The following is a 72,089-nucleotide window of genomic DNA, read 5'->3' as shown; positions in this document are numbered from 1 at the left end:
ACCTACTGAGTTGTCTAAAAAATTGGTTAATGCAAGGTACCAAGATTCACTTCTAGGAGGACTGTAAAAGATGGATTCACGCTCCCTTAGATCAAGGGTAATTAGATCTTCAGAATCAGAAACGCCTATTTCTTCCTCTGGAACAAGTTCTTCTATAGCAATTAATCCAACAGGAAGATTTTCGGTGATAATTCTTTCTATTCTTGGTGAATCAGGAACACTAGGAGTTGGAGTAACAGGTTCTGAAATTTCAGGTTCTTCGCCTGTTTCACTGGCAGATGAAAAACTACCAGCAAGCTCGGAAACTGTAACAGCTTCGGGATTGTAACCTGTTTCTAATCTTTGGTAATCTGGATGGACTACCAAAGAAGATTCTCCTTCTTCAGGTGAACCTACTCTACTGCCACTAGGAGGAGTTACAAGGACCTTTAAACCCTCTAAATAACTGGGGTCGTCTCGAGGAGGTGAACCCCTAAGTTCACGGGATCTTCTCAACAATTCGGCCACAGAAACAACTTCAGGAGACTGGCCCGCAATGCGACGGGACCTTCTCGGTAATTCCGCCACAATTAAAGATTTTAACTACAACACACGAAATCAAAGTAAAAAATTTCAAATCAAACCACCTAAAGTCTTCTAAAGAACCAATCAAATTTGAAGCACACGCCTAAATAATCTAGAGCGTCAAACCACACACAAACAGTAGTCTTCCGGACCAAAAGCGCTAGTTGGTGATTAGGCCCAACCTCGCAGGATTCAGTACAGAAATAGTGGGTGGAACAGTTACCCCGGCAACCTGCTTAATGAATAGACTGGACCAAGTTCCTCCACTTTAACCGTCTCGAAGTGAAGCGAACCCCCCAGAAAATCCAAGTGAGTATAACCGACGTCTGCTCCAGGTACAGTGGGACCTTCCCTCCACCGTCACCTTGGGTAGAATCCTAGATATTATGGCCACTAAGGTTACCAATCACAACAATTACACCTGGGGGAACAGTCTAAACTCCGACAGCACGCAAGGGCAGAGTAGCAAGCTCCAATCCCCTTACCGGCTCCTTGACAACAATCCAAGGTTTACCGATAAGTGACCCCTGGCTCCTCGACAATGGTTAATCCGAGGTTTACCGTTTGTAATACGTACTGCCTGGCGTCGTTCCCAACGAGGGAGGAATGATCCCCTCACTGGTTCGGACACGAGCTCGTGTTTCTCCTTTAAGAGGAGCTTTCCCAGAATGTAACTGAAACAATTGGATTTGTTCTACTCAAGATAGACTATCTGTTTGGTTTTGTAGTCTTGGAGAGTTAAGTACTCACCTACTCCAAGACCCTAGCCTAAGCTATGTTGGTGCTTCAGAGCCCTAGAAAAATAAAGATTACTAGATTGATTTTAATTTAAGCGTTACTTTTAAGGTTGTTTCTTAAGTCAAAAGGTGATGGAAGTGAAACTAGTGGTGTGTTGACTCGACTCGAAACCACTACAAAATGCACCTAAAATGATTTATCCACTACTTTACTTTTTCGATGAATTGCTTAACTAAAAAGTTGAGAGAATGCAATCTTTATAAAAGCAACTTCTTAATTGAAGACAATCAAAGAAACAATTCGTTTTTCTTTTCCAAGCATAAAAACATAACTTCTCTTTACATGCACGAAAAAACTCTTTTCTTCTTTTGAAAACAAAAAGCTACTTGAAACAAGACTTTTTAAGAAGATGTTTTTGTATTTTTCTTTTAATAAAGCAAATAAATCTAATATAACCAAAAATCAATCTTAACAACTCTTAAAATCTATGAAAATGCACTCATAAGCAAACTAAAGGCAAATTTACTCTAAGCAATCTTAACGAGGCCAAAACTAACAATGATTATTTCTAAGGTGTTTTACTTGATCACAATCAAATCAAGGACTAGCTTATTGCAGAATCAAAAACTAGCCAAAACAAAACTCTAATCTTTTTGTTCTTTTTGTAAAATGGAAATCAATACTTTAAAAACAAGCAATGCGAAATTTGACCCAAAACAACTCAAATGACAAGTTGCTCAAACAAGGAGACTTTACGACAGGCTCAACTTCTAAGAAGGTTGACTAACCAGAGATATCTAAGGCTGGACAACTTTCTACTATCAAAGTCACTACAAAGCCTTTCCAAAAATCAAACCCTAGGTCTAAACTTCGTTGAAAACCACTAAAACACTCAAAGCTCACAAAACTAGTTCAGGTGAGAATTCTTGACAGGGTACTAAAGGATCTGGGCAGAAAACACTAAGGAAAAACAAAATCTAAAAGTAATTTAAAGCAAAAATGGAATTTTCTTAACTTTTACAGGAAGACGCAGGCCACCCGTTGTCACAGGTGCGGCCCCGCACTGTGCAGTCGACAACAGCGCGTCCAAGGACGCACTGTGCAGCACACAGAGACTGCGTCCTTCTGGAAAAAGGAAGAAAAACTAAAGCCAACTAAATCTAAAGCTAAGCCACCCAAATACTAATTCTCACAGTCAAAAACCAGAAAATAAAAATGATTTTCTCAAAGCAAAGTTCATATAAAGGAAAAGACTCTCTCATTAATGGATTCCCCAGTGGAGTCGCCAATTTGTCACACGGAATCTGTCAAGGGTGCGGACACGACTGACCTTCCTAGAAGTCTAAGACATTCTAATGACAAACAAGACAAAATGGAGTGATCTTTCTCTAAATACACCTTTTACAACATGAAAACTACAAGTGTTTAGGCTTACCTTATTCCAAAACGCTGTTGTTGAAGTCCGTTCTTGACGATCCGGATGAGCTCCTCCTTCAAGTCAATTCCTGCAACCACAAACAATCAAACAATTACCAAGCACTTGCATTTCATATAATAAAACATATATTCAACATGCAGACCAAGGAACACATGAAATAACTCATTAACACAAGCTATTGAGAAAAATAAACCAGTTTGTATTAATAACGAAACAAAGAAACTCTTACAACCTGGCCTTGGTGTTGTGCAAGTTCCTCCCAGGGTCCATCAAGGGTTTTCCTCTACTTTGACAAAGCTCACCCTCTCCCAAGTAGAATCAAGTGAAGACAATCTCTCCTCACAAAGGCTCTAATGGAAGACCTAAATCCTGCAGCATTTACCCAAAGAAAATGTATAGCTCCAACCTCTTCTCCTTCTGGCTCAATGCCTTTATTTATAGTGCTGTAAAGAGGTTATTCAGGTCCACTATCAATGGGATCATCCCCCTCTTTGGGTGGGATAGCTCCCTTATTGATGGGATAAGTTCCCCCTTAATAGAGATACATGAACCAACTGGAGGCGCATCCATTTCATCAAACCGACCTCTAGAATGTTCTAGAAGTAACCACAAGTAACTTTTTCAAGATAAAACTCGCGCATTTTGCCTTTTACAGAGGGACGCACCTGTCCCTTAACATACAGAGCGTCCATGGACGCAGATTTTGTGAACAAGGTCCGCGTCCCCGCAGGTAAGACTAGAGAGAACCTGCGACCCCAGAGATAAACATGATTTTTACAAGACTTTCTCTCTTCTTTGAGTTTGAGATGGATAACAGAGGCATGAGACTTGCCTAAGAGGGTAGCATGACTGTTGATTTGAGCCATACTAACTGTAAGTAGTCAAGGTGACATTTTTTAGTGTAACAAGTGTACATCTTGAAATGTCCCCCGAGTAAATAGTGTCGGTATTTTTGGAGTGCGTACACCATTGCCAATCCCTTGCACTCGGTGGTGGAATATTTATTTTCGGCTTTAGACAATATTCGACTTGCAAATGCAATCGGATGATCCATACCCTTCACACCCTCCTCTGTGAGTACAGCTCCTAGTGCGATACACGACGCATCAACATGTACATGAAATTCCACATCCCATTTTGGAAAGACTAGGATTGGAGTGGAGGCTAGTTTCCCCTTCAGGACATCCAAACTCTTCATGCAATCATCATTCCAGCAATATGTAACATCAAGGAATTTAGACTTCTGTGATCCATAACAATATGTAACATCCTTTTTCAATAGCTTTTCCATCGGCGCTGTTATTTGGGCATAACTTTTGATGAATTTCCTATAATATCCAGTGTGTCCCAAAGTAGCGCGCAGTTTTTTAATACTTCGCGGTGCTTCCAAATTTAGAATAAAGGAAATCTTTGTAGGGTTGAACATCAGGCCTTATTTGTAGACCACATCCTAGTAGGTTTCCAAAGGGAACGAGGAATGTGCACTACTTCAGGTTTAGCACAATCTGGTGTCGGTGGCAAGTATCCAGCATCAAGCGTAAGCTTGCTACATGGTGCTTAACTAATCCAAAGACAGTCCAATCATCCAGATAGACCTCCAAGAACTTGTGGATGTATTCTTTGAACGTGGCCACAACGATGCGCGAAAATATAGTTGGTGCATTCTTCAGTCCAAACGGCATAACAATGTATTGAAAGCAGCCCCATTCTGTTGCAAAGGTCGTCTTGCTCCTATCTTCTAGTGCAATATTGATCTGATGGTACCCTGAGAACCCATCCATGAATGAGTATGCTTCCTGACCGCCAACATTCTCCAGTACTTCATCTGCAAATGGTGTCGGGAATGGATAGTGTACATAGGCGTCGTTCAGCTTCCTGAGATCCACGCATATTCTTATTTCGCCCTTCTGTTTTTTCTCCTGTACTACCATAGGACTCACCCAGTCATATTCTTCCACTGGTTCAATAGTTCCTACTGCGAGCATTTTGTCTAATTCATCGTGGACCATTTCTTTACACTTTGGATTCAAGCGGTAAGGTCGCTGCTTAACTGGCTTTGTGTCGGGTTTCAAGGTGATCTTCATCATCCTTAAGTCACCAACGATCCCTTTTAAGTCCGTAATTTTGGTCGAGAATAAGTCTTGGTATTCGCAGAGTAACTTAGCGACCTTATCCACCGTGGCATCGTCCCAATAGTCCCCAAGCGTTGCATACTTCGGCTCCGCCTCCATTCCAATGTTGACCTGCTTCGTCTTTAGCAACGCGGTGATGTCGAGGTCTTCAAGTGATGGTCCGCAAATCTCACGAGAGCCTTCCATTTCTGAGATGTTAATGTTTCATAGGTCCTCATCATCCTCCTCAACATTTACATTATAACACTCTAGTACGCAACTCAACTGTGTCGCCCATTCTGGTTTAAGTACTTCCATTGGCTCCTGGGGTATTTTGAAGATAGCTACTTTTACTGCCTGTAGTGCATCGTCAACAGTATCTGACCAACGATATTCAAACGTGAAGGTTAACAGAAATCCCTCGCGCAAGACATCCCATTCGCTTGTACCATGGCAGAGCTCGGTCTTAGTATACCAATTCATGGGTATGACATCCAGGGTATGATAGAATAAATGTACCCATTCAGGTTGTGGCTCTTCCCCATATACCTTGGTCCATTTCGCGAGGTGTGTGCATGGATCATCTTGTCCATCATATTTGTCTACTAGCCATATCTATGGTTTCCAAAATCGTAGGTGCATCATTCTTCTGCATCCATTCCAATCCTCAAAATTTCCTTGATGCATACTCCACCATCGTGCGGGCGTTGCACGCAGTGCCCATTTCAACGCATCAAACCACTGCTATTATGGTACTGCACTTTCAAATTTTCTCAGGAATTCATCCACTGTTTTCAACCCATCATATGTTGGCAGATCCCTTGCTTTTGTTGTCACGCAGCGTAGTGATCTAACCATCATGTTGCAATTAAGTGTTGTTACTTCGTGCAGCCGATTCTGCCATCGCTCTATTTCTTCGTCTGAATCTGAAGTGCAGGAGCTTTCATGCTCCCACGAAATCCTTCCATCTGCAATCAGATTCACCCAATCCTCTTCTTGTGCAATTATCTTGTAAATACAATCGAGATCGTCATCACTATCATCATCGCGTACCGGTTCAATGTAGCGCGCTCCTTCGGCTGGATCTAACGGTACTACTATGCGTAATGACTTTTTCTCAAAGATCATTTTTTGCTTCTTAAGATTTATGATTCCGTTCATATCGGTGGCCCAGTCTATTCCTAGTAGCATGGGATAGGGATTACTATCATCGACAATCTCTATCACTTCAAAATCTGCCTGCGCGCTCGCACCTTCAATATCTACTGTTACCCCTTGCAATCTTCCCATGGGCAAGATCTTCTATTGGTTCACCATTCGTAACTGAATAGGAGACCACTGTAGCACAAGTCTGCCCATGTGTTCCCATGTTTGCTTTGGTAGTACATTCACGTCCGATCCCAGATCCAAGATTACCTGATCCATTTCATACTCACTGATTTGCGCAGTCAACCTCATTTCCCTTCCTATGCGCAATGCATGCTTTCCAAGTTTCCAGACCACGCGCGGTTCTCTTGACCCTGCGCACCTAGTGATAAGTTCCTATAGCCCTTTTACTGCCTTGCTGTCGCGTAGCAGTTTCATGCATGTCTCCAAAAAGGTAGTGAGCATTGAAGGATCCATTCCTGGTTCTAATTGATCCTTACTACCTGAAGTGGAGGCCTCCGTGAAGCTCTTCTTAGCTTCCATGAATGTCTCCTTCGTGCGTTCTAAATCAAATTCAGGTTCCTTAGTAGGAGCCTTTTGAACCCACACACTTTCTTCTGACTGCTTACCTTTATCATCACCAGTGGCAATACCACTCTTGAGCATCATGTTTACATTCGGGTCTTCTTCGCGCGGCTCAGAGCTCATCATCTGCAAATTCTGAGTCGGAGGGCACTGAAGTACCCCTTTTTCACGCAGTCTCGCTATTAGTGTAGGGCAGTCTTCTACCTCATGATCAAACTGAGTACAGTACAAACATGATGTCCTCGTCGGGTTTCTACAATTGTGGGCATAGTGCCCTGGCCCTCCGCAATTATAACAAATTAACTGTTTGCGACCCCTTCCTGGTCCCATTCCACCTCGACCTCGACCGTGCCCCTGAAATTCAGCATGCCATTCCTGCATTCGAGTCAAGGGCTCGTGTTTCAGTCTACACCCTATAGGCAGGGGTCCGATCCATCATTAGTTCGTAGCTTCTGCAGGTGCGCTCATCATGGCCTACCGACCTGCAAAAGTTGCAAAATAATTGTTGGGACGTCTGCGTATATTTCTGCAATAGATGACAATTATTCGTAGTGTGTTTTCCTCCTATCTGATAGATCGTGCACTAGAATGCAGGCACTGCGCTCATCCCTACCTATGCCTCAGGTCTTAATGGCATCGGCCCTTCTCCTACCAGGTAGTTCGCGAACACTGGACAGTGGTCCTTGTCATGCCCCTGGCCTTTGCATTTTATGCACCATACCTCTTTGCACACCTCCAGCCAAGGTGTCCTGTCCTATTTCAAACTTTGCATTTCTAGACACAGATTTTGCAATTGCACATGGATTTGTTGGACTCCCATACTAGGGTCTTGTATAGGGGTCTCATGCAATCTCATCGCCATTTCTAAAGCTTCGGCTTGTTGGAAAGTTTTTGCTGTGACAGCATTGTCCTTAAGTGCAGTGTCAGTGATGCTACAAACCATGCGCGGTGTTGTCCATCTGTCAATGTCATGTTGGCTTCGCGAATCATACCCTCCATTATTTGGTCCAGATCCTAGGGGGTCTCACCCGAGAGAATCGTGGTCTCCTTAAACCCGATGATTGATTGTGTTTCCGACTTTGGCCTGCTAAATTCCCTGTTCAGCGTGGCTTGGATTTCTATGATTCCTGTGTTTGGATGGTCATTAGAATGCTTGATGTACCATGTTAATGCGCGATCCTGCAATGCGCTCACTAGCGTAGCCTTCTTGATATTGTCATCCGCAATGCCTTGTGCTTCCCATACTTCTCTTACCACAAACCAGAATTGGTCCGGATCTTCATTCCCTACTCCTTTGAATACTGGTAGTTTGATCACACTTGCCATGCTGAATTGTGGTGGTGGCAGAGGTGGGGTGGGTGGAGATGTAGGTGAGGAGGGTGAGATGGGTGGCGGTGTAGGTGGAGGTGGTAAATGTGGAATGTGTTGCCTTATCAGACTGACCGCGCTTCTCAGAGAAACTTTCGCGAGCTCTTCCTCGCTTTCTCGTGAGGGGGAAATTAAGGGACTGGTTTCCAATTCTTCACTACTTCCGCTTCTGTAGATCTTCCCACTTCGCGTAGTCCCAAACATTAATTTATTCGCATAACCTACTTTTCACACAATAGCATCTTAATCCAAGTGTTCAAAGATTTGATATACTTACCTCGTGGTCCCTTGAGGAAATGTCGCTCCGCCTCACTGTAGTTGACAGTCATGTCTACCGCGAACTCAGTGATAAATCCTCCTATAATTCAGTCAAGCCAATGGTCCATAGCTCGCGCGATCTTATCTCCTGATGCTTCTAGTCTGTGCACTAATTCTAGAGTCCACACGATTGGTTTGTCGAGCCTACACCTTCCCTGATTGTTTGCTAGCTTCGCGATCCACTCATACAGCTCAGAAGGAAAGGATGCAAAGAAATTTCGTGGATTTCCATATACAAGTAGTGTTCCAACCACTGTTCCTTAGATACTCGCGGATTTCTGTTTTCCTGCGCCACGAACTCATTAATATTCTTGTCCAACCACTCTTCAATTTCTTTCTTTGTTGGATTCCAGTGGCACGACATTAGACATCCCTTATGCAGATCTTGGTCCTGGCAACGAAACCATTTGTTGGCTTGTATGGGCCTGACCCAGGTTCAGAGGTGATACAGCCAAGCAAATCCCGGTACCACTAGCCCTTTCAGCAACAGTCCATGGAGCAAGGACTGAGGTCTCACCCGAAGTAGTATGGGAGGGTGCTAGAACCAGGTTTCTGCACCCTGGGGATGCCTAATGAGCTTCTGGAGGTCCGCAGTTTGACCCTGCGCGCATGTCGCTACGCGCACCTGTTAGTCCTTCGTAACCTGTGATGCTGCTTCCACACAGCCCTACTCGGGGTGTGACCCGTATTATACCCAAGTTCCCTACTATTTAATCTGTTATTACCCAATTACTCAACCTATTTGTGTAAGACTAGTGATAATTAACCATATATCCAACAATCATATAAGTGTGTGCGATAAATAAAAAAGTATAAATGTAAAGAAGGCAATACACAAGCAGATGCACAGAAATTGGAATCAACTTCTCTTTATTATTCTTCGTTCAAGATTACAGACTTGACACTGCCCTACGCACTCAGCTACAGGGGTCTGCTCACTCGGCTGCGGACTCTACTGGGCCTTTGCGCACTCAGCTGCAGAGCCTCTTCCTACTACTACGACCAAATACACTTAGACTCTTACTCTATGCTCAGACCAATTAGCTATCTTTACAACTTAGAGCCTCACTCTATTTATACAATCCCATGGTCCGCGGACCATGGGTAGGCTGACATGTCATTACATTACTTTACAATACTTAGGGTGGAAAACCCTATGACTCAACCTATACTTCGCGCTCCGTGCCCGTAATTCACGAAGTCTTACAATAAATTTGACCAAAACTTGGGATTTGAGCCCCAAAACATGCTATGGGGGGATTCCATGCCCAACAATAAGACACCTTTGTAGCTGCAAATACAAGTTGATCATTTAGGAGGAAGTAAAGGGACATCAGCTTGGGACAACAACTCAAGATCTAATAACACTAAAGACTCCTCATCTTTAACCATATGGAGGTGTAAAAGCAGATCATGGTATATCTTCAAGGAGACATAAAGAAAGAAACAACAAATAATGGCTTGACATTTCCATGTCATCATGCAATCCATGTCATTAGTGTCATTTCATGTTATGTCATGAGTCATCATGTGCCACATCATTTTTTGGATTATGTAAATTCTTATTGGAAATGTATTGTAAAGTGGAAGTCCAAAGGACATGTACAGAATATAAAGAGTCATGTAAGAGTTGAAAAGTCATAAGGAACTCAACCATTCATGAGGGTAGTCCAAGAGTCACAAGGGAGGTGAAGGATCACCCCATTTGTTATATATACACTCTCATTGTATAAGAAAGGGACTTTTCACCTTGGCTTCTCCCATAAGGCATCAGAGAGATAGAGTTAGTACTTTTGGGGAGAAATTAGTGGCTCCAACGCTCCACTATTGGAGCAAGTGATGTTCGTTGTATACATGCATCTTGGGACTTGTACTTAATATTTGAAGCTTGGTGGCCAGCATGTTTTCATACATGAATTTTGAATATTTGTAAGAATGTTCTGTGAATGTTTATGATTCATGTTTTTTTTTCACCTATACTAAAGTAGTTGAACTATTTCAGTTATTTTAGTGCTTATCATATTGAGAATGTGTTGCGATGGTTGTAATGATCATTGCATCTTTGTGGACTATTCTGTTGGATGTTAGACAAATATTTTTTGTTTGTGTGTGTTTCTACGAGAGTGGTACTATTGCCTCTCTCTCATATGCTCACTTTCACCTCCCTCCGTAGTATAAGAACCATGATGTACTTGCAACTGAACATTCACTAGGCACACTTACTTTCTTTTCAAAGGCACATATGTGATGCTCTCTCTTGCTGACAGGTATATCCAAGGAAAATTTTTAAGTAGATGAAAACCGGGTCGTATTTCGAATGGGGATCCTACACCAAACAGTGTGAGGTCTAATTGGAACCTTATATCAAGGAGGCCCTGTTGTGGGGAAAAGTATCCGACTCGGATGACCCTATCCCTACTCTAAAGGTGACAGTCTTTAGCAACAACTGAAAGTAAAGCTTTAATGTTTTCCTTTATGAAAGTACAGAGAGAAGGAAGAAAAGATTAACCAACCGGTGTCTTTCGCTTTCGTCGATCCTTATCCTCTCTCTTTGTCTCTTGTTCCCAGCTCCTTGCTCCCTTTGCCGGTCCAGCTACACACAGATCCTACACAACAGAGAGAAGAAGACTACAAGATACATGTACTCATAACTGATGCATGGATTAGAGTGAATCAAATATACAAGTAAATACAATACATCAATGCAATACAAGTATATAGGAGAACATTCAAAGCTTTATTGATAAAAGTAACAGGGTTCTGAGAAGGTTACAACCATCAATGGCTCCAATCCAGCAGCACCTCCCCAGCAGCAAGAAATCTCCTCTTCACCTCTATAAAAGCAATCACCCAATAGCTCTAACTGTAAACCAACAGCACTTCCTTGCTTTGCACAAAATTCCAGCCTCCTTAGACCTCATAGAAGAGCTCTATATATAGGATAGAAGAAGAAAGGATGAGTCAGCTTGAGACTGACATAAAGCTGCCTTGTGTCCTCTCCCTCTTCAGTTAATCTTCAGTTCTTAAGTCCACTTGGAGATCCTTGCTTACACATGGAGATCAAGTACCTCTTACTCATCACAGGGCGAATTTCTTGAACCAAGTGTCAGTTTGGAAGCTTCCTGGGCAGTTGACACCTTGCAGAATGACTGTGCCACTTGGCCAATCTCGCCCAGCGCAGGTAGCCTTCATTGGTTTTGACTTTCAGCGCAGGTACAAGGAGGAGCAGTTGACATTCAGCGTAGTTGCTCAGTGGAGCAGCTGACATGATCCAAAAATAGCCTGTTTCGAGTGTTTTTCAGGTGGAGAACTGATGGGAAGTGCTGTGGTTTGCTGACCTTGTTCTTCTAGGGGTAAGAACAACATGTTTAGGGACTGAGGATCCCTGTAATTATTGACATTTCATGCTCCATGCTGCGAGGCACAAAAATGTCTATAACAGTTGCCCCCTAAAGTATGAGGCCGTTTATCGGGTGAAATGCTTTATCTAGAGGGTCCGAAGTTCATTCCAGTGCTGAGGAGGCGCCCTGTAACACAATACAATACAATACATTATTTTTCATTTTGTTTTCATGATCTAGCTGAGGCGGGCATTCCCATGCTCAGCTTTATAAATACATTTTGGTACATAGAACAGACGATCGTCTGATGGTAGACTGATAATTTTCTGCTGAAATTATCATCCTTTTAGTAGGATGATCATCTGCTGCAATGATGTACATGACAAATGCTTTTATATTTCCTGAATATGTATCGCAGCCCGGATGGATGAAACTAGATCCGGGGTCTTCAAACTCGTTCGATCTTCACTCTAAGTACAAGTCGATCCATGTGAGAATTTCGCTGAAGTCGAACATGGAAAGACATCGCTTGATTACCGGTCAATGATGAAAACCGTTAACAAGCGCGAGAGGAATCACCGATAATGATAATGACCCTCAAGGTACTGCAGTACAATTCACGTGGCGTGAACAAAGGACTTGGCGTCGAACGCCACGCAAAATCTTCTGGTCGAAGGTCATTGATGTATACCTGTCGCCGGAAGTGAGAAACTTGCCATTGAGGCATGCAAGCTTCAAAGTACTGATGGGGTTGTTCCTAGATCAACTCCTTGGATAATGAGCTGAAGTCGACAAGAAGCGATCCGTCAAAGGAGGGCCTTAATGAATCCCACATCAATGACACGGAACGGAGCTAATGATTTTAGTGGAGGTGAAAACAAACTGTGACATATGATTCAGGGTGGCGATCATGAATGGATGAAGGATAATGTATGGCAGTGGATGGGACACGGTTGACACTTTCAGAATGACCCCTCTTGAACATATAACGACACTGATGCGATGGATCGGTAGCATTACCCCAAATGTGGATGGTTTGGCGAAGACCATGGTGATGAGACCGGTGAATGAAACAACCCAACCCGATGTGGAACGGAAGAAAAGTGTCATGTTCAAGAGTGACTTGCTACCATTAAGCTTTGATGTTCTCCCAATTTTTCCCCAGTCATTTCTGACCAGTACCTCTTTATTTTTGTCAAGCTTGAGGAGGATAACATATGCTTGTTCTATAACCTGCCCTTCGGGCAAGCCCATCGCTATGATTTAACGAGCTTAGCGATAGGGAAACTCGTTCTCGTCTAAAGACAAGTTTGTCGCTATTTAATGAATTTAACGAGTCTAACGACAAGGATAACTCGGTCCTTTTCATTTTTAGAGAGTCTGAAAAGGTACATAAAGTCAACTCCAAAATTCCTTTTTCGTCATCTAATCCCTTAAGTCCGAAAAAGTATAAAACAATACAGAAGGGATGGGTGTTCGGTACTTTTAACGAGCCGAACTAAACAAGCGCTCGATCTTTTTGTGCAATAATCCCTCAGGTCCAAAAAGATTAAAATCTAGAGGAGGGATAGCTCTTCCGGTCGCTTTAACGAGCTGGAAGGCCAAAACTCGGCAAACTTTTCATATTTTACGAGTCAGTGAAAAGAGCTCAAAGAAGACTCGTCTTTTGAGGAACGAGTGATAAACAGGGATAGCAGCAGATTCCAGGTACAAATTGGAATTTTCCAATCACGGCAGTGTCACAAGGATGGCTAAGTGAAATCACTCTTCGCAGATGTTTCTCAAAAGAGGTAAACACACAAATGGAGGTGAATGATCGGCCAAATGAACAGTGGAGGTGACGGTGCACAAACACGACCAAGGCTTTTATGGCTGATGAATTTACGATCTCAGAAGGGTATTTACCGGTTCATTTTTTCTGAATGAGCTTGAACTCTAAAGGAAAGCCTGCTCATAAACTTATGTTTATTTTTTAACGAGCATGAACTATGCGCTAAAACTGCTCGGATCTTGCGTTTATTTTTTAACGAGCATGAACTATGTGCTAAAACTGCTCGATATACCAGTCATAATAAGAACGCCTCCTGTGAGATAGCTATTTTTTAAGGAGCTTTATCTCACGAAGCTATGCTCCAATTTTGGCAAGTTTTTACCTTTGCCCCACAGGCTTTCTTCATGCAAGGTCGGAAACGGCTAATCCTACGAGTTTAGAGGGTTAGACCTACAGGTTTAAAGGGAGGACCTAAAAATTTAAAAAAATAAATAGTCGTCCCTTGCTTACATTCCAAAAGTTTGCATGCCCCCAGACATAGGATAGAATTTCGAGGCTGCCCCTCCTCTCCCCTACCTCTGCTTTTCTTTGGGTGTTCACAGCTACTTGTCATCTTGCTAATCTAATGTTAACGATACTAGTCTTCTCGTTATTTTAAGGGGTCTTATGCGGTACTCAGGCTTCCCGTCGGCCCAACTTTTAACGAACAGCTATTTGTGACAAGAGAAGAACACTACTCAAAGACAAAACATTGGTATTATTGAGGGAGGCTTGCTTCTTTCTTATTATCCGAAGAGGGTTCTATTCGCTGCCGCAAATCAATCTCTTTCTTCGGCGATGTCTAACATTAGGTTACTAAAGATGGTGGCCACTTGATGTAGCAATAGAATCTCTTTCTTTGGAGACTGCCCCTACTTATCCTTTAAAACATATGTTTTAATGGGTGAGGCTTGACTTCAAAGATGGTTACTACTTGATACAGCAAATGGTCCTCATCCTCGGTATCCTGATTATCTAGACAAGGGGAGCGAAAAGCTGATTATCTCACTCGCATAACTTTGACAAAAGAATATTATTCTAGAACAACCCCTCTTCCACCGCCGGACGGGGTACGGACTAGTCCATTCTTCTGCGGAAATTCTTCCTTATACCCAGGGTTTTTTTCTGCCCGAAGCAGACCAGGGTGCATGCCCCCTGGGTTCCAGTCTTTCTTTCCGAATCACTCGCACTCATCGGGAAGGAGGACTGGGGGTGGAGGCGAATCTTGAGTGAACAGACCATTTAGGATTGGTATTTGACTATTTGCGATGCGAGATCCCGGAAATGAAAGTTGGTCTACGAGCTTGACCATCCTTCCTTCATGTGGAAAACACATTACTCTAAAGAGTGAGGAGACTATCGCTCCCATGCAATAAATATAGTCACGCCCAAGGAGTAGGTTATAATCCAAGGGTCCCTGGACGACCATCACATTTAAATTGACGGTCTTCCCTTTCAATGTAACAAGTACATTGGGGAGGATTCCTAATGGTCGACTGGTTCCTTTATCAAAACCTGAGAGATTTCTTAACTCAGGTAAAAGCGCTGGGGAACCCAGTGCTTTCCAAGCAATAGAGGAAAGGATACTCACAGACGCCCCTCCATCAATGATAGTACCAGCCATAATCATTCTATAGATCTGGACAATGATTCTGAATGGTATACTGGCTGGTAACCGGGGTCTGCCTAGTTGATTCCAATCAAAGGATACAACCAGGTTGCTTGGTGGTGGGACCGAATATACGGCCGGGTATGACCCTGATGATGTTCCTTCCTGCGATAAAGGAATGGGCGCATTGCCCTGACGCTCATCAGAGTCGGTGCTGATGAAAAGAACCTGGATGGTGTCATCCTTATTCTCTTCAGTGAGGGTGTCGCATGAAGCTGGCTCTTCGGCGACGGTGTCATTTGAAGACGGGTCTTCAATGACGGAGTCATTGGACGATGAAACCTCTGAAGGAAGAACTGGGTCAACTGCCGTTTCGACTTTTAGACTTTCGTCTGGTCTGGATTCAGTAGGTTCATTCTCAATGACCGACACTTCAGCTGACCACTTGAGCGGGTCAACTGGATTTTCAACTATCGAGGGATTAGGCGCGAGTTTTTGGTATCCAGGAGGAAGTCGCAACGGTGAAACCGGGCGATCTTCCAAAACTCTCTTGGCCTCATCTAAGAATGGACATTTGTGGATGGCATGATTGCCTTCACACAATAGACAGGGTGATCTTGGTCCCCTTCTTCGTCCTTCACTCTCGCTAGTTGACGGAATGCAATCAACATGACAATCAGAGGTTGATGCTACCGGATTGTGCAACCTTGGGGACCAGTCCCTTAGTATCCGGGGAATACAAGGACAATCACGATGGAAGTGGATCCCTTTGCAAATGACACTTGGCGATTTAGGCCCGGTCGGTGCAGTGTGTGGGTTTTTGTCAGCTTTCTTCTGCTTGCCCCCAGTCGCCTTCGCCAGAGGCTCCTTTTGCTTCTTTTCTCTCTTCTTCTTTTCCTTCTTCTCCTTGGGAGGCTGACTTTTGCCAGCTCTACCTCGCGAAGATGAAGGATCAGAGGAAGTATCGTAAGAAGTGGAAGGCTGGTGGGTAGTTCTAGATTGTTCTGACTGTTGATTCGACTGCTCAGGATTAGTGGCGATCTGGACTACATTAGTTGAAAAGAGCCATACAGGGAGGCCGATTGTCAATCCTGGAAGTGACAATGTAGCCATATGAGGCGCACCAACATCTCCCCAAGAGGAGAAGGGATTTGGACTTCCGCCAAGGTTACTTCCTTGGTTGGTGGGCTCCATACTTTTCAACTGAAAGATCAACGTGGGAATAACAGGTGATTATGTTCCGCTTAAAATAAATTTTATTAACGACGCTTTTAGACACAAACTTGCTTTTTCATGTTTTAAGAGTCGAGAAAAAGCTAAAGATGACTCTAGTCGACTTCGATGTATTAACGAGCCCGAAGTGACAAATGCTCGGTTGGACTTTTTCAGTTATAGAGTTTGAAAAAGGCCAAAAGAAACTGCTCTGGAGATCTAGGCAGAGGGTGTGCCAAACCTTTCGCGAAACCACAGAATACGTTTTACGGTACGGGTGGTCGATCTTCGTGAATGCTGTGTTCACTGCATCGCGATCAGTAGGGCGGCCGACACGGTTTCCTAAGGATAAAGGATAAAAGCCTATAGGGGTCTCCCAATATACGCGACGGTACGCGGGAGCACAAGTCCGTGTTAGTGCCACCGACTCTCAGGAGGAATCACCCACCTTCGTAGAGATCGACAGTCACTATGTTTAACGACGCCGGAACACGTCTCTACCTAGACCTCTAGATGTTTGCGTTATGTTACAAAGCGTTGTTATGTAAATTGAGTTTATTTTAATGTTGATCTTGCTTAACAGTTTGCCTTTCAGGGTCGCCACGAGATGTATATATACAACTTCCTATATGCAATCTAAGATGAGAAGCAAATCTTTTCAATCTTTCAACTTTGAAAACCTTAATCTACTGAGGGAAAAGAAAGACACAACTTTTTCCACAGATCATAGAACACACACTAAAATGCAAATTTTCCTAAATCGTCAAGCACACAGTCAAATGCAAAATGCACAATGCATGTATTTCTTTTCGTTATCCTTAATGTTGATGTAAGACAGAAAGGAAACTGTTGTATAATTTTGAATCTAATTTCAAGTAGAAATAAACAAGCTTGTCCAAAATCAAAAAGACACCTTATGATCGACTTGTTTAAACACAGGAAATGTATAGATTCAAACCATAAAATGAAAAACAAACAAACTCAAACAGCCATGAACAGTAATAAAACTAGCTCATAAGATCACAAAGACATTTTTACAGTTCAGGATCTAAGAGGTCACCGCTATACTGGTTCATTTTTCACAATGGGAAACTGTAACTGAAGCAAGAAATACTGAAAGAACACTCACAGTTTCATCACACAACTGAGGCGAAATAATGTCAAGGAAAGTTGGTTTACAGCAAGTACAATGACCAGCAATCAGCAATCAGCCAAAATCAGTGAAAACAGAGCTCAGACACTAAGGGAAACCTCAGCAAGACACTGGCTAACTGGACCAGCGCAAGCTCTGGTCTGTCAGTTTGATTCTCAGCGCAGTTCCCGAAGGGAGTACCTGCGCTGAAATGCAGACTGCCTGTGGACAGCCTGCACTGAGACACGAGAGTTGCGTTTACAAGGAATTCCGGGTCATAAAAAGCTCAAAAATGCACTGTTTTTGCTGAAATAAAAAGCTATAGGTCAAGTACAGGCTAAGGGATGATCAAGAGGATGAAAAGCTATCACAAAGAGTACAAGAGTCTTTTGTAGATCAGCTCTTAAAATCATGAATCTGCTCAGAAAATGAGCAAGAGTAGCAGCCCCTCTACTTCGCTTTTGATATAGTCAAAAGCTTTTCGATTTGGTACTCTTTTCTTCAGGAAATGAATAGCAAAGATACTACAAACACCAACAAGATACTAGGCTCCCCAGTGGAGTCGCCAGTTTGTTGTGGGGAAAAGTATCCGACTCGGATGACCCTATCCCTACTCTAAAGGTGACAGTCTTTAGCAACAACTGAAAGTAAAGCTTTAATGTTTTCCTTTATGAAAGTACAGAGAGAAGGAAGAAAAGATTAACCAACCGGTGTCTTTCGCTTTCGTCGATCCTTATCCTCTCTCTTTGTCTCTTGTTCCCAACTCCTTGCTCCCTTTGCCGGTCCAGCTACACACAGATCCTGCACAACAGAGAGAAGAAGACTACAAGATACATGTACTCATAACTGATGCATGGATTAGAGTGAATCAAATATACAAGTAAATACAATACATCAATGCAATACAAGTATATAGGAGAACATTCAAAGCTTTATTGATAAAAGTAACAGGGTTCTGAGAAGGTTACAACCATCAATGGCTCCAATCCAGCAGCACCTCCCCAGCAGCAAGAAATCTCCTCTTCACCTCTATAAAAGCAATCACCCAATAGCTCTAACTGTAAACCAACAGCACTTCCTTGCTTTGCACAAAATTCCAGCCTCCTTAGACCTCATAGAAGAGCTCTATATATAGGATAGAAGAAGAAAGGATGAGTCAGCTTGAGACTGACATAAAGCTGCCTTGTGTCCTCTCCCTCTTCAGTTAATCTTCAGTTCTTAAGTCCACTTGGAGATCCTTGCTTACACATGGAGATCAAGTACCTCTTACTCATCACAGGGCGAATTTCTTGAACCAAGTGTCAGTTTGGAAGCTTCCTGGGCAGTTGACACCTTGCAGAATGACTGTGCCACTTGGCCAATCTCGCCCAGCGCAGGTAGCCTTCATTGGTTTTGACTTTCAGCGCAGGTACAAGGAGGAGCAGTTGACATTCAGCGCAGTTGCTCAGTGGAGCAGCTGACATGATCCAAAAATAGCCTGTTTCGAGTGTTTTTCAGGTGGAGAACTGATGGGAAGTGCTGTGGTTTGCTGACCTTGTTCTTCTAGGGGTAAGAACAACATGTTTAGGGACTGAGGATCCCTGTAAGTATTGACATTTCATGCTCCATGCTGCGAGGCACAAAAATGTCTATAACAGGCCCCTTTGAATGTTGGCAAGTCTAGCACTGTCAACAGGTTCTTGGTCTTATGAGGAATCAAGTGGAAAGAGTAACCCTAACATATATATGAGTTCGGTATCATGTGGATATGATTTAATGTTACTTTCTTATACTATGCGTATGTTTATGTTCTGGATAGGTAACGTTGATGGATACTTCAATGGAATGAAAGTAGTGCGATCTGCGACATGCTGGGACAAGAATGGATAGTGGAAAGACACTAGAAGTAAGGTTTCTTGGTAGAGTTACTGTGGTCTCTTGATGTGCAGTACTACAGTTGTGTATCTGTTATACATGTTGTACATATAAAGTTGTGTGCATGCTGCATATGTGGTATTGTGTAAATATGGTGTTGTGTGCACGTTGCATATGTGGTACTGTGTACATATGGTGTTGTGTGCATGTTGTATATGCGATGTTGTGTACATATGGTACAGTGTGCATGTTGTACATGTGGTTTTGTGTTCATGTCGTGCCATGTATATGTGGTACATATGGTGTTGCATGCATGTGGTGTTGCGTACAGGTTGTGCAAGTGGTGTTGTGTACACGTCGTACAAGTGGCATTGTGTACATGTGGTGTTGTGTACATGCTGTGTAGGTGGTGTTGTGTACACGTTGTGTAGGTGGTCCTGTATACATGTTGTGTGAGAAGTTTTGTGTACATGTGGTATTGTGTACATGTGGTGTTATGTACATGTTGTACAGGTGGCATTGTGTACATGTGGTGTTGTGTACATGTTGTGTAGGTGGTGTTGTGTACACATTGTGTAGGTGGTCCTATATACATGTTGTGAGAGAAGTTTTGTGTACATGTGATATTGTGTACATATCATACGTATTGTGTTGTATACATGTCATACTATGTTATTTGTATAGTGTAGTCATTGTATCGTGACATGTGTATCCATTGTCTTGTACTTTGTGAATGTATATGTATTGTGTTGTAAATTGGATGTAGGTGTATGTATTGTGTTGTGGTGTAAACAGGGAATATGTGTATGTATTTTGTTGTACATCAGGCGTAGGTGTATGCATTGTGTTGTACATCGGATGTAGGTGTATGTGTTGTGTTGTATGTCGGGTGTAGGTGTATGTGTTATATGTCAGGTGTAGGTGCATGTCTTGCATGGTGTTGTATGATGTGTTTCGTTGTATGCGTGTGGTGTACACTATGTATATGTGTACAAGATTGAAGAGAATAGAAGCATTAGGTGCTTGCCGGATGTGGAAACTGATCTGATGTGTGTACAATAAGGACAAAGGAAAAAGGAAGAAGCAAAGAACCAATTTAATGATAAGTATCAGTATTTTATTTTAGTTTTATTATGCATGTGATATATGAATTTAATTTATGATGATTACATGTGATCTATGATTTCAATTTATGATGGTTTTGTTTTGAGCTAACTAGTTGTGGTATGCTTATACATGATGATTTGATCGAAGAGCTAGTTTGACATGATGTGACAGGAAGTAAACATAATTGCAGGTGTACCTTATTGACGAGATACCAATGAGGTATGATTTAAATTTATTTAAATTTATTTTGACTCTAATGGGAATTATGTGCTTGGTACAGGAAATCATCAAAATGCTCGGTTTGGGTGATTGAAACTGACTACAAGAATTAGCAGCAAGAACAAAAGGAATTGGAACAGGAAGTAGTGTGTTAGTAAAGCATTCAGGAGCATGGCCATCGTGGGACACTGGTACCCAATAGTGTCCATTGATTTCCATAAGCATGCTATGACTGGTACGATGGTTTTGAGGTAGGTATATGCCTTGGTTTTTTGACCTTCCAATGAGAGGAAACATTTCCAAAGGATGGATCACCCGGGAAAGGGGATGTCAGGGAACTTGAAAGGTGAGTGACTGCACAGAAGGGTGTTACCAAATTTGTCGATGGATTGTGTAGAAGAGAAGGGAAGGTTGGGGGATGGATTTGTTTTGGTCTTTAGCATTACCAGATGGAAAAAAATGTACATTGGGAGTGTGCCATGGAATAATGAGCCAGTAACTATTCACTGAGAGAACAAGTAGCAAAGATCATAGCACTGGAAAGTGGATGCAGATTTGACTTTGGCAGTGGATTCTGGACTTCCTGGGAAGGAGGTGAATCCTAGTATTACTTTGAGGGTGGAGGTGTGAGCCTCTGGATTCCCTTGTTGTTGATGCAAGCATTGTATCCTTTTATTTGTTGGTTAGAGAAAGTATGCATGTGTATACATGTATATTATTGTAAATACTGTATCGAGTTGTGCTATAAAGATCCATAGAAATTATGGTTATTTTATAGTTGAAGCAAATGTGCATGAGTGTATATGTGGTTGTTATTATAAATACTATAATGAGTTTTGTTATAAAGCTCCAGTACATGGTATGATTGTTATGTTTTCAGCAGGATGTCATTGTAAATGTTGCAACGAGCTAGGTTACAAAGCTCCATAGGTAGTATGTTTTGTTTCCACCAGTTTGTTGGTCATAGGTGTCATAGAACACCGAGGACGATGTTTCCCTAAGGGGGAGGGGCCTGTAAAAATCCCTAGTATACATGTGATACTATGTTATTTGTATAGTGTAGTCATTGTATCATGACATATGTATCCATTGTCTTGTACTTCATGTATGTATATGTATTGTGTTGTACATCAGGGGTAGGTGTATGTATTGTGTTGTGGTGTAAATAGGGAATAGGTGTATGTATTTTGTTGTACACCAAGTGTAGGTGTATGCATTGTGTTGTACACCGGGTGTAGGTGTATGTGTTGTGTTGTATGTCAGGTGTAGGTGTATGTGTTATATGTCAGGTGTAGGTGCATGTCTTGCATGGTGTTGTATGATGTGTTTGGTTGTATGCGTGTGGTGTACACTATGTGTATGTGTACAAGATTGAAGAGAATAGAAGCATTGGGTGTGTTATCTCAAAACCAGACCCTGACAGGCTTCTAATCAGGTAGACTTCAAGTAACTCTTTCAAACCTACTTTAGGCTGAGGCTTAGCCTCCTCAACCTGAGAGGGCTCTCTCACAAGATTAAAGATTTGGATAATGAATAAGATGGCTAACTCTATGAAACAAAATGAACAAGTATAAGAGGTTGAAACATAATTAGAAAGTATCCATTGGGCTTATGGAGTCATATATGCTTCAATAGTGACAGTAAGGTTAGCTTTGCATAGAAGTCAGGGCATTCAGAATCCAACATATGTAGAACACACCAAACACATAGAAGGCCAGCACAGTTTACGAATATATGAAGGAAATTAGAGCACTGTTAGTGATTTCTAAGTAATCACATATTCATAACACTATAGATAATAGGAAAAGACAACACAAGACATTCATCACATCGAATTCTTTATGATTCCTGAGAAGCAAAGCCAATACTGTATTACTAAAAATAGAGTCTTTTACATAAAGCCAAATATCAGAGCTTTTCTCAATAAATTTCCAACCCTAAGTACATTGCTCTTTCTCCTATATATAGAATTCTTTACATAGCTGAGATTCCTCCTCCAACATGAGGGGAACTCGAATTCTGCTTGCTATGACACCTATTCAAACTTTGACTAACTATTAAATACAACAATTACTAACTGGAAGTTTTAGAAACCTAAGACAATTAGGAGTCTAACTCCACATCATGCTGATAATAGCATTTATTACAATAAAAACTCGTTCTCTAACAGGTGGTTCCCTTCAGTTTAACTTTGATGGATGTTTAAAACTCCTTGCTGGCCCTTAATATCTCATCTCCTTTACTACTCCTGCAAACTAGGACACTGCCCCTGTTTTTCTGCTTTTGGTTTCCTTAAGGATATTTGAAACCAAATAACCATGTTGTTCTTCTTTGATTACACAAAAGTGTATTTGAGTGCCACGTTCTTGATATGCTGTAGACCCTTACCATATACTCGTATGAAGACAAAACTTCTTCAAAGCCATTTGAAATGTCGTGGACAATACTAGCGGTGATCATTTGTATGACAAAAACTTATAGTTCATATATCTTTTTCTCCGCTTGTTTTACCTTTGTTGGCTGCTTGCACATTGTAAATGATCCTTTTTTGAACTCCCCTTTCAAAAAATTTCCCCTTGATTACTCAAAATTGGTCGACTGAGTTTAATTATGTAGCTACAGCAGTTTCGTAGCGCGCTACGAAACTGCTGTGTAATCACAAAACATAGTTTTAATACCAAAATCTGACTGTCTTGAGCCTCTTTTAATTTGAAATGTCCCTTTCAACTGCCCTGAAGCTATTTAAAACTGAATGGGGATGCATCATTCTTCAAGAAAAACTGTAACAAGGTAAATCATCAAAAATTTGGGATATAACCTTACTTGCTGTGTGATTTCCTTAAGGAGATCTTTCCCGCTGGCTTAGCTGCATCTTCAAATCCTCAATTTGTCTCTTCATAACCCTGATCCCAGCTCTCAGTTTCATATTAACTCTTCTGATGAATTTTGCTTCTTTTATTGCGGGAACTGACCATGTGTAGTATTGAGCATGACAGTCAACCACCTCAGGTATTTGAATTGTTTTTTCTTCCCACAGAGCCTCCATTTTGTTGAAATGAGCTTCCTTGATTGCATGTTTCCTTGAGGCTTTCTTCAATTTAGCAATTTCCAGGTTTGCTAATTTCAACTTCTTTTTTAACTCTTCAACACTATATTCTTCTTGAGGAATAACTGCCTTACCTTTATCTTTTCCTTCATGAGACTGTGCTATCTCCTTTGTTTCACTTGCTTCGAGCAGTGTCTCTTGTACCTGTCTTGAATGCCTCGTCACTGGTCTTCTTGGCTTAAAGACAAATTTAGCAACCGGATCATTGAACTTGAGCTTTTTCAAGGCTTTGATCTTTTTGGTCTTGTCCTTTCCTGATTTTATCAAATCTGCTTGAACCAAGGGAGATTCTTCAATATCAATAGCTTGCAGTAAGTCATTAAGACTTACCTTCGAAACCGGGCTTTCCTCAGTAACCACTGTCTTGCCTTTTTCCTTAGCTAACTAGCTCCTTGTCTTTCATCTTTGGACTACTTCACCTGTAGATGATTCATGTACACCCTCTCTGATCTGATTTTTCTCTTTCTGGGACTGTTAGGGTGTGTCTTGGATTATCAGTGGTTTGGTAGGTTCCTTTACTTGCTTCCTAGCCTTCAATTTTACAAATCTCCTGGATCTTGTTTCTGCATGATGGCCAGTTGCTGTTGGAGAATCTTTTGCAGCTTGAGGACTGAGACCAGTCTCATTCTTGAAACCAGACATAAACATGAACGTGGGCTAGTCCCTACCTACTTTCTGGAGCTCATGCAACATGATTAATTTAACTAAGCCATGATGAAACAGTGAGGTCTCACAGGCTTCCTTCTTTAGCTGAACCTTGTCACACATTTTGCCTAGGCTACGAAACAAGTAGAAAGGTAAATCAAGAGATATCTTTCCTGTGAAATGCAGCAGAAGCTTGAAGTGATATGAATACACCTTATGATACCTCCCCTCGCAGGTAAAGTACCTCTGTATGCAGGTAAGTAAATTGGCATATGTGTCCTTGACAAAATTCCTGGGCACAAACTTATTTAGATCTGAATCAATAAACTCCGGCTTCAGAAATTCTTTGCATGGGGTCATATCAAATTTGAAATTTTTAAACCATCTTTATTCTCCCCTCAAGATTTCAGTAACTGTAGATATGGCCTCTGGAGTGACTGGCAATTCAAGCACCCCAACTTTTGAATTCATTCCTGTGAAATTCAAAGCAAACTCCTTGGTGATTTGCATATGGCCTCCTTGAAGCTTCTCACAGAAATTCCAATAGCCAACCTACTTGAATGCACGTTCAAATTCTCTGTTCTTTAAGATAATGTCTAAACCTTCAGGTTCACTCCTCAAGCACCTGCCTGACCTGAACTCCTTTCTTTCTGTATCCCTCTCCATGGGATTCCAACAGGGTGACAATTTGAAAGACTGGCACTGTTTCAATTTTCGATCACTGCCTCTCTTGAGAGCTACCTCACTTGAGAGCTAGCTCGCCTGAAAGCTGGCTCGTCTGATTTCCAAGAAATTCAAATTGAATGCTTGACAATTTATTCCTTATGCATGAATCCAACCACAAATTATGACTGTGAGTGCTTGGCTTTTCTTGAAACTTGAAATCTGAGCGTACCAAGGTACCTAGCAACTCTAATGATGAAGATAAGCGGTTGGACATGATAGGCGAAGTGTATAAACTGAAAATTGATGATGTAAACATAACGGACCTTGATAGATATGACAGCTGAGCAAGATTTGCTACGGATCCGCATGAATCCCCGATTTCGTAGCGCAGCCAGTGCAAAATCTGGGTTTTGCACTACGAAAACACCTAGACTTGTTTCCGCGCTACGAAAACACCTAAACTGCTTTGTAACACATAATAACCTTAAAACAAACTTGATACAAGGAATCTATGCAGGTTGTGGGACCAGTGATGAATGAGAACGGATTATTGACCTTTATTTAACCATACCACCAAGATTCTAAAGACATAGACACTACATTGAACATGGAAAAACTGAATTAGGACTAACACCTAACCTCCACAATCAAACTGATGTGAAAAATTTAGTAATCGCTTCTTAAGTGATAACAGGGTGATTGCCGGATGTGGAAACTGATCCGGTGTGTGTACGATAAGGACAAAGGAAAAAGGAAGAAGAAAAGAATTGATTTAAGGATAAGTATCAGTATTTTATTTTATTTTAGTTTTATTATGCATGTGATATATGACTCTAATTTATGATGATTACATGTGATCTATGATTTCGATTTATGATGGTTTTGTTTTGAGCTAACTGGATGTGATATGCTTATACATGATGATTTGATCGAAGAGCTAATTTGACATGCTGTGACAGGAAGTAAACATAATTGCAGGTGTACCTTATTAACGAGCTACCAATGAGGTATGATTTAAATTTATTTTGACTCTAATGGGAATTATGTGCTTGGTAGAGGAGATCATCGAAATGCTCGGTTTGGGTGATTGAAACTGACTACAAGAATTAGTAGCAAGAACAAAAGGAATTGGAACAGGAAGTAGTGTGCTGGTAAAGCATTTAGGAGTAGGGCCATCATGGGACACTGGTACCCCATAGTGTCCATTGATTTCCATGAGCATGCTATAACTAGTACGATGGTTTTGAGGCAAATATATGCCTTGGTTTTTTTACCTTCCAATGCAAGGAAACATTTCCAAAGGATGGATCACCCAGGAAAGGGGATGTCGGGGAAATTGAAAGGTGAGTGACTGCATGGAAGGGGGTTACTAAATTGCCCGATGGATTGTAGATCAGGGGATGGATTCATTTTGGTATTTAGCATTACCAGATGGAAACAAATGCACATTGGGAGTGTGCCATGGAACAATGTGCCAGTAACTATTCACTGAGAGAACAAGTAGCAAATATCATAGCACTGGATAGTGGATGTAGATTTGACTTTGGCAATGGATTCTAGACTTCCTAGGAAGGAGGTGAATCCTAGTATTACTTTGAGGGTGGAGGTGTGAGCCTCTGGATTCCCTTGTTGTTGATGCAAGCATCGTATCCTTTTATTTGTTGGTTAGAGAAAGTATGCATGTGTATATGTGTATATTATTGTAAATACTGTATCGAGTTGTGTTATAAAGATCCATAGACATTATGGTTATTTTCTGGTTGAAGTAAATGTGCATGAGTGTATATGTGGTTGTTATTATAAATACTGTAATAAGTTGTGTTATAAAGCTCCAGTAAACGGTATGATTGTTATGTTTTCAGCAGGATGTGATTGTAAATGTTGCAACGAGCTAGGTTATAAAGCTCCATAGGTAGTATGTTTTGTTTCCACTAGTTTGTTGGTCATAGGTGTCATAGAACACCGAGGATGATGTTCCCCTAAGGGGGGGGGGTCTGTAACAACCCCTAGTTAAAATTTCATGTAATAAAGTTAATAAATGAAAAATAAGACCAAGGTCATGGGACACTTATTCCAAGTTGAACGTTGGGAAAAACATCGTAGTGGGTATTCATTTGGTTTATTATGGGTAAGTGAAATTCGCAAATGCAACGACAAATGAATTGAAAAGGCAAAGATGCAATAATTGGCATTTTAATTATGAAAATAATAGAAATAGAAGAAAAGGAATATGAAAGGTCACAAGTTGCATGTGAGGGGGAAATTGAAGAGAATATAGTGGAAATTGAATAAAATAGAGGTGTGAATGATAAAAAGGCTTCTGAGGATTAGTTCACGGACCTTTGTGAGTTCACTTTTGGATCTCTCTCTCTCTATTATCTCACTCTCTCATACTTTTGCACACTTAGAGTATTCTTGGAGCACTTTGGCATACATTGGATTTGGAGAAATGAAGGAAAAGGAAGCAAAGGGAAGCAAGGATCAGTAAGAAAGAGTTGGATCAAGTGGCTACAATGGGATTAATTTGTAGATATCGAGTTGCAAGTATGATTTCCTTGCTAGTATTGGCATGCACGATACATGCATGTGTGTATTTGGTTCTCTTGTTGTCATTGACATGGGTTTTTCGAGGTGTGACCAGGGTTTCAAAATTTCCTTTCCATTTCATGATAGCCATAGTGTGATGGATGTATCTCTTTGGTTGATCTTGGATTGCTAGATGGTTTTGGAACCATGTGAGGTGGTCTCAAGAAAATTCCCAAGGGCCTAGAAATCCCTTGATTGGTAATGGCGGGATATGTGGTAAATCCTAACCGTGGAGATGGAAAAATTCCTCAAGGTATTGGTGAAGATATCTAGAGGCATCCATGCTTGTTTAGGGCCTAATGATCCCTTGACTGGTTTTGGAGGGATTAAGGTAAAGCCTGGTAGTGTATGTTTCTTGTTTGGGCCTAGGAATCCCTTGACCGGAATTGGTGGGATTGCAGTAAATATTGTTTGGGTAGGTCCTTGCTTCGGGCATAGAAATCCCTTGACTGATAATGGCGAGATATGTGGTAAAGCCTGAGGAATCATGGTTTTTATGTTGTGAGTCCCACATTTGTGCTTGGAATATGGCACAGGGGTGATTGGCCAAAAGAAAGATTTGGTTCAGCCTAATCTATGGCTGGGTGGTATGTGGAAGTCCCTGACTTGGTTAGATCTTTCATATATTAATAAGAGCTATTTTCCTCTTGCATTTTATCAATATTTATACTTTCTATTATGATGTTGATTTGATGGTTGTTATATCATTGTTATTACTCTGGTTATATGTTGGTTATAAGCATGGTTTTATGACAAATTCTATTTATGGATCTTAACATGTTTTGATTGGTAAATGAATGGTTATTGAATGCATGAGGTGATAGATGTTATTGCAGCTATTATGTGAGGGAATTAGACCTTCTTGATGATTCTTAGATAAGTTTCAAACCCCTATGTTCAGATATGCATTCATGACCTATAGATTTTGTTGTCCTTTGTAGACAGTTCTAGGCCGAGGAACTGTGCCAAAGCATCTAAAGTAAGGTTTTTCATTTTGAGTGGATGACCAATGCTTAAAAATTTTAAACAGATGAAAATTCTAAGTATTTATGAGAGAACGGAAGGGTTAATTCTTCATTCTTAACAAAATTAAGCTTTAAAATGATTTGGAAAGCAAAATTTAAGAAGATATATAATTCCTTAAACATTCATATTGAATATCTAATTTTTAATATACAACAGATGCATATAGAATTTTTCTATAGCCAAACAGTACATGCGCAATAGATGAAAGAAGGCAACAATTTAAAAATTTAGAGGAATTAACTAAGACAGACAGTTTTAGTTAATTAATCTCTTTTAATAATGATAACTTTGCAGGGGCTTTCAAAGAGATTGACATTCAATCTAGTCTTACCCAGACTTCTATGTTACCTTGAACATGTGCAGAGAAAATAAAAATGAAAACACAATTGAATAAAGAGAAGATATTACAGAGATACAAAATCTGCTCAGAATGAATCTAGAATCCTTCTATTAACTAAAGAAATAGCTTAGAAAGTTACAAGTATGTCCACTGGTTCATCACAAGGGTTCAACCATTTCTTCTTTGAATTACCAAATACTTAGAGAGTTCGAATCAAACATATCTAGACTTGAATTAAAATTTTTTCCAAAATATAATATCATCCAAAATAATTGGGATATTACAAAAATAGTACTGAAAAATAGTAAATCTTAAACTCATTTGAACACTCTGCACAAATTTTGAGGATTGTTGTTGATGGTTGTAGCTAGAAATTTGATTTTTTGTTCACTTCCCCTGTTAATCAGTTGTATGCTCCTAAAATCTAGCATTTTGTTCTATTCGATAAACTCACATAATGTATCCCATATTTTTTCACGAGGGATAGAAAAATTTAACAATTTTTTGTATGACTCGTCAAATTCAATATATTTTTCAAAAGTAGGCCTAGTTAGCAACAAATGATTATTTTCATGTTGAATTAGCAAATCATAACTTAAACCTTTGATGAAATCTTTGCCAGTTATAATTCCTCTGATTTTGGAAAATTTAGTCTTGTCCACTGCTATCTCATGTAACCTGTGTTGATAATCTTCAAGTGGAATCAATTTTCCACCAATATCTTGCAAACCTGGGAGTCCTTTTTGATGTAGAGCATTGAATTTTTTGTGAATTTTTTTTATCTGAACCTCTAAATTCTGGCACTTATTCTCAAGTTGTAACATCAAATTCCTCTTGGTTAAAACCTTTCTTACCTCCAAGACAACTTCAGTTCTGTCTTCAATCCTAAATTCTTCAAGTTCATCCTTTGTTTTGGAGTTTAAGACTTTAATTATCCTTGTGGCATCTCCTGGTTTGTGGTCCAAGTCTTCTTTTATTTCTGCTACTGCTACTTTTGAACTCTACAAGAAATCTTCTTGTCAAAAATAATTTCAATGGAAGGCCATAACTCATTCATTGATGCAATCTTTTGGAGTTGCATCTTGAGTTTTTCAATTTCTTGATCCTTCAAAGATAAGTCTCCCATGGCCTTTAACAATTGATATGTTTAATCAGTAGACTGTGTTTCTACTTTGATGGTTGTTCTTGTAAATGTCCCTTCTATTGAAGTAGTTGTTGTAGAAGGTGTCCCTATGGGGATGGCATCTATAATACTGAGTTGTTGTTCTTTTTCTTTCAAGAGTATTTCCATGTTAGCTTCTACATTCTGAATTTAAACATTTTGTTCGACTATCAACTTGAACATATTTTCTATTTCCTTTTATAGTTGACCAACTTCCTTAGCTTGTGGATGCTCTGTAGTAGGAAGTTTAAGTTACTTCCTCAATGCTTGAATGTCAGCATTTTTATTCTTTATCATCTCTTCTCCTACTTTGATATCATTAGGATCATATCCCAGTTTGACCACCAAATATTCAAGTGCTTTGATTCTAGTATCTTTAGATAAGGATGACATTATCTATGTTTTTAACTGTATGTGAATATTATTCAAGGAATCTTGTAGTTTAGAGACTATTATGGCTGAACTTGTCAATGTAGAATATATCATTTCACCTGCTTGCTTATGAAGGTCAATTTGATCAATTGCATGAATTTTCTTAGTATCAAAAGAAAAAATGGATGTTTTATAATCTTCTGCACTTTTAGGGACTGAAACCTTGGGTTCTAAGAAGGCTAATTTAAATTATCCATTTTCTATATCAAGTGCAGACAAAATTATATGTTGGGTAGTCGAAGATTGTTTCCAAAATTTAGAATAAGTAGAGGCCTTTAATGCTTCATTCTTCCTTTTTATTTCTCTATATCTAGCAAAAATATTTTGTTGCATTGTATCTTGAGAGACAGATGACACAAGAGAATCTGTTGTGATCTCTTCAATTTGTGGAAAGGAAGTAGTAGGAAAACCTAATAGCACTACTGTAGCCTGCTCCTGTGAATTCTTTCCTTCTGAGGACTCTTCATGAGTGTTTGTTTTCTTTCTCCTTTTGAAAACTATGAAACTTGTAGCTTGAGTTTCTAAGTTTGTAGGAGATAGACTTTCTCTTGATATTTTGGTTTCTTTTTCTTGAGGAACTGGATTTTGTGAAGCTATTTGACTAACAATTTGTTCCTCGGCTTCCTATAATGTATTTTCTTACCATTCTTCTTGATTTTCATATTGTTCTATCTTTAGCCTAGTTGTATGTGCATAAGGTGTTGTTTTCTGCTCAACTCTCAACCTTGAAATAATTCCCAAGGGATCATAGGACCAAGTAAAACTCAACTTGAATTTCATCTACTTTAACAAATTATCTGCCTCCTTTGTTGTTGCTCTGGTATTAACAATGAAAGGGACAATTTGTGCCTTCATCTTTAATTGTGCTTTTTGCTTCCTGAATAAAAAATGAAAATCATCCATATTCATCATTTTCCTGATGTATTCTAAGGCAAAGATCCTTATTGGCACAAACACTAGTAACTTATAGGGAGGGAGTTCACAACCATATACTTTGATCTCTATATAATTCTGGTAAAGGTATCAGTCTCCAACTTTAGCTTGCTCAGTAAGGTGCAAAATTATTCTGATTTCAAGTGAAATCCTTGGTATTACATCATTGTTGAGAAGACATAAGGACATATGCAAAAACTAGTTTACAAAGTCACTGAAGGAGTACTCTTCTGTATTCTTTCTTATCAAGGAAGTCTAGTGAATAACATATTGAATCTTTCCTTATGCATCTAACTTCTACAATGGGAATTTAAACATTTCTTCTTGATGAAATAAAAACAAATACACAAGAACTGATTGATGTTTGAATGAACCTTCAGCAGAAAAATTTAGAAATTGATCATGAATAATATCTGACAGAAACTGACTGTAATTAAAAATCAATGAAGGATTATTACCCACAGAGAAAACTGACAAAATCCCAATATCACTTCATCTTCCCACTAATCGGTAGGATAACCTAACAAATAGGCAACCATGGAAATAACATGCCTTGACATTTCTGGAAAAATTGAAGTGGAATAGGGTAGATTAGTTCTAGGAAATTCAGAATTTCAGGTAGGAATGACTCAAAAATACGAGCTCGTTGGGGAAATGTAAGTTTCTGATAGATCTCCATGAGGGAATTAGTAAAAAAGGGGTGTAGAGGAGCTTGGAAATTGATTTGTAGTGCTTGGCATATGGATTCAGGTGTAATGGCGAATAAAACTTCATTATTTTGGGCAATTACAACCCTTTGACTGGGAAGATACTTGAGATGGCACCAGGTGAAAAATTATGGGAAGGTATGAGTTTGGGGAAAGACAAATTGGGGCAAGAAAGACTCCCAGATATTCAATTCATCACTAACATCTTGGAATTTCTGGTTTGCCCAATTGTGGAGTTCATACAGATTGAACTCACATTGGGTCTCTGAGATTTTATATTGGATATCGACCAGAGGGATCTCATCTAGGTTAATGAAAGAGGGTAATGTAGGGCTTTATACAACCATTTTAGACTTGCCTTTGTGAGAATACATTATAAACATCAAATTATCAATTAAGGTGGCCAATTACGAGGCTATGACGATCAATGACATAGGAAGATGGTTGTGCGATTATGAAATTCGGGTCTGCACTTGTGCTGTTGAAAGAAGAAATGGTGAAAAGGAGTATGTAGGGCAACAAGGTTTTTTAAAAGAGGAGGTTTAAATGAATTAAAATATCATAACCATTTTGGCACGTCTAATTAATAAAACTAGACGTTGGCGGGAAGGATTTAATATATAAATGGTCATATAGTTGTTTGGTGAGAGTAATTTAATTACCTAACAGTTATATAGTCATTTGGCAGGAGTGAATAATAGAAGGACAAGTGGCAGGGTATGAGCGAGAGTGGGAGCGAAAGCGGGAAAGAAAAGTGGTTTGTGGGGGGGGGGGGGAGGCAGTTAATGGTTTTAGAGCGGGGGGTCCCGAACTTAATGTGAGGCTGCCATGTATGTTTCGGTGGTATATAAGAATCAACTTTTCAGACCCCTCCCCGTTAACCTTCGAAAGTGCGGGGTTGTCCCGAACCTGTCCTACACTATTGATCCGGGCGGGGATGATCTCATCCTTTAATTGCCAATCACACATTATTGCTATGCGACAAAAGCGTCAAATCAATTTTATTTACAAATAAAATAACCCATCAAAAAACGATAAGGATTAAAATAAAAATAAAACAAATTAAAGCGGCATTTTGACTAGCACGCCAATTTAGGGATTTATTTATTCTTATTTTTTCATATATTTTTTTTTAATCCCTTTTTATTTTCATTTCTTTTGATTTTTAATTTTTTCCTTTTTTTAATTTTTCTTTTCATTTATTTCTTTCTTTTTATTCTCTTTTCTCTTTTCTATTTTTATTTTTATTTTTTCTCTTTTCAACATAAAGGGAAAAGTAGAAAACAAGCAGGGTAAAAATAAGTTACAACATCGGCTCCACCTGGGGACTGCTTCCCCCTATGGGATGAAAAGAACTTGTAGATCCATGTGCCTTCTCCTCATGCTATGGAGTCTTTGCTGTGAAAAACACACTTTGATGCTGAAATTTAAAGAAAACTAGAAATTTACAATGAACATGGTTGCAAGCATTTAATACTGAATATAGTGTTTGAGGTATTTCCCATTGACTAGCAATGAAGAATATTGTCCTTCTAGGTTGTGCAAAATTTAAGTATTACTACCCTTTACTTCTACAATGCTAAAAGGCACCAATAACAAAATATTGAACTTTCCATGCTTGTCTCTTTCCTCTCTTCTAGCATCCCATCTTAAAACTAGATCACCTTGTCTAAAATCTCTTTCTCTAGCCTTCCTGTCAAACAAACTTTTCATTTTATTTTGATATTGACGAATTTTGTGCTGAACTTCATCTTTGTCTTGGTTTAGCTCAATAATCTGATTAATTCTCCTTGAAAAATCATCAGCTTCTTCATATGATTCCTGTAAAAATTTCATGACTGGAAATGCTAGTTGTGTAGGGAAAATTTCTTCAGTTCCATATACAAGTTGGAAAGGGGACTTGCCAATAGATCTTTTGGGTGATACTTTGTTTTCCCAAATTGCATATTTGAGATGGCTATCCCAAATTCTTTTGTAATATGCCATTAATTTCTTAATAACCTTAAGCAAACTTTTATTTGATGATTCTTCTAACCCATTACCTTGTGGGTAATATGGTGTAGAATGATGCAATGAAATCTGATATTTTTGACAAAATTCTATCATTTTAATATTGTTGAAAGCCTATGCATTGTCTGTAACTATTTTCTTTGGACACCCAAATCTAGATAGTATATTTTCTTCAATGAATCTCATGACTATTGTATCAGTTGCATTCTTAACAGGGATTGCTTCTACCCACTTGGTGAAGTAATCAGTGGCAGTTAATATCCATCTATGTTGGTTTCTAGAAGATGGAACTATTTCACCTATGAAATCTAATCCCCATTGTAAAAAAGGAGCTTCAATTAAAACTAGGACAAGGGGAAGTGCTGCTAGCCTTTGTTTTCCAGCAAATATCTGACATGGGATACAACTTCTTACCTTTGCTCCAACCTGTGCAAACAATTTGGGCCAATAGAAACTTGCTCTCAAAATTTTGTATGCAGTTTCCTTCCAAGCATAATGTCCTTCAAAAATTCCATCATGAAACTATTCAATTACTCCTTCCATTTCACTTTCAGTTAAACATAATAAAAGGATATTCAAAGGATCCTTCCAATGCAAATTGGCATTTATGATACAATATTTCATAGCCTTGAGTCTAAGATATATGGATTGATTCTTTGTGAATTCAGGAGGATACTTTAAATCTCGAAGAAAATTCACTATGTCTTTATACCAATCTGAAAGTAAAAATTTGTCATCAATATGTAAAGGAAGAGGAACAAGATCTAAATTGGAAGAAGGTTCTTGTGGATTCTTCTCACCTGAAATTTGAGAAGGTTCTTGTGGATTCTTCTCACCTGAAATTTAAGAAGGTTCTTGTAGATTCTTCTCACCTAAAATCTACAAAATGGTGTTGATACCAATAATCTTACAATTTGATTCAGCAAAAATTTTAGCTAAACCCTGCACTTTCACCAATTTGGTGGGTCTGATATCTAGATCAAATTCAAGTATCTTAACAATCCATCTTCCCCTCTTTCCATCTGTATCAATTTGTGTTAGAACTGTATTTACTACATTGTTGGGGACATAAGAAATTACAGTAGAATGTAAGACATAAATCCTGAATGATTTTAAAGCTTGTACAAGGGCATATGCTTGTTTCTCTATGATGTCATATCTCGTTTTAACATCTCTCATCACCTTACTGAAAAGGGTAATTTGTTGTTCATATCCATCATCATTCCTTTGAAGTAAAACAATTACTATGGTAGTGTCAGAGGCAAAGGAAAAAATACTAAAAAGTTTTGAGTAATTTGGACTTCCTAGTACTGGGGCTTCTGAAATGGCCCTCTTGATCTGTGAAAAGTAATATCTAGTTTGTACTATCCATTTGATGCAATGATCCTTTTTAATAATATCAGTAATATCTTTCATTATCTCAACATAATTAGGGATAAATCTTCTTAAGAAATTTATTTTTCCTAAAAATGATTGAATTTCCTTCTTGTTTCTAGGTAAAATGATTACCTGAATTGTTGAGACTCTTTTTGGATCAATAACAACTCCTTCCTTTGAAATTATATGTCCCAATAGCTTTCCTTCTTTCATTGCAAAAAGTTACTTTTTGGGATTAAGAGAAATCTCATATTTCCTACATGTTTCAAGTGTTTATCATCAGAATTAGAAAATATAGTTAAATCATCAAGATAAATGATAATAAATTTATTTATCTTACCAACAAATTCGATATCCATTTCTCTTTGAAATGTTTCTCCAGCATTGATTAAACCAAATGGAATCTTGGCATACATAAATGTACCCCATGGAGTTGTAAATGTTGTCTTTTCTCTGTCTTCTGGACTAACCAGGATCTGGTTATATCTAGAAAATCCATCTAACATTGAAATCCTATTTGAACTTGAAACCTTTTGAAGTAATTGATCCATTTTTGGTAATTGATAATTATCCTTTAAAGGCAATTTGTTCAAATTACGAAAGCGAACACACAGTCTTATTTCTCCATTTTTCTTCCTAACATGTACTAGGTTGCCTATCCATTCAGAATATCTTAAGGGAACAATTATTTTTGCATCCAATAGCTTTTTAATTTCTTTCTCAGTGATTGGAAGCAAGACTAGGTTTATTCTTCTTAATTTCTGTTGAAATGGTTTGTCTTTTGGTTTGAGAGGATTTTAATGCTCAATAATGGTTGTGTCATAGGTTTTCAATTCTTCATATGACCATGCAAATACATCTCTATAATGTCTGAAAATATTGATATATTTATCTTTGATTTCTTGAGGCAATGATGTTGAAATTTTAACATTTCTAATCTCTTCAAAAGTACTAATATAACAGTCTTGGACATCTTCTTGTTGTGAATTTAACAACGATGTTTTTGAGACATCATTATGATCAAAAAGTTTTCAATTGGAACTAATCCTTTTGGAATGTAATCATTTGATAACTGAATGACATCGTGATCAACAATTTTTTTTCTAAATGTGAATTTTGATCATCCTCAATTGATTTGATTTCATTAATATGCTCTTCTTCCACATGCAAAGTAGAAAATTCATCTATTGCTTGTAAAAAAAAAAAAATGTTCATCATCTTCAAAAACCTACCAGTGTTTGAGATTGTCATGAATGGAAGGTCCGTATTTTACTTCAATTTGATAATGTAGTTACAGAGGATTGGTTATTTTAAAAGAACTAGTAGAAATTTCCAAAGTATCAACATGAATATTTTATTCTCTTAGGATTGATGTGATATTGAAGGCTTGAAAATAATTATCTACATACTCCCAAACTTCATTCCTATAATCTCTAGGCCTAGGATTCTTATTTTGACAAAGGTTTCTGGTTTGTTTTACAATCAACTTTACATCACCATATACTGCCAAGTTTTCAACTTTCAGACTCTTAGCTAACTCCAATCCTAAAATTAGGGCTTCATATTCTGACACATTGTTTGTGACTTAAAAATATAATTTAAAAGATTGGGTTATATTTTTCTTATCATGAGAGATGAGTACAATTCGAGCCCCAACCCCATCTTTGGAAAATGTCTCATCAAAATACATCTAATGTCAATGTTTAAAATTTGAGGGGTATTGACAGTTTCTTGAATTCTAATTTGAGGATTTCGAAGATCATTAGTAGCCAAAGTAAAGCATCTAGAATCTTGATCAATTGCATAAATGGGATGATTATTTGTTTGATTTGCTTTACAAACTGTATTGATGAATCTTACTTCTATGTATAGTCTTAAATGTTCACCTCCATAAACTCGGATTGTATTATAAGACATGTCCATTTGTGGACTTCCCCCTAACTTGGCACAACACGATCCTGACAATAAAATTCTAAATTTTGGGGGAATATATGTAACAACAATGTCCAAGACTACACTCTTGACAGGGATCTGAGCAAGTGTTACAACTAAATCCTTAATTAATCTGAGGCAAGGTACTTTCTTGGAATCAAAAGTATACAGATCATGATATGGTCTAGTGATTTGTAATTGAAGTTGATCCATGATTACTTTAGGCATTAGATTATGGGAAGCACCAGAATCTAACATGCAATTATATAAAAGGTAATCATGAATTTTCAAGGTGACATAAAAAGGAGGTACACTTTCATCAATCATATCTGAACTAGGACCAAAAACAACTTGAGGTTTTTCATCCTGTAAACTAATGACATCCCCCTCTGCATCAACACTTGAATATTGAATCCATTTAGAGACTTGATGTTTATAACCTATATTTTTGGAGAGTTCAGATAATGGGATTGGAATTTTAACTCTCTCTAACTCTTTTTCAACATTAAAAACAGTTGGAACAAAATTTTCAGCAATATTTTGTTCTTGTAACTAATTATGTGGTTGAATTGATGATGTTTGTGTTTCAACTGATTTTACTTGAGGTTCATCAAAGGTAACCTTTTTTACTGGTCTACCAGGTCCTGGTCTTGGTCTAAGGTCATACCTTCTATTTAATTCAGAAATGAGGAATTCAAAAAAATCTTGATACTTGGAAATTTGAGAATTTTCTTGATTTTGAATCAGAGACTGATCTTGAGTGATTGGAACAATAACATTATGTGATGATGGATCTTCAAAATAATTGATATCATTTGTATTGATAGGAACATTTTCTTCAGGATCTTGATCATCAATCATTAGTGGAAGTTTAATTTTATGAACAGTGTTTGGTCTTTGCAAAATTTGAGGTTGAAAAGGTCTTTTGTATTGAACTTGTGGTCTATTTGCAACTTGTTGGGTTACTCTAGGTTGAGTTTCCATTCTTGAGATTTTGTTAGACATATTTCTAAGTAGAGAGGTTATTTCATCAATTTTATGTTCTTCATCTTTAGTTTTTGATGATGAGGTACCTTCTTCTCTAGCTTTCATCCTCTTTTCAGCCTTAGCTTTCAGTTTAGTAGATGTTGATCTATTAGCTTCAACTTTGATTACATTAGTTTGCATGTTTGCTAAAGTTTTAGATTTTCTATCCCTAAGCATTACAACAAAGTCATCTTCAAATGCTTTGGAAAACCTAACTTTTGCAGCAGTAACTGGAGGTTTGCAATCTGGGGGCATTTTTTTATAAATTTTATTGAATCTCTTAATGAAATCAGCTACAGGTTCACCAGGGTTTCTTTTCAAGTCTTCAAATTCTATTAAGTAATAAACAACATCCTTTTTTATTCCCCATTGATTTTTTAAAATGTTGACTAGTTCAGCCCATGAATTAATGGAATTAGCTTGAATTTGTATGAACCATATTCTAACATTTCCTTCAAGTGATTGAACAAAAAGTCTTGTGTAGACATCTTCATGCTCAATATTCATGTTATCAGCAAAATCTAAGAATGCAGCTAAGTGATCTTCAGCAGATGACCCTGTCTCTCCATTAAATCTAGGTAAATGTTTTAAATATCCATCAAGGAAATCATGAAGTTGGGCTGCAGGTGGAAGGACTAAGGCTGCATAACGTGCTACCAAAATTGGTTGAATACCAACCATTTGATGTTGTGATGGAGTTGTCTTTTTAGGAGAAACAACTTTACTAGAAGAAGGAGGTAATGAAGGTTTGGGTTTCTGGAAGAATTGAGGATTAATAACTAACTTTTGAACTTTAGGTAAAACCTTTTCAGGATCCTCAAAAGCTAGAGGATTAGTATAAATACTAAGTTCCTCTTTAGATTTAGTAGAAGTGGATGGATAAGTATGTACAAAAGAAGATTTAAAATCAAGTGGTTTAAACTCAGAAAGAGAAAGTTTAGGATATTATTCACTGTCAGAAGGTTCCAAATGGGAATAAGGAAGTTCAAAAGCCTCAAGCTAATGGACTAAAAGTGTAGTTTGAAGATCTACTCCTCTAGAAAGGAGTTCTAAAACTTTTGGAGGAAGATCTGATAATTCAACAAGTATTGGAGTTGACTGTGAAGGGTCATATTGTGAAGGTACTTCAGATAGAACAGAGGTAGAAGTAGCAAGAGAGGCTTCTAACCTACATCTAATAGATGCAATTCTAACTAATCTCTCTGGATTTGATAAAGGAGAGAAAAACTTTGGATCTGACTATGATCTGGTATGCCTATGTGAAGCTAAATTTAATATGTAGAGTCATCAGGTGAATGATTTTAGCCTATTGACCTCTTATTCACCATTAAGAGGAAAGTATAATCGTTGCCCCAGGGAAAAAAGCTTCAATATTCATTCTTCGACAATGACGCCAATATGATGTTGTCCTTTGTAGATAGTTCTAGGCCAAGGAATTGTGCCAAAGCATCTAAAGTAAGATCTTTTATTTTGATTGGATGAACAATGCTTAAAAATGCAAATCCTAAATATTTCTGAGAAAATAGAAGGGTTGATTCTTCATTCTTAACATAATTAAGCTTTAAAATGATTTGGAAAGTAGAATTTAAGAAGATATATAATTCCTTAAACATTCATATTGAATATCTAATTTGTTATATACAACAGATGCGTATAGAATTTTTCTATAGCCAAACAATACATGTGCAAGAGATGACAAAAGGCAACAATTTAAAAATTTAGAGGAATTAACTAAGACAAACAATTTCAGTTAATTAATCTCTTTTAATAATGATAACTTTGCAGGGGCTTTCAGAGAGATTGACATTCAATCTAGTCTTACCCAGACTTCTATGTTACCTTGAACATGTGCAAAGAAAATAAAAATGAAAACATAATTGAATAACTAGAAGAACTCACAGAGATACACAAGCTGCTTAGAATGAATCCATAATCCTTCTATTAACTTTAGAAATAGCTTAGAAAGTTACAAGCATGTCCACTAGTTCATCACAAGGGTTCAACCCTTTCTTCTTTGAATTACAAAATACTTATAGAGTTTGAATCAAACATATCTAGACTTGAATTAAAATTTATTACAAAATATAATATCATCCAAAATAATTGGGATATTACAAAAATAGTATTGAAAAATAGTAAATCTGAAATTGATTTGAACACTCTGCACATATTTTGAGGATTGTTGTTGATGATTGTAGCTAGAAATATGCTGTTATGTTTACTTCCCCTGTTAATCTATTGTCAGCTCCTTCTTATATGTTGTTTTCTCTTTAAATTTAGCATTTTGTTCTATTCAATGAGCTAACATAATTTATCCCATTTTTTTCATCAGGGATAGAAAAATTTAACAATTTCCTGTATGACTCATCAACTTCAATATATTTTTCAAAAGTAGGCCTAGTTAGAAACAGATGCTTAATTCCATGATGAATTAGCAAATCATAACTTAAACCTTTGATGAAAGTGTTAGGACCCTGTAATTAACCTTAGGTTGAAAAGAGGATCACAGGGGTAACCACAAACGACTTGCGGAATTGAAACCTAGCCTTTCAACCTCCAAAGAGGGTTCTCTCTATAATATTTTCAATCAATAGATAACCGAGTGTTTTAGATTTTAGGCTAGTTCTTAAGGACAAAGAGAAATGATTTTTTTTAACAATTTGATGGTGGGTGTGAATCGAAATCCATTGGGCATGGAGTCACCAAGGGTAGAGATTAATGAATCATGCAAACACTTGGTTGATTGAGTTAAATTTCAAAGGCAAGGTAGAAAATATTCCTTATGATGATAGAAAGGTCATTGTAGATAATGGATTGAAGAAAGGACATAAATGCTTCAAACTTAGGGCATCTAACCAAGATGAATCCTAAGTAAATCTTAAGCAAACAATAGAAGAATTAATAAAAGATATAACCAAAGCATCAAATTCCTAACAAGTTCTGATACATATACATTGATTATGCTGCATATAAAGGAATGAAATATTGAGATTGAACTAATATGAAAAATGAAACATACACTAGGAGAAGAAACATACATAAATAACACAGTCACATGAATCTCTGAAAACCAAGATCAAGTACTTATGATTTTCATATGCTTTATTAATTTCAAAAATATTTACAATTTGCAGACCATGAACTGTCTCTCACACACAAACCCAACATTGGCTACAATGGGGATGTAAACCTCCTAGTGAAGTGCCAATAACACTGCAGACTAGTAGCCTAACCATTGGGAAATGGAGTTCAAACACTAAAGACTGAAAATTAATTGACTGACTAACTACAAAGTTGAAAACTTTAAAGGAAATAAGAAATTTGACAACACATCACCAAAGTCTTAGGGCCTTCTCCTCGGGCTTCAAATGTTGATGATGGTTGTCCACACTTGCTAAAGATATATATACACTCATGTGAAATGATCCCTCATATGTAACCAATCAAGCCAATAATTACTTGATTTCTTTCCGATTTCATTTTGTTCATACAGAAAGAAAAAACTGAGAGATGACCCAACAACAAGAAATCTAAACCCAAATTCAAAATTTCTCCATTTTGAGAAGTTAAATCCATTAACTAATTTCAAGAATACTGCACATTTCTCATTCTCTGATTTTTGAAATATAAATCAAAAGAATCACAAAAATCATGAATATGTCCTTGTTGATGAACACAAGGAAAAAAGGAAGCTCCATCTATAATTATTGGTTGTCCATGTTCTATGTAGTCATCTTAAGATCATCCTCAAGTGAAATATCAACAATTTGTTTGATAGAATTATTCTCATCATACGCAAAAAAGGACTTTGAATATTCCTGAAGATTTTCAGATGCAACAACTACCTCATGTATAACAAGAATGTCAAAAATTGATCCTTTATGTGGCTCAACACGCATGTCATCTTGATTTTCAAAAAATTATAAATATGTCAATTCAAGAGATGTATGCAAGGATTCTAAAACAATCTGCTCTTCATTATCCTCTTGTAGTTGTGGAGTATAGCTGTCATTTTTTAGCTTACTTCTTTCATGGATAACACCTTCATCTTCATCTAAAGTGAGCTCAATGTTTTGAATTTCAACATTCATAATTTGATAAGACTCTTCTTGGAATAAAGATGGAGGAAATAAAAGTACTGATGAAAAATTTGATTGTCTATCCTGTTCTTTCTCTTGGTGACTTAACATTTGACAAGACTACTACAAATTTTCTTCAAACTCAGAAGACAAATCATAACTTTCTGCATCATGATGTTGATCTATTTCATTTTCAGGCAAGAGATAAGTTACCATTTCTTCTTGGTGATGAACAGGGTTCTTGGGCAAAGCTTCCAGGATTTCTTCATCCATGAACTCTTCATCGCCATAAAAAAAATTTCATATTTTGAATGAAATTCTCAACATGGTCGTAACAATTCTCAACCAACGATAGAAAAGGATGAGATCCTTTGTATTTCTCAAAAAAACTAAATGAAAAACCTTAAGTGAATACAACCTACTTGGTCATGCCAAGATCTCGCTTTTCCTTCCAGAGTGGCCATGAACATCTTCATGAGACAATCTTCGGGAAATTGAACCCTTAGCTTGTGTACATGTATAGGAAATGTAACCAAATGTAGAGCAGCATCATCTCCATCCTCATCTTTGAATTTTGGCAAATAATTTTGTCAATATACAAAAGGCATGTGGTTTGGAAAGTCAGGTATATGAGCACAATTCATAGGGGTATACCTCGAAGCTGAATTCATTTTCGGCCAATAGAATTGCCAGTAAACTCTGATTTTTGGATCCTGCTGCTAGTGGAGTCTTTGGATCAGCTTGAAGCTTGATTGGAGTTTCCAAGTGAATGGTTCAACCTACATATGTTTGATTGTTGTCCACCATCAGAAACCAGACCTAAAACTTGGATGATCTTGCCTAGAGAAGATGGAACCTTTCATCGTCGGCAACGATGCCACTATGTTATCACCATGTAATTAACTCTAGGTTGAAAAGAGGATCACAGGGGTAACCACAAACCACTTGCAGAATTGGAACCTATCCTTTCCAACTCTAGATAGGGATCTCTCTATAATATTTTCAGTCAATTAGATAACTGAGTGTTTCAGATTTTAGGCTAGTTCTTAAGGACAAAGAGAAATGAATTTGTTTTAAAGGTTTGATGGTGGGTGTGAGTCGAAATCCATTGGGCATGGAGTCACCAAGGGTAGAGATTAATGAATCATGCAAACACTTGGTTGATTGAGTTAACTTTCAGAGGAAAGGTAGAAAATATTCCTTATGCTGATAGAAAGGTCATTGTAGATAATGGATTGAAGAAAGGATATAAGAATTAATCAAAGACATAACCAAAGCATCAAATTCCTGATGAGTTATGATACATATACATTGATTATACTTCATATAGAGGAATGAAATATTGAGATCAAAATGATATGAAAAATGAAACATGCATTGGGAGAAGAAACATACATAAATAACACAGTCACATGAATCTCTCAAAACCAATATCAAGTAATTATGATTTGCATACGCTTCATTAATCTCAAAAATATTTACAATTTGCAGACCATGAACTATCTCTCACACATTGACCCAGCAAAAATCTTTGCCAGATATAATTACTCTGATTTTGGAAAATTTAGTCTTGTCCACTGCTATCTCATGTAACATGTGTTGATAATCTTCAAGTGGAATCAATTTGCCACCAATATCCTACAAGCCTGGGAGTCCTTTCTGATGTAGAGAATTGATTTTTCTGTGAATTTTCTTGATCTGAACCTATAAATTCTAGCACTAATTATCAATATGTAACATCAAATTCCTCTTGGTTAAAACCTTTATTACCTCCAAGACAGCTTCAGTTCTATCTTTGATCAGGTGCTCATGTCCTAAGTGTCGTAAAATGCTCAAAATTTAAAGTTCTTAGAACTGGTTCAAAGTTGAATTACTGGAAATTGCTCGTCTTCCCGATTCTGGCGCCGCAAACGGTTCGAAAAACGGTCGCCGTATGAGGAAGTTATGGCAAAAAGAAGAATTTGTCCATAACATTAGAATTTTTAATTTTTCAAAAAAAAAATTAAAAAAGGAATATTCTGCCGGGCACGAAATCCAAGGCAACCACCAAACATTAAATGTAACTGCAGTTAAGTTGGCGGAATTTTGGCAGGAGTGCCAAATTTGGCGGACCCGCCATAATTGGCGGAGCTAACTGGAGTTAACTAAAGTTAGCTGGAGTTTTTCTAGGGGCAAACTGGAGAAATTTTAAATGGCCATAACTTTGGCTAGGAAAGTCGGTTTTGGATGAAATTTTTTTTTTTTATTTTGGGTATTTTTGACCTTCTGAATCCATTGGTGTAGGTCTTATAGCCATCTGAGGTCATTTGCAGAGGTTTTGGAGCCGTGAAAGTTCTAGGAGCCACCAGGGCCCAGTTTTGTGAAGACTGTATAGGGTTGCAGGTATCCATTGGAGGTGATCCAATAGTCAATCCTGAAGGATTCAAGTGTTCTGAATCTATTTTTACCATCTATTTCTCCTATAGATGCTTCTATTTAGCTTTATTTTCAATTTGAGCATTTAATAAAAATAAGGACAAGCCCGGTTGGGAGCTTTGGACCCAGCAGACGTAGCCCTGGAGGGGGTGAACTGCTTTATCAACTTCTTTTGCATTTGTGGTTGATTTATTTTGCAGATCAAATTCATTTTAATGTGTTAAACAGTAAAAGGAAATAACTCTGCTATGCTTAAATGGGTCATGAACAGCTGAAATTTTCATGTGTTTCTTTCTGCAAGACATGGAAATCTTTTAAACATGTTTAATTCTGAATTGAATACCTTGCAAACAAATTTCAAGTAGTTTCAAATTCAGATCAAGTTGGTATCAGAGCTCAGGGTTTTGTGCAAAGATCTTCTAACTATCTTGCAAAGTATTGATGCTTACCAGGTTGAAACTTAAAAGAGGGGAAGGACAGTTGACTAGAGAACGAGAGAATCCTCAGTCAAGGAAGGCCAGAGAGCCATCACCTCCACCTTCAATTTCACCCTCAAGAGTCTCAGCAGAAGCTTCAAGGATGTCTGAACATGAAGGAGAAATTCCTATAGAGACAGATCCAAGAGAAGAAGAAAGAGTCTTCAGAAAGGCTTTCTTGGACCTCACTGAAATGGTGAGGATATTGTACCAAGAAAGAAATGAGAAATTGGCTAGAGAAGGGTCCAAACATCCACATGAAGGAGAGGGCTCTTCAGGAGGTAAGAAGGATGATGATCATTCCAAGAAAGGACATGGAGGAAATGGTGATCCACCACCCCCATCTTCACCTTCTTCCTCTTCATCCTCGTCTTCTTCTGTTCATAAGCATAGATCCTCTGGAAAAAGTCTTTTTTTGAAGCTTGATGTAAAATTCGAATTACCTATGTTTAATGGTGAAGTGAATGCAAAAAAGCTTGACAACTGGATTAGGCAGTTGGAAGTTTACTTGAGGATCCAAAATATGCACGATGATGCCACAAAGATTCAGTTGGCTTCTTTGAGAATGGATGGAGCAGCATTGGTCTGGTGGGAGGCCAAGACTAAAGAGGAGATCAGGAAATTAGGTAAGGTTACCTTAACATGGCCTGAATTTCTGTTAGCCATTAAAAAACAGTTTTATCCTCTTGCTCACATGCAGAAAGCCATTATGAATTGGCAAAATTTCAGACAACTTAAGGGTCAGAGTGTCCAAGACTACACCCAAGAATTCAGGAGAAGAGCTCTCTTGTTAGGGGTAGATTTACAGACCCAAGAAACCTTGCTGAAATACATCGGTGGCTTGCATAGCTACCTTAGACACACCATCTTGATGTTTAACCCTACTAGCCTGGACGAGGTTTGTGTCCAAGCTACCCATTTAGAGGCAAGGGGAAAAAACACATTTGAAGAGGGTAGAAACAATCCCCCCAAGGGGAAAAACAAAGAGAAAACCTCCAAGGGAAAGGGCAAAAAGAATGCATCTGTCAAACAGGAGAGTGAGAAAGTGATCTGTAAACACTGTTCTAAACCAGGCCATGAGGAGAAAAACTGTTGGAAATTACATCTTGAAAAAAGACCTCAATCTAACAAATCCAAAGGGAAACAGAAAACTGCTGCTACTACATCTACACCACAGGATTTAGGGGATGATTCAGGTGATGAAACCAAAATTGCTGCCATGGGTTTGAAAAACTTGAAGGGAAAAGAAATTGAAACTCAAGCCAGCACTAGTACCTCAAACTGCCATGTACAAGCTCCTAATGAGGAAGAAAGAATTGAACTGTTTCATGTGAGGGTGATTTCAAAACATACTAAAATTGACACACTTTTTGATAGTGGGTCACAAGCAAACCTTATATCAGAGGACTTGGTCAAGCAGCTTAAACTTGAGACCGTTCCACATCCGAAGCCATATCCACTTGGATGGATTTGCAAGGATGCAAATTTACAAGTTTCAAGAAAGTGCACATTGCGCTTTGCAATTACTGCACATTTTATTGACACAGTTGAACTTGATGTGGTACCTTTTGATATAGCAAGAATTGTTTTGGGAAGTCCTTACTTGTTTGACAGGAAAGCTATCTTTCATCACCATGAAAACAAATATCATCTGTTCAAAGATGGCAAGGAGTTCATTGTTAGAGCTCATCGCAAGAAGACAAATATAGCGATGGTGAATGCAGGACAGGTAAAAAGGCTAGTCAATTCAAGTAAGAATTTTGTTCTTCTTATGATTAAGCCCAAGGTTGATGTGAATCATGAGTCATTTGACAATTGTGATCCAAAACTTAAATCAGATCTGTATGATGTAGTTGATGCATATCATGAGATGTTTCAGGAGCCTACAGGTTTGCCTCCTAAGAGGGAGATTCAGCATGAAATCCATTTGCATCCAGATTGTCCTCTTCCAAACATAGGCATGTACCGCATGTCTATTATGGAGAATGCTTAAATAAAGAAGCAAATCAAGGACTTGTTGGACAAGGGTTTCATAAGGCCAAGTACTTTGCCATGTGGGTCACCGATTGTATTGATCCCAAAGAAAGATGGCACTTGGCGTATGTGTGTTGATTTCAGGGCCTTGAACAAGATAACGGTAAAGAATCGTTACCCACTCCCAAGGATAGATGATTTGCTAGACCAGCTGAAAGATGCTCAATATTTCACTAAGCTAGACTTGTGCAGTGGATATCATCAAGTAAGAATTGAAGAAAGTGACATTTGGAAGACAGCCTTTAAAACCAAACAAGGACTCTTTGAGTGGCTTGTGATGCCGTTTGGTTTGTGCAATGCACCTGTAACTTTCATGCGGGTAATGGATGATGTCTTGCGTCCTTTTCTTGATGATTTCGTTATTGTCTACTTAGATGACATCTTAATTTTCAGCAAGTCTAGAGAAGATCATGTCATGCATGTTAGAAAAGTACTTGATGTTTTGAAGAAGAATCAGTTATTTCTTAAAATGTCAAAGTGTGAATTTGGAAAGACTTCTTTGGTTTATTTGGGACACATAATAGGAAGAGGTGCTTTGAGAATTGATCCTGCTAAGATTGAGGCTATTGTGAAGTGGCCTACTCCCAAATCCATAACAGAGGTAAGAAGTTTTTTTGGGTGCAGCTCAATATTGGAGGAAGTTTATCTCTAACTTCTCTTCTATAGCAGCTCCTATGCATGTAGTGACAAGTGTGAAGCATGCTTTCCAATGGGGAGGCAAGTAGCAAAAAGCTTTCGAATCTTTGAAAGAGAAGATTAGTTCAGCTCCAGTCCTTGCATTACCAGATTTGAGACAGCCATTTGAGATACAAACTGATGCTAGTGATTATGCTATGGGTGCAGTTCTTCTACAGCATGGTAAGCCTATTGCTTTTCATTCTGAAACTTTTAATGGTGCTGTTGTAAATTATCCTACATATGATAAGGAGTTGTATGCGTTGGTACAAAGCGTCAAAAAGTGGAAACACTACTTGATGGACAAAGAAACTGTTATACATACCAACCATCAGCCCTTACAGTACTTGCAATCACAAAGCAAGTTACAACAGTCATGACACTTCAGATGGATGGGCTTCTTGCAACAGTTCCATTTGGTAATAAGGTATAAGAAAGGTACTTTGAATAAGGTTGCTGATATGCTTTCAAGGCCTATTATTGGTTCTGTTACTTTACTTAAGAATGATTCCATTATACATGATAGTTACATAGAACAATATGCATCTGATGATGACTTTAAAGATGTGTATGCTAACTTGAGTAAAGGAAATCATGTAGAGGAAAATGACTATCACATGCATAACAATTTGCTGTTTCATTTGGGCAAGTTGTGTATACCACAGGGGGAGAGGATAAATGTCATAAGAGAAGCTCATTCTTCTCTTATTGTTGGCCATTTTGGTGTGAGCAAAACAGTTGCACATCTACAGAGGTATTGCTATTGGCCTCGCATGGTAGATTCTGTTTCAAGGTTCATAAGAGGTTGTTCATTATGTGCTACAAGCAAGCCTAGCAACAGGGCTTGGTTTGTATACTCCTTTGCCGGTACCTTCTAGACCATGGGAGAGCATCTCTATGGATTTTGTAGGAGGTTTGCCAAAATCTCGAAAGCAGCATGATTATTTATATGTAGTAGTTGATCGTTTCAGCAAAATGTGTATACTTATGCCTTGTAAGAAAACTATAACTGCTGAACAAACTGCTGAATTATTTTTTCATCATGTATGGATTCACTTTGGTTTGCCTACTTCCATTATTAGTGACAGGGATTCCAGATTTGTGGGGAATTTTTGGTCCAACCTATGGGAGATGATGGACACAAAGTTGAAGAAAAGAACTGCTTTCCATCCGCAAACAGATGGACAAACTGAAGTTGTGAACAGAACCATTGTGCACCTCTTGAGAGGTTATTGCAGCAAGCATCCCAAGCTTTGGGATGAACATTTGCACTACATACAGCATGCTTACAATCGTGCCAAGCACTCTTCCACAAACACCTCACCGTTTGAAGCTTGTTTTGGTTACTTGCCAAAATCACCTCTTGATTTCATTCTTGAGAAAGATGTTGCCATTGAGGGACATAGTGACATTGACAAAGCTCGTTCATTCATTGAAAGAATTTAGCAAATACATCAGCAAATTCAAGAACAGCTTGAGAAGAGTCAAGGCAAGTACAAGGAAATACACGACAAGCATAGAGTCAATCACAAGTTTCAAGAAGGAGATGAGGTATGGCTGTATATTAGTAAGGAAAGGATGCAAGGAGAAGGTAAAAAGCTGAAGCCTATTCGTTATGGTCCATTCAAAATCCTCAAGAAGGTTGGAAATAATGCTTTTTAATTAGATTTGCCTTCCTACATGCAAATGTATTCTGTTGTCAATGTGGAGAACTTATGTTTGTATGAACCTCCTTTGATTGCTGATCATGAAAATGTTGTTCAGCTGCCATCTATAGAAGATTTCTCACCAGAATTCTTAGATGAGCTGAAAGAAGATACAATCCTTGACAGAAGGACACGCACTTCAAGGAGGGGCAGTGTAGATAATGTTCGGGTTGGTTTCAAAGGCAGCAAACCGAACAAGGCAAAGTGGATGGAGGTGGACAGAGTGAGGGAGCTGTACCCTCACCTCTTTAACAGGTAGTTGAAGGCTTTTGGGGTCCAAAAGCTTCCCAATAGGGAGGCGTGATCAGGTGTTCATGTCCTAAGTGTCGTAAAATGCTCAAAATTTAAAGTGCTTAGAACTATTTCAAAGTTGAATGACTGGAAAGTACTCGTCTTCCCGATTCCGGCGCTGCAAACGGTTCAAAAAACGGTCGCCGTATGAGGAAGTTATGGCAAAAAGAAGAATTTGTCCATAACATTAGAAATTTTAATTTTTCAAAAAAAGAAATTAAAAAAGGAATATTCCGTCAGGCACGAAATCTGAGGCAACCACCAAATATTAAATGTAACTGCAGTTAATTTGGCGGAATTTTGGCAGGAGTGCCAAATTTGGCGGACCCGCCATAATTGGCGGAGCTAACTGGAGTTAACTAAAGTTAGCTGGAGTTTTTCTAGGGGCAAACTGGAGAAATTTTAAATGGCCATAACTTTGGCTAGGAAAGTCGGTTTTGGACGAATTTTTTTTTGATTTTGGGTATTTTTGACCTTCTGAAGCCATTGGTGTAGGTCTTACAGCCATCTGAGGTCATTTGTAGAGGTTTTGGAGCTGTGAAAGTTTTAGGAGTCACTAGGGCCCAGTTTTGTGAAGACTGTATAGGGTTGCAGGTATCCATTGGAGGTGATCCAATAATCAATCCTGAAGGATTCAAGTGTTTTGAATCTATTTTTACCATCTATTTCTCCTGTAGATGCTTCTATTCAGCTGTATTTTCAATTTGAGCATTTAATAAAAACAAGGACAAGCCCGTTGGGAGCTTTGGACCCAGCAGACGTAGCCCTGGAGGGGGTGAACTGCGTTATCAACTTCTTTTGCATTTGTGGTTGATTTATTTTGCAGATCAAATTCATTTTAATGTGTTAAACAGTAAAAGGAAATAACTCTGCTATGCTTAAATGGGTCATGAACAGCTGAAAATTTCATGTGTTTCTTTCTGCAAGACATGGAAATCTTTTAAACATGTTTAATTCTGAATTGAATACCTTGCAAACAAATTTCAAGTAGTTTCAAATTCAGATCAATCTTCAATCCTGAATTCTTCAAGTTCATCCTTTGTTTTTGAGTTTAAGACTTTGATTATCCTCATGGCATCTCTTGGTTTGTGGTCTAGGTCTTATTATATTTCTGGTACTGCTACTTTTGATCTCTACAATAAATATTCTTGTTCAAGAATAATTTCAATAGAATGCCATAACTCAGTCACTGATGCATTAGTGTCAATCCAGATATCTTCTTTCGCTTGAGAAATAGTTCGTGCAATTAAAGGTTCATTCTCATACGCTTCTAATTGTTGAGTTAACTTATAATTCTTATGAATCTCAGCGAAATATGCATTATTAGACTTGATTTTTTGTTCTTGAATCTTTTGGAGTTGCATCTTGAGTTTTTCAATTTCTTGATCCTTCAAAGATAAGTCTCCCATGGCCTTTGACAATTGTTCTACTGAATCAATAGACTGTGTTTCTACTGTGATGTTTGTTGTTGTAGATGTCCTTGTTGTTGAAGCACCTATTGTAGAAACTGTCCTTATGGGGATAACAACTGTAAAACTGAGTTGCTGCTCTTTTTCTTTCAAGAGTGTTTCCATGTCAACTTCCATCTTCTGAATTTGAAGATTTTGTTCAACTATCAACTTGAACATATTTTATTTTTCCTTTTCTAGTTGACCAACTTCCTTAGCTTGTGGATGCTCTGTAGTAGGAAGTTTAAGTTGCTTCCTCAATGATTGAATGTCAACATTTTTATTCTTTATCATCTCTTCTGTTGCTTTGATATCACTAGGATCATATCCTAGTTTGATCACCAAATCTTCAAGTGCTTTGATTCTGGTATCTTTAGCTAAGGATGACATTCTCTCTATTTTTAACTGTGTGTGAATATTATTCAAGGAAGCTTGTAGTTTAGAGGCTGCCATGGATGAACTTGTCAATGTAGAATATATCATTTCACCTGCTTGCTTATGAAGGTCAATTTGATCAATTGCATGAATTTTCTTAGTATCAAAAGAAAAAATGGATGTTTTATAATCTTCTGCACTTTTAGGGATTGGAACCTTGGGTTCTAAGAAGGCTAATTGAAATTGTTCATTTTCATTATCAAGTGAAGACAAAAGTCTATGCTAGGTAGTTGAAGACTGTTTCCAAAATTCATAATAATTAGAGGCCTTTAATGCTTCATTCTTCCTTTTTATTTCTATATATCTAGAAAAAATATTTTGTTTCACTATATCTTGAGAGACATATAACACAGGAGAATCTGTTGTGATCTCTTCAATTTGTGGAAAGGAAGTAGTATTAAAACCTGACAGCACTACAGTAGACCGCTCCTACGAATTCTTTCCTTATGAGGGCTCTTCATGAGTGTTTGTTTTCTTTATCTTTTTGAAAATTGTGAAACTTGTAGCTTGAGTTTCTGAGTCTATAAGAGATAGACTTTCTCTTGATTTTTTGGTTTATTTTTCTTGAGGAACTCGAGATTGTGAAGTTTTTTGACTAACAATTTTCTCCTCGACTTCCTGTAATGTATTTTCCTACCATTCTTCTTGTTTTGCATATTGTTCTATCTCTGGCCTGGTTGTATGTGCATAAGGGATCATAGGACCAAGTAAAACTCGGCTTGAATTTCATCTGCTTTAACAAATTATCTGCCTCCTTTGTTGTTGCTCAGGTATCAACAATGAAAGGGACAATTTGTACCTTCATCTTTAATTATGCTTTCTACTCCCTGGATACAAAATGAAAATCATCCATATTCATCATTTGCCTGATGTATTCTAAGGCAAAGATCTTTATTGGCACAAACATTGGTAACCTGTAGGGAGGGATTTCACAACCATATACTTTGATCTCTGTATAATTTTGGTAAAGGTACCAGTCTCCCATTTTATCTTTCTTAGTAAGGTGCATAATTATTCTGATTTCAGGTGAAATCCTTGGAATTACATCACTGTTGAAAAGACATAAGGACATATGCAAAAACTGGTTTACAAAGTCACTGAAGGAGTACTCTTTTATATTCTTCCTTACCAAGGAAGTCCAGTGAATAATAGATTGAGGCTTTCCTTGTGCATCTAACTTCTACAATGGGAATTTAAACCTTTCTGCTTGATGAAATGAAAGCAAATACATAAGGACTGATTGATGTTTGAATGAACATTCAGCAGAAAACTTTAGAAATTGACCATGAATAATATCTGACAGAAAATGACTATAATTAAAAATATTGAAGGCTTATTACCCATAGATAAAACTGACAACAATCCCAATATCACTTCATTTTCCCATTGATCGGTAGGATAACCTACCAAACATGCAACCATGGAAATAACTTGCCTTGACATTTTTGGAAAACTTGAAGTGGAATAGGGCAGATTAGTTCTAGGGAATTCAAAATTTTTAGGTAGGAATGACTCAAAAATATGAGCTCGCTGAGGAAATTTAAGTTTCTGACACATATCCATGATGGAATCAGTAGAAAAGGGGTGCATAGGAGCTTGGAAATTGATTTGGAGTGCTTGGCATATGGATTTAGGTGTAATGGAGAATAAAACTTCATTGTTTTGGGCAATTACAACCCTTTGACTAGGAAGATACCTGAGATGGCACCAGGTGACAAATTATGGGAAGGTATGAGTTTGGGGAAAGGAAAATTGGGGCAAGAAAGACTCCTAGATATTCAATTCATCACTAACATCTTGGAATTTCTGGTTTTCCCAGTTGTGGAGTTCATACAAATCAAACTTGCATTGGGTCTCTGAGATTTTATATTGGGTATCGACCAGAGGGAGCTCATCTAGGTTAATGATAGAGGGTAATGTAGGGATTTCTAAAACTAGTTTAGACTTGCCTTTGTGAGAAGACATTGTAAACAACAAATTATCAGTTAAGGTGGTGAATTACCAGGCTATGGCAATCATTGGCATAGGAAGATGGTTGCGCGATTGTGAATTTATGGTTCGCACTTGTGCTCTTGAAAGAAAAAATGGTGAAAAGGAGTATGTAGGGTAATTAGGTTTTTTAAAAGAGGAGGTTTAAACGAATTAAAAGATCATAACCGTTTTGGCACATCTAATTAATAAAACAAGATGTTGGCAGGAACGATTTAATATATAAACGGTCATTTAGTTTTTGGTGGGAGGAATTTAATTACCTAACGTTTATTTAGTCGTTCGACGAGAGTGAATAATAGAAGGACAAATGGTGGGGTATGAGCGGGAGTGGGAGTAAAAGTGAGAAAGAAAAGTGGTTTGCGGAGGGGGTGGTAGGCGGTTAATGGTTTTAGAGTGGGGGCTCTCGAACTTAATGTGAGGCCGCAACGTATGTTTCAGCAGTATATATGAATCAAATTTTTGGATCCCCCCCCCCCCCTCGTTAACATTCGAAAGTGCGGGGAGGTCCCGAAACCTGTCCTCTGTCATTGATCTGGGTGGAGATAATCTCACCCTTTTATCACCAATCACATGTTATTATTTTGCGACAAAAGTGTCAAATCAATTTTATTTACAAATAAAATAACCCGTCGGAAAACAAAAAGGATTAAAATAACAATAAAACAGATTAAAGCGACATTTTTACTAGCACGCCAATTTAGGGATTTATTTATTCAACTTTTTTCATATATATATATATATATATATATATATATATATATATATATATATATATATATATATATATATCCCCATTTCTTTTCATTTATTTTGATTTTTAAATTTTCCTTTTTCTCATTTTTCTTTTGATTTTTTTTTCTCTTTTCTGTTTTTTTTTTCAACATAAAGGGAAAAGTAGAAAACAAACACGGTAAAAATAAGTTACAATAGATTACATGTTCTCGATATGTTTAAAGAAATGTCCATCATGGTTAGGCTTGTAAGCCCTAGTCCTTGATCAAGTTTTGTGTTAGAGGCTTTGTTTTTGTGTCATTTATCGTTTTGGAAAGTTTCACCAAGTTCTCGGTAGTGATATGGAGTCTATCCCTGAAAAGGTGGCACGGATCTCGTGGTTGCAGGCATAGAACTGGGAATTTGGGATTGCAGTCACTAGATTTTAGGCTTATTCATGCGACTAGAGGCCTACAATCACATGGATGCATGCTTATGCATACGACTGTGAGTCTAGGTTAGTGAAAAAGTTAGTTAGCTCAAGATTTGGGCACCTAGAGTGGTTATTTAGGTGTTGGGGGTCTTGTAAATCCTAAGGAAGGTAAGTAAAGTTTCAATTGGTTGATTCCACTTCCTTAACGGTACTTAGGATGTTGATTCATAGCATAGTAACTCTCTGTCACATATTTATCCTGATGGATCGGTGAACTTGGGTGAGTGTGGGAAGAGGGTGTTATAAAAGGAAAGGAAGGGACACCAGACATCAATAATAAAAAGACATCTGAGAAATAGTTGACAAATTTTGGTAAGATTTTGATCAGTTTCAGTTTTGGACAGCTTTAGTTTTATCAAGGAAGAAATCATACTCCAAGAGAGAGAGAATAAGAAAGGAAGCAAGCAAGCGAAGGACAAGTAAAGGAAAACAAGGGAGCATAAGGAGAAGATTGGAAGAGTAGCTACAACATGAAGATTTTGTAGGTAATAGGTTGCATGTGTCATTTCCTTGTTGGGATTTGAATGCATGGTGCATGCATTTGGTTTACATGATTATTTTGCTGCCATTGGAATGTGGTTTTCCTCGATCAATAATGCTTACAACCTTGCCTTACCATTTCATGGATAACCATGGTGTGATGGGATTACTTCTTAGTTTAGATTTGGATTTCCATAAGATTTTGGATCCGAGTGAGGTGGTTTTAGGAAAATCCAAAGGGTTGGGGGTAAATATGGTTTTCTTCAGGAAGCCCTTGATAGGTGGGTGGAGACAGGAAAATTCTTTTGGGTATGGTGAAGAATTTTTGAAGTATCCAAGCTTGTGTTGGTTTGGTGATTTCTAGACCGATTTAGGTGAAATAACTGTGGTTGAGGGTTGAGGTGGTTTAGCCTCTGGATGCCCTGGTTGGCTTTGTTTTGGTTTATCCCATGAAATCCCACATTCATACTTGGAATACAGCATGGGGGTGATTGGCTGAAAGAGAGATTTAGTTTAGCCCGATATATGGTCGGGTGGTACGTGGAAGTCCCTGACTTGGTTGGAATTTGCTTATATTATTATGTGTTGATTTTTATTAAGACTAATGAGCACAAGTTCTGATTTGATGTATGATTTTATGACTAGTTTGTCATGGTTAGAATCTAGTTACATGCATGGTATATTTCTCATAATATGATGCGCTCTAAGTATAGATCCATTCCATGGTTTCATGGGCTCTTAGTTATATTGTATGAATGCATGAGATAATGTGTGTTATTGTAGCTAGTAATAGAGGGAAGCAAGCCTTCTTGATGATTCTCTAATGAACTTAATGAATTCATGCATTCATGGCCTATAGGTACCTTGTCTACCAAGTGTTTGTCTAAATTATTTTAATGTATTTAATAAGTCTTAGTAGAAAATAGGCTAAGAACAATAAATGAAGATTCTTACAGGTTAATCACATAGTTCTGGAAGATTATGGGCAGTTGGCTTGGAGCTAGCCTTGAAAATATGGAACAGGGCTTCTGGCCGTAGTCTCTTAACTAAGAAATTTTGGTTTCAGTCACACGAAGGATGGCCTATGCGTGTGATTGGAGCCTTCTGGCCACATGGACAACTTGGTATGCATGTGGATGGGTTGTGAGGTGAACCAAAAATGTAGTTCCAGTCCAGGAAAATTTGACCAATAAATGTTGCTTGACATCTAGGTGATCTAGTGTTCCTGGAGGTTGTCATACAGGTTAAAGGTATTATGCCCCACTTCCATAACTGGAAAATGGATTTTGAGTCATGCATAGTAACTCTTGGCTCATGTTTGCCCTAGAGATCTTGTAAAAGAAGTTAAATGTGGGGTGAGGAGTTACAAGATTTCTCCATCTCAAAAGAAGGCATAACCTTGGTAGTGAGTCCATTACTCCATTATTTCTGAGCAAGTGAGAAAGTATTAGTCTCAACACCCAATTGTTGAAATTTGGTAGATCAAAAGGTATTTCTAGTTGGAAAATCCCTTGGGGCTTTCTCGTTTATTTGTTGGGATTTTACACCTTAGGAAAAGCATTTAATATTTTAAATTTAGTTATGAGTTGACTTAAGGTGTCAAGTAGGTTTAGGTTGGCCAGTAAGGCCAAGAGACACACCCCTTGCAAAAATAAAAATATAGGGAGAAAATGTTAAATTTCCAAAACCTTGGTGTCTATGATAGAATCTTAAATATTTGACGCTACTAAACCAAGAATCTCAAACAAGCTACTTTGCAAAACGGAACAATATAATGCAGTAAATCAATCATGTGCACCATAGGAAAAATAACAACAATATATGTAACCCATATTCGTTATATTACTCAACATATAATACAATTGTTTAGGGCTCTCGTACCAGGGATAATGGCCCTTGAATATCCAATGGTACAAGAATACAAGATACAATGAAAATCTCGCTACTCTAGTGCACAATCACAACCATTATGTCATATCTTGTCCTGTCGGTCCTTCACTCCTGATCTATAACAACACAACTATGCCTCTATCAATGAAACAAGTCCATTTTCCCACTAAACACAACTCCGCCTATTCTCACACTAGTCATAAGTCCATCTACACATCGAGACTCCATTTGTGAACAACTCTCTCTGCCCACTGCTACTCCTCAGATACTCAGAGTCTTCTTCCCACTATAGCCTTCCACTGCTGCTCCTCAGCTACTCAGAGTCTTCTTCCCACTATAGCCTTGCACTGCTGCTATATGAAGGCTAACATAGGGCAGGAGGGCTACCACATATCATTGTTACACGTCACTTCTACTACAATAAACATGGGTTGATCATCATTTGCTCATCTAGGCAGCCAATCCTTGAGCTCTCAAACTGCCTCCTTCTAGTAGCTTCTTCCATACATCAAAGAGCTACACATAGGCTCAATGCTTCACCCAACACACAATTTTCCATTTCTACTACTTCTAGGGCTACTCTTGGGTCACCTACACGCTACCCTCCACTAGTCCAAAGGTACCCAAAACTTCTGTCCACACTAGGACTTCATCCCAATCATCAAATCAACAAACAATCACCCATACATTAGTTTGTGGGTACGTTCATTTTTGTATGTTCTGCTCCTGGTTAGGGCTTATAACCCACTGCTACAACCCTCTATTCTTCCTCTAGAACCACTCTAACAACTGGGGCCTTGCTCCAATATGCTCTTGTTGTCAAGTGTTGTAGGTCTAGGAAGAAACTAGCCCTTGATTAGGCCGTCTAGACCTCTCCAACCTGCATTGTCCTCTTCCATACTTTTGTTTAGGCTTGTGACACCCTAAAACAACCTAAAATAGCCCTTGCAACACTCCCATGTGACCATGCTACTGCAATGTAGCAAAGATATCTCCCTTCACACAAAACACACCCAAGGAAACCCTAATAACGGTTCTCTGTAATGCAACCTCCTCCCTGCAATTGCTTGGACATGTACCAAGACAAAAGACACCTCAAAAACTCAGAAAATCGCCCATGGTAGTACTTATTTGCATTTGCAGCTGCCTCAAAGAAGGATGGTGATGATTTGATGCACTTGGATGGTGTGGAATGGCCTCCAATGTCACTCCTATACATACAATCTCATGTGGTGTGAAGACATGACTTGTGGCACTCCAAAATGTCAAGTCGACCTCCATTTGGTGCAACATTAACCCACATGCCCATTAAAAAAACCATAACTCATCGTAGACAACTCGAATTTTGATGATTTTCATTGCATTGGATTCTCCTCAACGTCATATATCATCTCCAACCATCACATGTCCAAAATGCCTCATGGTTTTGACCCAAACATCAATGGGTGCAAAACCCCAACCTTGGGTTGCAAGCCCAAAATGACCTATTGTAGTGCTCCAACCTCCAAACCCTGAACCCTAGGGCTTGGAGTACCTCCCAAACTGATCCAGGTGGATATTGGTGGCCACTCGCCTATTCCACTTGGACCCCCACCATTGTTTCTTTCAATTTTTCAGTTTCCTTATTTGTAGCACAACTTACTATTTTTGGCAGTTTTTCGAGTCCTCAACTTTCAAAGCCGTTTTGAGGCCCTAAACGAAGTTTGATGGAAAATCAGGGGCCAACTATAATGAAACCAATGTTGTCCACTTGAATTTTGCAATCCTTAGATAGATCTTTCTAACAAGGTATTGTACGCTTCAAATGAAGATCGTATGCCAAAGTTACGACCTCGGGAAGTTGATGTACCAATTTACCCAAACGGGGCCCATAGTTTGGCGTTTCATCTCCTAGGGTTAGGTTTTTGGATGTTTAGAGTTTTCCATTATTTCTCAATAATAAATAGGCCTTTGAGCCTCATTGTAACACAATTCAGAGCCATGTAGTCGCAACATCTCTTCTCAAAGATAAGTTACCATCGCTGAGCTAGTCTTATTTCCATTCTGTTTGTAAGCATACTTCAGTATTTGATATTAATGAAATGAAGTGTTATTTCTGTTGCATCTCTGTATTTATGGTTATATATGCAATTTGTTTCGTTCCTATTTAAATTTAGATCAGTGGTATCAGAATGGTCTACTCTTTCTCTGTTTTTCTTTGCATGTCCCCAATGAGGTCAAGATATAAGCAGTTAGGGCTTGAATTAGTCGAACCTTTGCAAGACTAGCCTCGCAAATCCGGATGGCCTACCATGGGGGAAGAAAATAAAGACGAGGGAGCAGGAGATCCTATCAAAATATTGCTCGAAGAAGCCCTCAAGAAACAAAGGAACGCGATGATGGATAACTTTGGTCAGATCCTTCAATGGTTGCCCACCGGCGGCGCATCCACAACCAGCAGCCACTCTGGAGGTGCCACTCCTTTTAAGGTACAAGTAAACTTTGACATTCCCATATTTGGGGGCCAAATAGATGCAGAGGTCGTAGATAAATGGTTAAATCTGCTATAAGGATATTTTTCTGCTCATGATTTTTCTAGCCGGGAAAAGATTACTTTTGCTCTTGTCAAACTTGCCCCCACATCAAGGACTGGTGGGAAACCTAATGTGAGCATAAGGATGAAAGTACGCCCTCACTGTTTTCAGCTGCACCCACTTGGAATTCGTTCTGGGATGCCATCAAGGAGTAGTACTACCCTGTCGGGAGCTATGAGGATAAATACATAAAGTTGACCACGTAGCAGCAGGGAAGGGACCAAGATATGCCAGAGTTTACCAATGTTATTCATACCCTTCGCATGAAGTTGGGTATCAAGGATTCTGAGAAACATTTGGTACTCAAGTACTGCAACTGCCTACACAGGTACATCTAGAATGAGATGGAGTTCCTGTACATCTCCTCGCTCGACATGGCATACCGATACACTGTCAAGATTGAGCAGAAACTTAAACAAAAGAAGCGATACTTTGGATCTGCGAATCTAAGGCAAGGGAAAGGTGACCCCAAACAATAAAACAAAGGACAAAGCCAAGGCAGGGTGGACCAGGACAACCCACCAAATCCACAACAAATAACAACACTGCGAAGCTGAAGAAGGACACGGGAAAGTGGTGTGAGTTCCATAAGAGCTCCACTCACAACACAAGTGAGTGTTGGGCCAAGTAGTCACTGGTGGTCGAGCTGAAGGTTTCTGAATCAGATGCATGTTCTGAATCTGAGTCAAAACCTGACAAGGGGAATGACAAAGGGAAGTAGATTATCGATGTAGAGCCCAACACCACCATTGCCACCGCGAAGATCCGGAAAGAGGAACCCGAAGATCTAGAGGAGGAGGAGCACCTCTTCCACACCCAGATGTGGGTAAAAGGGTTCCCCGCTACAATTCATTGTCAACAACGAGAGCCAAAAGAACCTCATTTCATTAAAGGTCGTGAAGTAGCTGGGCTTACCAACCATAGCTGTAACAACCTCTAGAGTAAATGTGCATATAAAAAACAACATAATAGGATCAGAAATATAATAAAAATATCAACCATCAAAATCCATATATACATTAGTACATTTGCACATGAAAATCAAGGGAATGATTTTTTTTTCATTAATAAATGCAATGAACCAACTGGAGATGGGACTACCACATTCCACCTGACCATAGATTGGCTGAGCCAAGTCTCTCTTCAGCCAATCACCCCCGTGCCATATTCCAAGCATGAATGTGGGATCTCATAGAACACATCAATCAAAACTCATCCAGGGCTTCCAGAGGCCACCCACCTCAACCCATCAAACAGTGATTCCACCTCATGGTTGAACATCACCAAAAACCATCATCAGATTGGTCTCCATCCAAGCCTTCCAGGGCTTCCAGAGCATTTGTCCAACCAAGGCTTCCAGAACTAGTAACTCAACCCATAACTTATACAGGGCTTCCAGAGCGTTTGTCCAACCAAGGCTTCTAGGACTAGTAACTCAACCCGCCAAGGGCTTCCAGAGCGTTTGTCCAACTAGGGCTTCCAGGACTAGTAACTCAACCCAAGCTGTTACAGGGCTTCCAGAGCATTTGTTCAACCAGGGCTTCCAGGACTAGTAATTCAACCCAAGCTATGGAAAAATGAGAACCAACCAAAACAAAGCAATGAAAGTAAACCCACAATCACCATGGCTATCCAGGAAATGGCAAGGCTAGGCAATCCATTATCAATCCCGGCCATCCTCCATGCCAATGACAGATCATAACCAAGAAACCACATGCATGTGCCATGCATGCCAAAACTAGTGAAGAAATCATACATGCAACTCGGTACCTGCAAGAAAATATGATGTAGCTATTGATGCCAATGCCTTCTTGCACTTTCTTTCTCTTCCTTTGCCTTCTTGCTCCAAGAATCCAAGTATGCACACCCTCCAAGAGTGCTCCAAGAAAACTCTAAGTAACCAAGTGTAGAAATTTCCCACTATTGATCAACAGATTATGCAATATACTAAAACACAATACAAGATCTACTTCTACAACACTTTGCGGAAGCTTAATCGAATTGAGCAAGATCAAGAGAACACATATAACTAAGAATGATAAATCAATCACACATAATACAGAAGAAATAACCTAGGGAAAGCCTCAGCCTAAAACCCCAACTCTGTATTATCATACAAGTGGAAAATAGTCACAGAATTACACAAATCCTTAGCTTGGAAGCCAACCAGCCCTCAGTTTAATCCCTCTGCTGCTCATAAACAGTCAAAGGCCTCTCACAAACCTTCTCCTCTACCCTCCAAGCCTCCTATTTCCTTGCGCAGTTTTTCTTGGGGTCCAGTGCTTCCACTTGTGTGAATTCCCACCTCACACTGCTCACTTGGCTCAGAAATAACTGCACAAACCTGAAGGAGATAATTCCTTATACATGGATGAGTTTCCTATATAGGAAAAATCCTCCAACTAATAGTACATTGTCCCTTCCTCTGATCTCAACTGGGTCTCTGTCTGAACTAACATGCATGAGTTATTTATGAGAGAATATTCAGTTATCTGAAGTGCAGCAGTTACATGCATGCAAGCATTAACTAACTGAACTCACAATTAATTCAACAAACTGTTTGAATTAATCTAACTAGACTTGACTCAGTTAACTGAGCCAACTAATTACAACTCAATATTACAACTCATCCTTATCTCTTTAACTGATGGATAAATTCCTCAATCAATGGAGAAACTGTTGCATGTCCCCACATAGACTTCATGTTTTATTTTCTACAACTAATTAACTCAAGGTGAATTAACTAATTATTTTACAAACAGCTGCTAAGATCAAATTAGAATTTTACTTCTCTATTTTAGTTCAAGGACTAACTAAAATAGGAATCCATCCCGAAATGTTATTTATAGCAATGCTATTTTTAGCACTTCCATTTTTCATTCCTTGTTGTTATGTCCAACACTAGTACACGAACTGCTATTTATAGCAGTGTTATTTTTAGCATTTCTTGTTGCCATTTTCAACACTCCCTCTCAACAAGAAAGGCATTCAACTCAAACCCAATCCTGAACCTTTGGAATGTTCTGCATGCAACACTTCTCCCAAGTGTTGTTGCTCCAGTAACTCTAGAAACAAAAAATATCCCAACTGACCTCTCTGTTGGGCTAGAAACACCCTATGATGCTGAAGCATCCTCTGCCGCTAACAAGTGCTCTCTCTGTGACCTTTGAGCTGCTGCAACACTCCATGCATCTCACACCGTTGCACACCTCTTTGTGCCATCCTGCACTGGTGCAACACTCTTGTGCCTCTCGCATTGTTGCAACCTGCTAGCTCTGCACTGTCTTGGGATTCCTGCACTGTAGCTCTCTCTGCCGCTCCATCTGCATCTGTCTCTACCCACTCAGCCAGTCTTGTTACTCCTCATCGGGGCTCCCGTAGCAAGGTCTAATCAAAGAGGTTGGGTACCTCAATGATCCTGCCCCTATTCCAACCTTCTTTGGACTGTCACTCCACATCGCCCCACCTCCTACCTAGAGGTATGGATGCATGTGATCCCTTTGCCCACTTGGCTCAAAATTTCTCCCTATTGGAGGTCTCTGCATGAGTGGATGCCTCCATTCGATCTCCTCTCGTCTTCTCTAGTTGTGGCTACTCCACAACCTCCTGAAGCTGCTGCACCAATTGTGGCTCCTTCACAATTGTCTAAGACTTCTTCTGGCACTGCATGTTGAGAGGTAATTTACTCTCCCTCTCAACCACCAAGTATCTAACCTTTTCCTTGCTCCTAAGGCTTTGCATGCATCTTGTACCTCAAGTGTATACAGGTTCTTGGCTAGCACACCAATCTGTTTCATCTTTCCCGCCGTCACGAAATTTTCAGGAAAAAGAGCTGATTTTAAATCAATGATATCTCCCTCACCCAAACTCTGATTCAGCTGATTTATTTTTTGAATTTGGGTCTTTTTCCGCAAGGAATCCAGATCTACTATTTGTTTCTGAAAAAATTTCACAAAAAATTTCAGATATGCTCTGAAAACTCGCAGCCCAATTTTTTATTTATTTATTTTTTATTATTTTTTATTTTTTTTACTTCAAATTTTCTTCTTCGTATATTGTTCACTGCTTCGATCACATTTGCTCTGATACCATGTAGAAATTTCTCACTACTGATCAACAGATTATGCAATATACTAAAACACAATACAAGATCTACTTCTACAACACTTTGCGGAATCTTAATCGAATTGAGCAAGATCAAGAGAACATATATAACTGAAAATGAGAAATCAATCACACATAACACAGAAGAAATAACCCGGGGAAAGCCTCAGCCTAAAACCCAACTCTGTATTATCATACAAGTGGAAAATAGTCACAAAATTACACAAAACCTTAGCTTGGAAGCCAACTAGCTCTCAGTATAATCCCTCTGCTACTCATAGACAGTCAAAGGCCTCTCACAAACCTTCTCCTCTGCCCTCCAAGCCTCCTATTTCCTTGCGTAGTTTTTCCTGGGGTCCAGTGCTTCCACTTGTGTGAATTTACCTCTTCACACACTCATTAACCTCTAATCTAACTGCGCAATCCTGAAGGAGATAATTCCTTCTACATGGATGAGCTTCCTATATAGGAAAAATCCATCCAACTGATAGTACATTGTCCCTCCTCTGATCTCAACTGGGTCTCTGTCTGAACTGACATGCATGAGTTATTTATGAGAGAATATTCAGTTATCTGAAGTGCAGCAGTTACATGCATGCAAGCATTAACTAACTAAACTCACAATTAATTCAACAAACTGTTTGAATTAATCTAACTAGACTGGACTCAGTTAACTGAGCAAACTAATTACAACTCAATATTACAATTCATCCTTATCTCTTTAACTGATGGATAAATTCCTCAATCAATGGAGAAACTGTTGCATGTCCCCACATAGACTTCCTGTTTGATTTTCTACAACTAATTAACTCAATGTGAATTAATTAATTATTTTACAAACATCTTCTAAGATCAAATTCAAATTTTACTTCTCTATTTTAGTTCAGGGACTAACTAAAATAGGAATCCATTGCGAAATGCTATTTATAGCAATGCTATTTTTAGCACATCCATTTTTCATTCCTTGTTGCTATGTCCAACACTGGTACCCGAACTGTTATTTATAGTAGTACTATTTTTAGCACTTCTATTTTTAGCATTTCTTGTTGCCATTTTCAACACCAAGAGTATGAGAGAGAGAGAGAGAATAATGAGAGAGCTCCAAAACTGAACTAAAAAAAGCTTGCCAACTGATCCTTAGAAGCCTTTTTATGAATGAGGCTTCTATTTTCTTCATTTCCCATTATTTTCCTTCATTTTCCTCCTCACATGCAACCTGTGACCTTTCACCTCCTTTTTCTCCTAGTTTCCATTATTTTAATAAAAAAATGTGCCAAAATGCCTTTTAATGCCTTAGCCATTGCCTTTGCCAATTTCCTTGGCCATAAACAATCAAATGAACGCCCCCTAGGATGTCTTGCCCAACATTCATCTTGGAATAAGTGTCTCAGTCATCCGTGGTTATTGTTTTTAACATTTATTACATGGAATTTTTACCAAGGCTGTTATAGAATCCTCCCCCTTGGGGGACACCGTCCTCAATGTTCAATCACACATATACCTCAACAACCTGCTGAGAGAAGACATATTGCTCATGGAGTTTTATAACCCAGCTCGATGCAGTATTTACAATGAAAGATATACTCAAGACATAACATCATGAAAACATGACAACATACCGCATGGTGGAGCTTTATAACATAGCTCGTTACAGTATTTACAATTATCATCTTACTTAAGAAAACTCATATGACATCATAACATCATGATAACATAACCACATGATAACATAATAACATAACACCCATACCGCGTAGTGGAGCTTTATAACACAGCTCGTTACGGTATTTACATCCATACACAGGTGTACATATAACAACATCATCAAAATATATATACCAAAACATATGCCAAATCATATACCAAACATATATCAAACATATACTAACATCATATAGCGTATATCAAAACATCATAAGGCATATATCAAAACATCATATAGCATGTATCAACCAACATAAATCATGTATCAATAGACAACATAAGGCAAATACTAAACCATCATAAAGAATACACCAAGCCATCATAAGTGAATACTAAACCACCATAAATCAACTACCAAACACTATAACCAACCACCAAACCACCATATCAATCTGCTTTGCCTCAACTGGCAAACAAGGAAGGATACATGCCCTGCATTTGATCCATCGTCTCCCATGTAGCTTCATCAGGCCCAAAGTGCTTCCATTGCACTTAACTTGCGCTATTGCTCTATTCCGGAGCATGAGCACCTTTCTCTGCAATATACAATGAGGCTCCGACTAGAATTCTCCATCTGGTTCCACCTACAATACAAACCAATCAATCACATGATCAACGTCCTTAACATACTTCTTAAGAAAAGATACATGGAGAACATCGTGGACTTTCACTGTCAGAGGCAATGCAATTCGATAGGCTACTGGCCCAATCCTCTTAGTGATACTGAAGGGTCCACAAAACCATGGTGCTAGCTTTGCACATGAGCCAATCCACAAGGATCTCTTCTTCGGTTTGATGTGCAAGTACACCTATTCCCCAACCTGGAACTCCTTGAACAACCTATTCCTATCTGCATAACTCTTCTGCCTATCCTATGCTGCCTTAAGATTTTTCTTGATCACTTGCATCTCTTGTTCCATATCTGCTAACATATCTGGTCCAATCAATACTATGTTAACCAGATCACTCCAACTAATGGGAGTGTTACAACTCCACCCATACAATGCCTCAAAGGGACTCATCCTCAATGACTCCTGATAACCATTGTTGTATGCAAACTCAACCAAAGGGAGATACTCTTCCCACTTCCTCTACTGATGCATCACATACATCCTCAACATGTCCTCCAATATCCTGTTGACCCTCTCTATCTGTCCATCTGTTTGCGGATGATAAGTTGTGCTAAAGGCCAACTCGATGCCCAAACCTACAAATAACTCCTTCCAAAACTTGGAAGTGAACTTCGCATCCCTATCTAACACAGTCTTCTTCGAAACACCATGTAATCTAACAATGTCTCGGATGAATACCTGTGCCACATCACTAGTTGAAAATGTAGACTTGACCAGAACAAAGTGTGCAACCTTTGTTAACCTATCCACAATGACCATGATGGAATCATGCTGCTTCACTATCTTCGGCAACCCTGTGATGAAATCCATGGAAATGACCTCCCATTTCCACTTGGGAATAGCGATCGGCTGTAGCAGTCCACCTAGATGTTTGCACTCTGCTTTCACTCGCTGACAGTCGAAACATCTTGCCACAAACTCTGCTACATCCCTCTTCAGATTCGGCCAATAGTAATATCTCTTCACCGTTGTGAGTGTCTTTTGATAACCTAGGTGACCTGAATAAGGTTTCACATGAAATTCCCTCAAGATCACCTTCTTGAGTTCACTATTATCCGGTACATATATTCTGTCTCGAAACCTGACCAACCCATCTGTTGTAAGACAATGATCCAAGTACTGTCCACCTGTACTTGTACTTGTACTATCACCTATACCTGTACCTGTACTCTGCTGCAACCTATGCATAATCTCCATATACCTGACATCCTGTTGTCCTGCCTGCAAGATCCTATCCTGTAAGTTTGTCCCATAGGAGCTCATAACTGCCAAGTGATGTATCTATATCCATCTACTGAGAGCATCTGCCACTCTGTTCTCCTTGCCTTTGATGTACCTAATCTCGAAGTCAAACTCGTTGATCGTGGCCAACCATCTAGCTTGCCTGGCATTCAGATTTGGCTGGTCAAACAAATACCTTAGCCCAACGTGATCGCTCATAAGCACAAAACCGCCTGCCAAGAAGATAGTGTCTCCACATCTTCAATGCATGTATAATCACTGCCAACTCGAGATCATGCATCGAGTAGTTCTTCTCATGCTCGTTGAGTTTTCGGGACTCATAACACACCACCTGTCCATCTTGCATAAGGACTCCACCAAGCCCTCTCTTGCAAGCATCTGTACACACTATAAACTCTTTGTCTGGATCTACAATCTGTAGCACTAGTGCACGTGTCAGGAACTCAAGCTAATCAAAGCTAGTCTCACACTCTGTGGTCCATTCAAACTTCTTACCTTTCCTTTGTAATGATGTAATAGGATAAGAAATCTGCGAGAATTTCCTGATGAACCTCCTATAATAGCCTGCCAGACCCATGAAAGATCTCACCTCATCCACATTCTTAGGAGCTACCCACTCCATGATGGCCCTTATCTTCTCTAGATCTACTGCAATACCTTCCTTGGAGACAACATGTCCCAAGTAGTGCACCTCAGTCTGAAATAAACTACACTTGCTAAGATTAGCATACAATTGATGCTCTCTCAACAACCTCAATATTGCTGCTAAATGCTCGGCATGCTCTTCCTCATTCTTAGAATATACCAATATATCATTAATGAACACAATAACAAACTTATCCAAATATGGACGCAACACACTATTCATCAAACACATGAATGTAGCTGGAGTATTAGTTAAGCCAAATGGAACAACAACAAACCCATAATGCCAATACCTGGTCCTGAACGCAGTCTTGTATATGTCCTCCTCTTTGATGCATACCTGATGATATCTGGATCTCAAGTCAATCTTTGAGAACACTGCTGCTCCCTTCAGTTGATCGAACAAGTCATCAATCCTCAACAAAGGGTATCTATTCTTGATATTCAGTTTGTTCAGTTGCCTATATCAATGCATAATCTGAGGGTACCATATTTATGTATCATAAACAAGACCGATGTGCCCCAAGGTGATACACTTGGCTTAATGTAACCCTTGTCGCACATCTCCTTCAGCTACAACTTTAAGTCAACTAACTCAGGTGTGCTCATCCTGTAAGGTGCTTTCGATGTTGGAGCTACCCCAGGCACTAACTCAATCGAAAAGTCTACCTCCCTGCGAGGTGGCAACTCTGTAATGTCGTCAGGAAATACAACCTTGAACTGCTGTAAACCGGGTATTTGTTCAACACATCTGCATCCTCCACCTCCTTACCCTTATCGCTAGAAATATGCACAACAAATAACTTCCACCCTTTCCTACAGCTATGCTTTTCTTGCATAGCTGTCACCATCCTAACTGATGTGTCTTTCTTCTTACTCTTTGTTCCCCATTGTCATCGACACATTCAATAGCTTTGTCATAGCAGTCAACCTTGGTTCTATGTAGATACAACCAATCCATGCCCAATAACATATTGTATGAACCCAATGGTAATACATTCAAATGTGTCGTTGTAGGCATACCATTTAAATCAAATGTGCAACCTCTTACCCAATGATGAACTCGCTTCTTCGTACCTGTAGCCAACTGCACTAACCAAGACTCTGCATGAAATTCCTTACTCAAACCACACTTATGCACCAAGTCAGGACTAACATAGTTATAATTAGATCCAGGGTCAATAAAAATAGAAATAACTTGATCACAAAGCTTACCGTCCATCTCAATGATAGATGCCTGGTGTTCTGCCTGCCCATTGTCCACAGCTGCATAGATACGAGGAATACTCTGGCCAACATCTCCAACAGTCTGCGCCTCCTGTGCACTGTATATCTGGGGTCTACCACCCTGATTCTACAGACAATCTCTCTTGTGATGGTCTTTGCCACAAGTCCAACACTCTAGGGGTTTCCAGCCTCCATCCTTGTTCTTTTCTTCATCTCTATGTCCCCGTCCTCTATCCGATGTGTTGAACCTCTTAGGTGGTGCCACATTTTCCTTGTTATCTATACTTTGTGGCCTTGCCCACTTTTTATCCCATTTGCCTTTGTTCCTTTCATTACCTCTCCAAGCTGGCTTAGTCTCAATTTTGTGCTTCGATTACTCATAGAAATGCTTTAGCTTTTGAATGGCCTCCTCCAATGATCTAGGCTCATCGAATTCAATCCTATCTTTGAATGCAATTGGTAACCCACTAACAAATCTCTTAATCTTAGCTTTTTCCTCCTTGAGGTAAGGCACATACCTCAACAGTTCCAAGAACTTACTGGTGTACTCGTCATCTGTCATGGATCCCATCTTTAGTTCATAAAATTCCTTTGCTTTGTCATCAAAGTACCTTTCAGACAAATACTTCTTCTTGAATAGTTGCTCAAATTCACTCCAATTCAGATCTTCCTCCTCTATGTCTTTGACATTCTTCACATCTTCCCACCAGATGTCTGCTTTACCTTTAAGACTGAAAGTAGCCACTCTAGCTTTCATGTTCTCTGAATAATCATGCAACCTGAAGAATTTCCTCATGCCAAGAAACCATGCCTCTGCATCTTGTGATCTCTTTATCTCTCCAGGGTCAACCAAAATAGAAATAACTTGATCACAAAGCTTACCGTCCATCTCAATGATAGATGACTGGTGTTCTGCCTGCCCATTGTCCACAGCTGCATAGATACGAGGAATACTCTGGCCAACATCTCCAACAGTCTGCGCCTCCTGTGCATTGTATATCTAGGGTCTACCACCCTGATTCTGCGGATGATCTCTCCTGCGATGGTCTTTTCCACAAGTCCAACACTCTAGGGGTTTCTAGCCTCCATCTTTGTTCTTCACTTCATCTCTATGTCCCTATCCTCTATCTGATGCATTGAACCTCTTAGGTGGTGCCACATTTTCCTTGTTATCTGTACTCTGTGGCCTTGCCTGCTTTTTAACCCATTTTCCTTTGTTCCTTTCATTATCTCTCCAAACTAGCTTAGTCTCAATTCTGTGCTTCGATTGCTCATAGCAATGCTTTAGCTTTCAAATGGCCTCCTCCAATGATCTAGGCTCGTCGAGTTCAATCCTATATTTGAATGCAACTGGTAACCCACTAACAAATATCTGAATCTTAGCTTTCTCCTCCTTGAGGTAAGGTACATACCTCAACAGTTCAAAGAACTTACTGGTGTACTCGTCATCTGTCATGGATCCCATCTTTAGTTCATAAAATTCCTTTTCTCTGTCATCAAAGTACCTTTCAAACAAATACTTCTTCTTGAATAGTTGCTCGAATTCACTCCAAGTCAGATCTTCCTCATCTATGTCTCTGACATTCTTCACATCTTCCCACCAGATGTCTGCTTTACCTTTAAGACTGAAAGTAGCCACTCTAGCTTTCATGTTCTTTGAATAATCATGCAACCTGAAGAATTTCCTCATGCCAAGCAACCATGCCTCTACATCCTGTGATCTCTTTATCTCTCCATCAAAAGTAGGTGGCTTTTCCTTCTTAAATTCCTCCGGAAAATACCCCCTATCACTCCTCCTGTAAGGATGATAGCGACGATGATCATAGTGCCTATCTAAATCAGAACTAGAATCATACATGTGCCTATCCCTTCTCCTCTCCAGAGTTTCCAACAATCTTCCATCTCGGATTGTGTCCTCTCTATTTGATCGGTGACCGCCATGCGATTTTCTTCCATATGCCCCATTAGTTTTATCTTCCTACTCATGGCTGATCCGTAGTGGTCCTTGTCGCTACAAATCTGACAAGCTCTAAAGTATTACTGCATTCACCTCTACTAACTTTTCTTATGACTATATGATTTTGTCATTATCGGCCTTACAACTCCTTATCTCCTCCTTTAAACTTCTCAATGTAACTGCCAAGTCAGAGGGGTTCCCAACACCATACTAGTCTTCAGATTCGTAGGGAGAGTCTCTATAGTCAACCATCTTTCTAGCCATTTGATATTTCTTCCTGCAAGGCATAATATGTCAGATAAACCAAATCACAATAAACCAACGTACCTTAGTATAGCTCGGGGAGGATACTTGTCTGCAAGATTACCAAATTAGTGTGA

The sequence above is a fragment of the Pinus tabuliformis genome, chromosome Q, assembly GCF_031772625.1.
Source record: "Pinus tabuliformis cultivar Carrire ecotype Pingquan chromosome Q, CPIR1, whole genome shotgun sequence".
Lineage (NCBI taxonomy): Eukaryota > Viridiplantae > Streptophyta > Pinopsida > Pinales > Pinaceae > Pinus > Pinus tabuliformis.
Note: the sequence above shows the minus strand (reverse complement) of the source record.